The sequence below is a fragment of the Thermobia domestica genome, chromosome 5 (genome assembly GCF_964235325.1).
Source record: "Thermobia domestica chromosome 5, izTheDome1.hap1.1, whole genome shotgun sequence".
In the NCBI taxonomy this organism is placed as follows: domain Eukaryota; kingdom Metazoa; phylum Arthropoda; class Insecta; order Zygentoma; family Lepismatidae; genus Thermobia; species Thermobia domestica.
Genome location: NC_137458.1, coordinates 284,007,013 through 284,079,101, shown reverse-complemented (window position 1 = coordinate 284,079,101; position 72,089 = coordinate 284,007,013). Strand labels below are relative to the sequence as shown.

The following is a 72,089-nucleotide window of genomic DNA, read 5'->3' as shown; positions in this document are numbered from 1 at the left end:
CCAAACACACATAATATGACATTGTATGTTTATTGCAGATGTATTATTGCAGATTACATAATATGACATTGAGAACCGAGGAACTTTAATTATTTCTTCCCAAGAATTATATTGGCTTTCTTTCCGTTCTTTTGTAAATAAAAACGTATGAATCTCTCCGTAATGCACATTTCAGTAATACACAACGTCCTATCAGGAACGATGAACACTTTTGTTGTAAGTATAGCTATTTATTTATCTTCAAATATAACTTAATTTGTCATTATTTTCTTGTTTATTTCGAACATTTCCTCTTCTATATTAACATTTTAGGGTTCTTTACAATAGTTTATATTGTATTTAGTTTAGAGTGTTTACTATTTTGAAAAATCCCTATTTATTGAAACAGTAAAGGAACACAATATCGAGTATTACTAACTTGAATCTTAAAATCTCACAAATACTAGCAAATATAACATAGTGTCGCACTTTTTTTAACACTCCTTTACCCTTATCATTAATATTGAATTCTTTTATAAGAATATGATATCTATATTGTGGGAATTTAGGAAATAGTTTCTTTTTTTTTCCTACTACAACGATTAGAAAATACACACATATATTTCTCTCACTCTGGTCATTACTTTTGATTGGATATTAATCAATTGCCTTTGAATTTTCAAAAATAATGTTAATGGATAAAATATTTGTATTCTTTAAATTATAGAGACTAAAGAGTCAAAATTTCTCCCCAAAATTTTAAATGTAATCTTGAAATTATATTTAATAATGTTGGAATTTCATAAATTCGACTATATTTATATCTGCAAAACACACAATTATAAACACAAAAGGAAATAATTGAAGACTTTGGGGCAAAAAAAAAAAAAACTGTCAAGTCCAAATAGTGAAAGTGTTGAGGAGATAGTTTCACAAGGGTTTCGCTTCATACGATTTTCTTCAAACGTAGCACCGTGGCACATATATAATAGACCGAAAATAAATCGACACTTATTTTTTGGTTTCTCTAGGAAAATAGATTGAGGTTGCCAAAGAGCCCCCTTTTCAAAATAGGGTCTCCTTGATTAAAAGGGTCCACATTTAAGAAATGAAACTCTGCCGAAGCAAAGATAACTTCAAAGTAGGAAATACGTGTTTTGTCGTTTCTGAAAGAAAAGGATTGCAGGGAGCAATGCTCCCTTCGAAATGGCAAAGGACCCCGCACAATTCTTACGGAAATTGGACTTCCGTGGAATTGCTTGAAACCATAATATGTTGCAGACACTGTGTTCCTGAGAAAAATTCTCAATATGCACTGCCACAAATCACCGACCGTTTGACAACTACAGGGACACGTTTTTGAAAACAGCCGAAGATAACGATATTCTGGATTTCGGTAAAATGATTGAAAACGTGATATGTGATAGATATTGTGAGCCTGAGAAAATTCTCAATCGGCACAAACAAAAATCACTGACCGTTTGGCCACTTCAGGACCATGTTTTTTGACAACAGAAGAAGGTACGTACTCTAGATTTCTGTGGAATTGCTTGAAACCGTGGTATGTTGTAGATGATATTATGAACTTCGGAAAAAATCTCAATGGACACAACCACCAACCACCGACCATTTGACAAAAAAAAAAAAAAAAAAAAAAAAGTGACGAGGCCATTTTCAAAAAAAAAGAAGAAGAAGCAAGATATTCGAGAATTATAGTGGAATTGTATGAAACCATTAAAAGCCCTATCCCACAACCCGGAAAAGGGATGGGAGTGTAGCGGCCAACATCATTTAAGCATAGACAACATTCCGATGTTCATCTTGCAGGACAAACGAAAACCCTGGAAAGCCCTAGACATTTTTTTCTCAGGATCTCAACATATCACAGCTCCATTCATTTACATCGAAATCAAAAACATCGTTATACACGGCTGGTTTCAAAAAACTGGACATGTGGTGGCCAAACAGTCAGTAATTGATGGTTGTTCCAATAAGACTTATAGTGGCTAAACCGTCATTAGTGGTGGCTGTGGGTATTGAGACTCTCAGGATTACAATTTCTACAACATATCACGGTTTCAAGCAATTCCGTTGAAATTTAGAATACCGTTGTATTAACCCATTTAAACCCAAATTATAATTTAATCTTGGTTCCTGTCAGATTGGTAAAAATAAATGTAAAGAACATATTTAAATCCATTATGGTTCACGAAAATGTCATGGACCCCTAATTTGGTAATGTTCCATTTTTGGAACAACGGGCCTGAAAGGGTACAGGTTTCTGGAAGGAAATATTTCAATTTAGCCAGGCTAAAGTATTATTTCGTTAAAGTTTTGGGATACAAATTTTGCAATAATTTGCAATATTCATTAGATACAAAGTATACAAATATTGAAACATGTTAATATTATGCATATTCACATAATAACAGATTTTTTACATTATACTTATTTTCCAATACATCACATTCTTACTACTGATGGAAATAAATAAAGCACATCCATGTTGTGTTATATTCACTATCCAGATCTTGATTGTCTTTCTGATTTTACAATGAAATGTAATTGTTTGTCATATCAAATTTCATTTATTGCTCGTTTGTTGACCGTTCACAATTGGTTCGAAATAGGTGCCCCAAGAATTGCACGTTGTTGGGATTATATTTCTTATGTGACTTTGCAGAAGGCTGACTTTCATTAGATGTACTAAGTTTCGGAGCTTCATCGTCCAACAAACTCTTACCTATAAATTCATTTCTCAGCTGGCCGCTGTGCGTTATTGTAAAAGAAGCCCCTCCCTTAGCGAGCAACTGATTTCTAGATAGCCTCTCTATATCAGCTTCATCTTCGTCCGAGAACTCTTCATTTTCTGGTGGTGTAATGACAATATCTGCAGCAAGAATATCTTCTCCGTTAGCAAGTATATTGATAATTTCGTCAACAGTCAATCTGAAATAGGGAGGGAGGATTTAGATTTCTGGGCTTTAGGCATCTGTGGCCATGTTAGCCCGTCACGTTTGATGAAAGGCGTCCCTCGGCGAGAACACTCTCCAGGGAAAGGGAAGGAAGCAAGTGTTTGGGAAGGAAGGAAGCGACCTGGGACATATATGTTAGGTACCACCGCGGCATTTGCTTGGTGTAGACGAGGAAAACCCAGGAAATCCTCATTCAGGATGGCTGGCCTGAAAAACTTCATACTCTTTTTCGACCGAGAGCACGCATCGGGAATCGAACCCGGGATCGCTTACACTCAATCTGAAGTAAAACAGTATTTCTTGAAATAAATAAAATCCGGATGAAGTTGTGAAATACACATTTAAAACACAAAACAACATAAAATATTTATTTATTTTCAAGCTATCAGATACAGCTCAGAGGCCATTTTACACTGAAGCAATCAACATAATGATAACACTGGGGAAGAAACTGAAAGGAAGGCGGCCAGGGACTGTACAATTGTGTAGGCTGCTAATGATTCCCCTACAGTACCTATAAAATATAACTATATAATATGCCTTTATCTATGTCCAAAATTTACTGTTTTTATCTCACTCCAGTAAAGTGAACTCAATAATAAATGTTACAAAATGTAAACAGGCATTCCTAACAACTCCTATATATAGGTAAATAAATGTACGATCCAGTGAATGAGCGATCAATACACCTGCCACTCTATTTGCCTGTCATCTTTCAACTGAAAAAGAGCTCATTCGTGGTTAAGCGGTTAGCGTACACGCCTTTGGCATGGGAGACCGGCTTCGATCCCCGGCGAGCGTTCATGTTCGGATTCCACTTTAATGAGTAGGTCACGTCTCATATAGCCTTGCTGCTGAAAGAACGTTAAATTCACAATCAACTCAACTCAAATGAAAAGCGTACCGCGTGGGTGTAACAATAAAATCAATATTTTGTGTATAAATTTCCCCTCCTCCATGAGACCAATAAATTCCGAATGCAATCGCGAAATGCCCTCAAAAGCGGCACAAATAGCATCAAATAAAAATACGCTCAGAAAATGTACGAAACAATTACTAATGCATCCATTAAAATTACCATATAATATAGTTTTATGGGTACACTTACGCCCGTTGTTCCAATAATGGAACAAACAAAATGCAAATTTCATGTACCCGTTCGAGCCCGTTGTTCCAATATTGGAACATTCAAAATTATAACCCTATTTTATTAAAGACATTCATAATCAATTGTTGCATTTCACATGCACTGAAAACTTAATACTTCTCCTACCCAAAGAGTATTATATAGGTAGAAAATTCATAAAAGAACATAAAATTTACTTACCTCCTTTGAGACACCATAATTTGTTCTTATTCAACGCAAATAATATCGACAGCACACATCGTTCGCGCCAATTCAAGACAAAGATACGTCGTTTGCTAAACCATTGGTACCAAATGAAGAGGTCCATACAAAAATTGTTACCTTTATTCACGTTATATGAAAAATAAAACTAAAGTAAAAAATGTTCCAATTTTGGAACAACGGGTTCAAATGGGTTAAGCTCCGTTTTCTTTTTTTTTTAAGAAAAAAAAAGCAGTCCTGTAGTGGCCAAACGGTCAGTGATGGATTGTTATGGAAATTGACACTTATTCTCAGGATCATAATATCTAGAACATATCAGGGTTTGAAGCATATCCACCCAAATTCAGACTAGCGTTACCTTCTGCTGTTTTCAGAAAAGTGACCCTCTAGAGGCCAAACGGTCAGTGATTGGTGGTTATCTCCATTGAGACTTTTTCTCAGGTTCACAATACCTAGAACATATGACAGTTTCAGTCATTTTCATCGAAATCCAGAATATCACTGTTCGACTGATTTAAAGAAAATGCAATCTTGTATTGGCCAAACCATCAGTGGTTGGTGATAAAGCCCTTTAATATTTTTGCTCACGATCACATTGTCTACAACATATCACGGTTTCAGTCATTTTTACAGAAATCGAGTATATTGTTATATTTGGCTGTTTTCAAAAAAGTGTCCCTGTGGTGGCCAAACAGTCAATGATTAGTCGTTGTTCCCATTGAGACTTTGTCTCACGAACACAATATCTACACATATCACGGTTCCAAGCAATTCTACGGAAATCCAGTTTCCGTAAGGATTGTGCGGGGTCCTTTGTCATTTCGAAGCGGGCATTGTCCTTGCAACCCTCTTCTCGCAAAAATTACAAAACACGTATTTCCTACTTTGAAGCCATCTTTTCATCCGTAGAGTTTCGTTTCTTAAATGTGGCCCTTTTAATCAAGGGGACCCTTTTATGAAAAGGGAGTCTTTGCCCCTCTCAACCTATTTAACGAAAGAAACAAAAAATACTTGTCGATTTATTTTAGATCTAGTGTATATGTGCCAAGTTTGAAGGAATTTTAATGACGAGAATCAATTGTGAAGCTATCTCCTTTACAGTTTCACTTTTTGGACTTGACGGGTTTTTGCCCCAAAGCCTTCGATTGTTAGCTAACCTGATTTTTTTTCTGTGATTTTTTATATACTTCTATTAACCCAAGGAATACCAAGGTATTTTTGGGTTACATAAAACACCAACGGGGGGGGGGGGGAGCACTGACGCCAACAGCACAAAGGTCATTATTTCTCACGGAAAATAATTTATCTTGTCTGATATGAACTTGGGATGTCTTAGGCATCATATATTTTTATTCTCTATTATTACTAGGTTTCTAAGTACAGTGTTGTGTATAATTGTTTAAGTTAGCAGTTTTTTATTTATGTCACTATCACCTATTTATTTTATTTGTTTATCAAACAGATCAATAGTAACTTAGTAGAGTGTAGTATGTGTACAAAGGTGACTTCTAAAAGCACTTTGGTGGTGGTGCGGGAAAGTAGGGTAGAATGGGGAAGAGTGGGGTATACTTCAGTATTCTAATGAATCCAGGAATAATCTTTTATAATTCCATCCTGGTTATCCTTGGAATGGCCAAATTCTTTCAAATTATGTTTCCGCTAAAAGATAGACAGTGTGAGTGACGTTCATTGGACACTATAGAGGATATCACCATTGAAGCAGTGTTGTCAACACAACATAAGTTAGAATTTTTCTAGTAGCACAACGTCATGTTTTTGTACGTATAGAATGAAAATGTAAAACGTAAGCAAATAAGTTACGTAGTTGTCTGTCAGTTTTGTAAAATAACACCACTACAATATCATGAATATACAAGGGATTCATTGCAAGAAACGTACCACTGTTTCCATTTGTTCCATTTGCATTATCAAATAAAATTACTATCTTTTGCTTTAAAATCTGACAAGGTTATTTCCATCTTGCTATATTCGAGCTTACTATCCTCTATTTCAGATCCATTTAAAAGTTATTTAAGTCATTTCTCAATTGAACTTTGGCGAATACCACAATTTGCCATTGTTCCAATGGTGCTGCAGATTCCCTCTTACAGTCACAGTCAAAGAATAACGAACTGACAATTTCCTATGAAATATGTATCTGCAGTCTGTGTTGTAGATTCTATGATTAATAATACTTGAGTACACCAGACGTGCAGCAGCATAGTTCTTTCCCGTCACTATTGAAACTTGATTCTCTCCCTTTCTTTCTTTGTGTGTGTGTGTGTGTGTGTGTGTGTGTGTCTGTGTCTGTGTCTGTGTCTGTGTCTGTTTAATTATAATATAAAGTGACATATTTAGGTGTTGGTAGGTTTGAAGGATAAACTAATAGAAAATAAAATATTTAGGTTCCAAAAAAATCATCTGAAAAAAATGTTTATACTAAATATTTATTATGTGCAGTTGGTAACACTGTAAGAATAATAGCACAGTCAGAATAGTAGCTCAGAGTTCCCCTGCATGCTGTAATACCAAAATTGTTCGAACAGAAAATAAAATAAATAACCAAAACGCTGGAATATAACAACGTATGCGGTGAATAGACCACGATACCAAGGGTGGGGGGCTCGGAGGCCCACAGCACTTTATTTATTTATAAATAGAAGAAACGAAACACTAAAAACTAAGCAAGTACTTTTTATGATGAATGCGGTCAAGATTGACAATTTTATTTTTTTGACAATTAGAAATGTTACAAGATGTACAAATATAATTCGTGGGCATCCAAGGTTCCCCCTCTTCCTTGGTGTTCCTAGGGTTAATAAGAACATAGTGACTCAATGACAACTTGTGGAATGACGAAGGAGTTTAGAGGTCTAAGTATCGTGCTTCCAGAGAAAACTTTTCCGTATTTTCAGAGGTACAAAAGGATCTGCAATTTTATTGTTTAAAATTATAAACATTTAAAGACGCCTCAATTTAAGCCCACTCATCAATGCAACTGAATGATGCAGTTTGCGATGCAATGTGTTTATTCCTGTATTATTATCTTAATTTGAATATTGGATCATTCAGTTTCCGTTAAATGATAACCTAAAAAAAAGCAGGTTCTTACGTGCGACTGAAGTGTGATGTTGATGGCATTTTTTAATATGTAATGATCCTGGCATTTTTACGATAAGCATAACCCAGGGTCTTCATCTCGTCTTCCAAATTGCAGGAAATATTTACTGTAAGATTGATAAATAAATTATTAGCAATACTACCTTTAGAAATATGACCTGAAAACTGAGAATTTTACTATGAAATTATTTGAGAAAAGTAAGTTCGGAAAAGAGGAGAAATATTTTGAAAACTAATAAATAATGCACAATATTTCATTAAAATAAATACAATTTAATGCATTTCTTTGGTTGAATACTAGTTTCATTTTTGAAAGACACTGACTACGTAAAATTAGATTGACGTTTCAGAATTTAAGAAAATAATGCTTATTCAAGTGTTGAGTATTTCGTCGAACAATTTTCTTCTTTGCTCAGCACGTGCCGAAAATTTATATTGTTAGGTTATTCATAAGAGTTCTATTGGGTATGCACATTAAGAGGGAATACAAAACCTAGATTTGAAAGAATTTCCTCCTCTTGTATGTCATCATCATATGTATTCTGCCATTATTTTCAGATCACTTGCTGCAACTATGCTGCCTCTATGCTCCACGGTCTTCCGCTAACCTCCTCGTATTGTCGTACAATTTTTCGGTTCTAATATCGTACATTAATTGTAGTTTCAATCACCCTCCTGCCAAAATACCTTCTAGAACGTTCCTCATGATTCAGTTCCTTCTTATCGAATGTCCAGACCAGTTTCTTTTGCTCTTCTTAATAATATCTAAAATTGTTCGCTTCTACCTTGCCATTCGCTTTCTGATCATTCACTTTCTCCTCGACCCAGCTAATTCGCTTTGTTGTTCTCCACACCCTCTTGTATGTAATGATATATATTATTAAATGAAACTGAATGAATATATGTGTTTAAACTTGGAGAATATTGGAGATAATAATTATTTATTCTCATCACTTCTGTAAAGCATAAGTTGAAATAACTAGTTTTGCCTCACAAAGATCACACTTCTCCGAAGTTCTACTGCCATATTTCTGTGTAAAATGTAATTGTCTTTCAATTCGGGATTATGTGGAAATATTTTTTTTAGAATTAATTAACGGTAGAAAAGTAAAAATATATCTAAGAATTCTTAATTGGGTTACCAATATTAATAAAGTGTGACTCTACAGGGTAAGAAAGAAAGGGATAGTGACTAGAGAGGAAGCTATTTAATTTTGCCTGTATGACAATTTACAATTCGTGAAGTTCATTAGATAGTATATTGTAAGGTGGTTAAAGTCTGTTTTGCATTCAATAACTGATACTGCTCTTAATAAAATATATTACTTACTTACTTTTATTATTATTACTTTTAGGTAATATTCGCTCTCATTGCTCTCGTGTCATCTGCTTATGCAGTTGGCGTCCTCGGAGGAGTTGGCGGCGTCGACTACTACGTAAGAAATTAAAAATTAATTGTTTTTTTAGTTTAATATGTTTTGTTAAAATCTTGCAACATTGTGCTAAAATAAACTATTTTTCTCATGATTTGAAGATCAACAGCTACTTTAATCATAATTTAATTAATATGTTTCGATAATTCTAATTTCTGGCACAACGCCTAGATATTGTTCTTTGTAGAAGGTTATGAAGTGTGAACGAATACTGCCTGAATAACTGATTGTTTGTGTTTAAGTAATTATAGAACATACTGCACACTTCTTATTAGCTGATCTGTATAAATCAATTGTTTTTTTCATAATTACTTATATTTTAGCTCTGCTTGCATTTCTGAGGAATTCTGTGAATGCTTTTTATTTCCCTTAAGACAGCCAGAAAAATTTTATTACGATCAAAGTAATACAAGATAACTGTAATGAAAGCAACTTTTATTACCTCCTCCTCCTCCTCCTCCTCCTCCTTCTCCTACTACTACTACTACTACTACTACTACTACTACTACTGATAATAATAATAATAATAATAATATTAATAATAATAATAACAACAACAACAATAATAATAATAATAATAATAATAATAATAATAATAATAATAATAATTTAAATAACAATTTTGTACTACTGAAGCATTTTTGAATTATATGAGGGAACATTGAAATATTTTATCTGTGTCTAAACTTTGATTTACTTAACTTTCTATCAAGAATGACTGAATCGCCCTTAACAATAGTTTGGAGGGTTTTGATGTTTCGGAAAGGTAACAAGAATATTACAGTTTATTACCGAGAAATGTCATTTCATATTTGACTGTCATTTTGACTGTAGTCTTGAAGGAATGTTCTGTCACCTGCAAATGTATATTTAACAAGCTACTGAAGTCAGTAAAGAACAAGACAGGATGAATACTATCTTTCTCATAAGGTTCTAGAGCTTAATGGAAAGTGGAAAATTCACATATTTAGAATATCAGGCCTTCAGAAGCTGTAAATGCCGATGTAATATATACTTACAGCTATTCATGTACATAAATGTGACTGTTTGTGCTATGTTTTTTTTATTACAGCGTCATAAAATTAAACATTTTACTGTAACAATTAAGTACTGTAATTACACAATTATTCTTTTTTTAAAAACAAAAAACACATCTTCAGAGAATTATTCATACTCTGGGACCAAATTCAAGATATCAATCCGTTGTGTCACGATCAACTTGAATACAACAAGTCAGTTCGTCAAATGATGCACTCATATTAAGTATTAATATAGTTTTTATACATAAATATCTGGTCAGAGCAAACATTTGTAGTAAATATTTTTTTTTTACACTTTCACAAGTTGAACTATGTTACGCTTGAGATACAAAACTACAATCTCAACATTCAAGTGTCTAATGCCCTTCCACTATACAAGGCTTGAAATGAACAAATTGAAATTTTCATATGTTTATTCTTAAAACCCGGAATCCCATTTACTAATTGATCTAAAGATACAAAAAAATAAGCGTATTATGCAAATCAATCAAACATTTAGAGAAACTTCCATTAATGTGCACTGAGGCACTCATAGAAGAAAGAAGGAAGTGGTATATATATATGGTAGTGTATGTCATTTCTTCCTTCCAGATTTTCCCTTTTTGAAGACACGCTTTCTCTGACCCACTCCCTTAAATGCAAGAATAGTTCAAAAAAGGTTAACAGATTTGCCACGTAAAAAGAATAAAGCGTTCTCTCACACAACATTGCAATAATAATTATTAAAAGAAAAATAGAGTTCTGGAATGTGATTTTTACCACAAACAAAGATACTATTCTACAATCAGCTCACGTGTTGATACAAATATATTGCCTCCGAAGGAAAATTATTAAATTAGAGTGACTTGTACGTATTCGGTAATATTGTGACCAATAGAATTGATATGTATCACACTTATAATAAATGTTGCCTTCAAACTAAGTTAAATACCTATAATTTCTTTGTATGTAGATCCAAAAATAAATTCAACTTTATATAGTCACTTTGAATCTTAAAGGTTAAGTGAGGTGCGTAGAAGTTAATTAATTCTGCTGCATAATTCACAAGACTTAAATTATTAAACATACTGTATTAGAGTATTATATGTAACATACTTGTTGGTTCTTTAAATTAAATTTTAGGCTTACCCACGGTACCAGTTTGGCTATGCCGTGAGTGATCAGCTCACAGGAGACAACAAACAACAGACCGAAGTTCGTGATGGTCCTGTTGTCAGAGGACAATACAGTCTCATTGAACCTGATGGCAGCAGAAGGATTGTCATATATAATGCTGATGATGTCAACGGATTTAATGCTATTGTCAGAAGAGTCGGTGGCAATCTTCACGCTGGAATCGGAGGTTATGGAATCCTTGGTTAGTTTACAGCAACACTTACTGTGTGAACATGACGAATTTAATAAAAAATAAAGATTAGCCATTAATTGCCCTGTTGTTATTTCATAAATGCAAAAGTGAATTATAACTAGCATTAAATACACTAGCATTGTGACATATAGTATTTACTATTTCATACATCAAACAATATTACACAGGATGATTCTTTTAAAATTCACTGATTTCATTTTGATCCTGAATTTCTAACTGAAGTCCGATTTTCACGTGGTCAGTGGCAAATGGTCTAGGAAGGATGGCAAATGTATGGGACTATTTTTACTGGTTTAAGCTCATCCGGGATAATATTATCTCACGCCTCAAGAAAAACAGCAAATTTTCGTCAGTGTAACTAACAATTGCAAGGAGGAACGTTGTTGCGGAAAATTGAGTTTTTGTTTTGTTAGATGGCAACCGATAGTAAATAAATTTGAAGAAGCAAGATCGCTTCTGAGTGAGACAGGGGCACATCGGACCCCGCAGGCTGCTGTTGTGGAAGATGCCAGTTCTCCACTCCTTAGATCACACAAGAAACCGGCTATAGCTATCCACATGTGATTTATGGGTGTTACTTTGTATTCTAACAAACACTTAATTTGTATTCTGCAATTTCCCTTTAAAAAAATCAAAACCCTCATTCTAATTGTAAGGCACACTGTCGAAAATTTCTGTTTTCTTGAAGCGTGATCGATATTACCCCGGATGAAGTTAAACCAGTACACATAGTCCCATAAATCTCTCATTCTTCCTTGATCATTTGCCACAAACCGCATGAAAATCGGACTTCGATTAGAAATTTTAGATTCAAATGAAATCTGTCAGTTTTAAAAGAATCACCCTGTATATTAAACTTGCAGTCAATTTTTTAACCTATATATAATGCATTCATCTGTACGGACAATCCTATGATAAATACACCCTCCATTCCAAAAGAAACCGAACTTTTGAAAACAAATAGTACCACTAGTGCCATCTGTTGTAATATTTTACCGGTAGATGGCGTAGTCCCTCATTGACAACTGGTATAAATGTCATGATATTCGGATGCACGGCAACAAATTTATTGCGTTTCAACTGTCAGTGTGTTGTGTACATCGGTCAGAAAATGAGTTTCAAACAACGAGCTGCAATTGAGTTTTGTGTTAAACTGGATAAAACTTTTAGTGAAACGCACCAAATGCTACAAAATGCATATGGTGATGAGTGTCTATCCCGTACGCAAGTTTACGAGTGGTTCAGGCGATTCAAATCGGGTAGAGAGACGCAGGATGATGACGAAAGATCAGGCCGTCCCAGAACCGGATTATCGAAAGAAAACATCGAAAAAGTGCGTGAATTCATCAAACGTAACAAAAAATCGTCGGTAAAAGTTATTGAAATGGAATTAGGCATTCCTCAAACAACCGCATACCGCATTATGACCGAAGTTTTGGGCCTTAAGAAGGTTAATTCGCGGTTTGTACCACACAAACTCACCGAAGACCAAAAAGTTGATCGAATTTCGCATTGCAAAGACATCGTTAAAAGTGCTCGGCAGGATCGAAACTTCTTGAAATCGATTGTAACTGGTGACGAGACGTGGTGTTTTGAATATGAGCCCGAAACAAAGCGGCAAAGTGCTGAATGGAGAGCGCCGGATGAAGGAACACCCAAAAAAAGTCGCTTGGTGAAGTCAAAAGTTAAGGTGATGCTGATTTGTTTTTACGATTCAAAAGGAATTATCAACAAAGAATTTGTTCAGCCCGGCCAGACAGTCACTGGAGAGTTTCACTTGGGCGTCATGAAGCGTTTGCTGGCAAGAATTCGTCGTATTCGGCCCGAATATCGCGAAATCGGCAGTTGGACTCTTTTGGACGATAATGCACCATCACATCGTTCGCGACCTGTAACTGAATTTTTGGTCAAAAATCACATTATTCGGTTGCATCATCCGCCCTATTTACCAGATCTCGCTCCGTGCGATTTCTATCTGTTCCCGAAACTGCATTTGGCGATGAAAGGAAAGTGGCACGCATCGATTGATGCCATTGAGAAGGCGACGACCGCCGTCCTAAAGACCATTCCAATAAAGGACATGGAGAAGTCGTTTGACAACTTGTTGGAGCGTGCAAATATGTGTATCAATGCAGAAGGGAAATACATTGATTAATAAAAATGATTTGTTCCAAAATGTACATTGCTTTTTTGTTTTTTTAAAACGTTCTTTTTCTTTTGGAATGGAGGGTATATAAACTAGAATTTGTAGAAATGTTTTAATAATAGCCTTGCAAGTTTGCTGAATTACTATTGTGTTGCTAAAAATTTTAATTAAAAATTCAAACTCATTTTACTGGTGAACTCCCTTTTAAACAAGCTTTAGGACCAATAATGCTATGGAATAATCATTTTAATATATATTTTTAAAGTTTTATTATGATAAAGTTGATAAGTTTTATCAAGTAAGTAAAAGACTTATCAAGATAATTTCAGGTTATTTTCATTGTTTTCAGGAATTGCATAACGTAGACAGATCCTTAATAGACCTTTTGATGCACTGGAACATGATTTGTCTTTCCAATTCAGAGTCTTAGTTTATGAAAATTATGATTTGCCTAGTTGCCCCTTACAGAGACCTATCAGTGTAAATAGAAAATTCGTTTTTTGCTCCACAATTTCCAAGTTACACCAACTAATTAAACTGAAAATTAACGACAGAACATCCATACGTATGAGTTACGAGTCAATTTATTTGTTTTATATGTATAAAGATTTACACTTTCGGTTACATCTGGCAACACTGTGTAGTTTCTTGTGTACTTCAATCGTTACTTCCTAGCTTAAAAATATATACAACAAGCCTTCATTTTGGTATAACAATTATTTGTGTTTTGCTTCCGGTTAAAAAGTTCCACTATCCCAAACTCCGGATTGTATTGGACATTGGAAACTCTGTAGTTATATCTAAGTTACATTATGCTATGCTTTAGTTAGCCTGCACATTTGTAACTAAGTCTGTGTAGAAACTTCAAACTAACATAGAACATATGTTTGTTATCTACGACTCTGGTACATACTAAGTTGAAACATCTTGCTTTCCATTGTATTTCTAAACTGTTAACATGTATAGTCATGTAGCGTCCGACCTGTAGCGCCTTCGGGCCGATCTAATTTTGTTTGCTTTTCTTATTGTTATTAAATTCATAATTAGTATTTAAAAACCGTTTAATTGCTTTAGTCTCATCTAATTACTGCAGGTATTATTCAATGTTAAATTTCTTTCTTTATATTTTTGTTCTTTCTGTGGAATAACTAAGCCAGACGAATATCTAACGTTAGCTGTTGTCTCGAAAGACGAAACTTATATCTTTTTCTCCCCTCTTTGCATCTTGAGAAACAGATCTGAAATGGTAACCTATAACCTTCGATTCGCTGCACGTGCAAGGGAATATCCAACCTTTATGTCTTATCTGAGAGTCTGATGTTATTTTCTGAATACTTTTATTGTTCTCTGTTTAAGCCCAGATGTTTTCAAAAACATAGTAGACGTATAACTAATATTTTGGCGCCGAAGTTGACATTTCAAAAATACTAAATATGTCTATTTTGACACCTTATAAAATAAGTGTCTTTGGAACACTTGTATTTTTGGTATCATTGTGAGACTATTAAGAAACCTGTAAAATCCCGATAAAGCCTGATTTTCTTTGTAATATCAAATTAACCTTTGACTTTTAATTTGGATATTATGTACTAGATGACGCTAAAGCCTTATACTGTTTATAATAACGCGCATGCGTGAATATTCTAGTTAACACCCTAAATAGTCGTTTAGATTATCAGTATCCAATCTAAAGGTAAACACTAATTTCACTGCACACGAGTATCCGCTCTTTTGGAAAGATACCACCCTACTATACTCCCACGTACGTAACGTGTGAAAAAACTCCCTGAATACAAAATAGCTTTACAAGCTGTTCTCTGGGGAAAATCTATCGTCTTCGAGGCACGAGCCTCGTGCTCGTTGCCCTTTGGGGGAAAATTCACTGTGTCGTCGTCGTGACGACGTCTTGCTGTTCGACGTCCCTTTGAGGGACCTCTCAGTCGACTTAGCGCGAGCTTGACTAGTCAGCTACTCTTCGCTCCAACGCATACTTTTTGTATGGGGCTCTCGCTCTTACTCTAAGAACATTGTTACCTGTTGCTTTGATCGTAGCTCGGCGCTTATTAGTCAGAGACGGTACGAACTAGTGTTATTACACTATATTGTGGAGAACTCCGTCATCTCCGCTCTCCTACCAGCTACCATCTCAACAGTTATTTCTTGTGTGTGCAATACAGCAAGAACTTTGTTATTGTGCTGAACTTCGTTTCAAGTAAGTTTACTACTACTACATGCAGACAGTCGTAATTCGATCTCTTCATTGAACTGCCCTTATTTCTCTTGTAACATCGGTCATATTCTGACCCTCTCAAATTTCACGCATACGCCACTAGACTTAGGCGTCATCTAACGTTACCTCTGCTGTATAACAACTTATTGCTTATCAACTCTTCTGTGTTGTACAAAAGCAACATACAATAAAATTCATACTACTTCTAACTCGGCGTTCCAGTCATTTATAACGCCTATCTAAAGTTTTCAAATTACGACCTCACCTACTCTCATATTCTCTCAGAAAGTACCTCCGAAGAAGCCGTTCGTCGAAGTCTATTATTATCACACCTCTCTTGTTCTCTTGTTCCTACGTGAACCACTACACCAGTCACGCCTGTTGAGGACTGAACTCTTCATCTTCTGTGGATTGGAAAGTTGGGTGACCCATCACCCTCCTGTGTTCTCTGCGACTACAGTACTATCTCTGCATTCGCCTTTGAGAATTCCGATTTGAGAAAGGACTTCGTCCTCCATAGGGAGTGGAAGCATCTTGTTGGTTTTACCGCTCGACCCAATACAGACGCCTTCTGGGAATTTTTGGTCGCAGCGAACATCTTGTTGCCACGCTAAGCTCATCTGGAGTTATAAAGGACTCGACGACATCTTCAGAGGCCACTTGGAACTCTTTCATCTCCGTAGGTGTTCAATTGCGAGGTGAGTGATTTAAATTGTTTTAGTGATCTTAATTGTGCAATTGATTCCTCGCATCGACTCGGAATCACGTCTACTTCTGTGCACTCAATATCCGATTTCAATGTTTGTGTTTTTTTATAAAGTGATTCTACAACTAAGGTTGTTAGCGATAACTATCTCTTCCATTTTATTGTTTTATCGATTAAATTGTTACTACGGTAAATTATTAAAGTATTGCCAAGCCTGACCTTGTCTTGTGAAGTTTACCTATTTGAGGTCCATTCAATAGTGTTACTAATCTTGCTTACATTGTATTAGCTTTAACTTGATTCATTGTTGTATAATACGTGCCTAATTATTAAGTTGTCGTCCCGCTACAAATATTCATTTCTTTGCACGAGTCCTAGTTGTCTATTATTCTGGTGTGCTAATTAATCTCATTGTTGTGTGGGCATCACGTTAACTAGTGACATCTTTGGAGCCGCCACTGCCCCAAAGTGCTAGCAATTACCTTCGGGACATTCATGAATCCAGGCTCCCTTATAATCTCGTTAAACTTGTACTTGAACTTTTTGATTAATTATTGTCATACATAGGCACTCATCCTGTTCTTTCTCTCTATCAGATCACCTTGCCGACAGCCTTGTTGGTCGGACATTGTTTGAACAGGACGGACCTCCTCTTTACCTTACTAATTAATTGTTGAACCTAGAGACTGCTCAGCTCCATTACATTTTATATGTCAGGCAACTCTCTAAGTCAGTGATTTTCTCAAGACCTTTCGTGGTCGTTTATTCATTATTCTTTTAGTTTGATTCCGGCAACCTTCGGTAGAGATAGCGTCGCTAATAATCTCTTTTTATGTTCGTGACCTGTGGTGGGACTCCCTCACAAGTGGCCGCAAAAGTTTTGATCGCCTCCTGCCACCGGCCCCGACAGTCACTATAAGCTTTAACTATCCATTGCATTATCTAAGTCAAGAGATACTCTACATAATAATAATAATAATAATAATAATAATAATAATAATAATAATAATAATAATAATAATAATAATAATAATAATAATAATAATAATGATAATAATAATAATAATAATAATAATAATTACTATTATTATTATTATTATTATTATTATTATTATTAGAGGAGGAGGTGCAAATATCGGCTATGGTGTAAATACTGTCAATCCTTATTAAAGCTGTGTTAGGTGCTGCACTCTTGTGAGAATGCGACAAGTTATTGGTACAAGGCCACTCAGGTAGAGGATCCAGTTGTGAGTGAAACAGCCTCGTGTAGAACAGATAGTGCGTTTTTGTTGTTTCTTGAGGGGACGAAAACTTTCGCAGGTATGTTTGTTTCATATTTTTACTTGGAAATGAGTGTATGGGGCGTCCTTTTCTGAGTGTGTCTGTTGAGTTCAAATATTAGAATTGTTGGTATTGTGTATGTTAGGTACAGATAACACCAACAATGGTATATGGAGTATAAAATTCAGATGAGGCGTGGTGGTGTAAATATGGGCTACCGTGCCTGGTGCAAATATTGGCTACCAGCCCATTTTTGCACCATGTTGATCCAAGCTTCTAATTAGTCTTTACGACTTATTTTACAGCATGCCAAGGAGCAAGCAGCGATATGTGCCACAGAATAAACGGAAACAATGGAATAAAGAAGACATGGCGAAAGCAATTGCTGCTGTCAGAGAAAAGAAAATGGGGACACTAAAAGCTGCACAGGTGTTTAACGTTCCTCCGACAACTTTACAATCTCTTAGCAAGGACACATCTCTCTCTCCTGAAGTAGCAGCGTCGAAACCACTCGGAAGACGGACTGTCTTAGGGGCGCAGCTTGAGAAGATGTTGGTGGAATATTTACTGTTTATGGAGTCTCATTTCTTTGGTTTCACGGTGACAGATTTGAGACGTCTTGCATATCAATTAGCAGTATTAAATGGTTTGCCTCATCCTTTCACGTCAGAAGAAGCCGGTAGAGCATGGGCAGATTTATTTCTAAATCGACATAAAGAAGTTCTGTCTGTTCGCAAAACCACCGGGACCTCTTACGCGAGGGCTGTGGGATTTACTAAAGACAATGTAGAAATATTCTTTGATATTTTGGAAGCAGCATATGCGGAACATCACTACGCGCCTGACCGTGTCTTCAACGTAGACGAGACAGGCCTTACTGTCGTGCAGAGCAAGATACCAAGTGTCATTGCGAGGAAAGGAAAGAAACAGATAGGAAAGCTAACATCAGCCGAAAGAGGAGCAACTATGACGGTGGTAGTTTGTATGAACGCTCAAGGAGAGTTTATCCCACCTATGTTCATAGTTCCCAGGAAAAACATGACGGACCAACTTATGAAAGGTAAACCAATCGGTTCTATTGGTAGAGCTCATCCGTCAGGGTGGATTCAATCACACCTCTTTGTAGAAAGGCTACAGCACTTCATTAAGAAGACTCATCCGACAAAAGAATCACCAGTGTTGCTGATACTGGATGGCCATTACACTCATGTTAGAAGTCTGGCCGTTATTGACCTAGCGCGGGAAAACCATATGCAAATCATATCTTTGCCGCCTTATTGTACTCACAAGTTACAACCGTTGGACAAAACTTTCATGGGTCCTCTCAAGCATCATTACAGCAATGAGATGAGATCTGCCCTTCTTCATTCCAATGGTCCTCTTAGTCCTTATGACATCATGGAGCCTTTCGGAAGAGCCTATTTGAAAGTGCAGAGAGCAGACATAGCAATAAATGGTTTTCGTGTTACAGGAATCATGCCGTTTGACAGGAGCATCTTCACTGACGACGATTTTGTTGTTGTGGAAACTGATGCAGGGACAACAAGCAGCGTGCCATCTACAGAAAGTCAATCCTCTTCACCAAGCAGTACTTCAGATTTACAGTCTCAAGCAGGTCCATCACAACTCGTCAGTCCATTTCATATTGCACTTCCTCCCACCATCAAGAAGAAGACAAGTCAAAGAGGTCGCAAGAGTAGCGTGCCTCACTCATAACTGGATCCCCCTATAGGCAGTCCCTGTATGAATCCACAACATCAACTACAAAACACGCAAAGAAAAGCAAGGAAACAGAAATGATAGGCTCTGCAACGAAGCAATCAACTCCTGCTAGAAGATTGAACTATGGGGAATCATCCACAAAGTCTGAAGCAACTTTCTTCGACGAAAGGGATAGTGACGTGAAGTTAGATCTACCTGTTGGCGTGCAGAAACCTACAGATGAAGATGTGCCATGCATTTTCTGTCGCAGCAATTTTTCAGTGGATACACACGGGGAACTCTGGGTTCAGTGCATAAAGTGTCACATGTGGGCACATAATGAATGCGCAGGTGCTGAATACGACGAGTATGTGTGTGACTATTGTCACTAAGTGTATAGACTTATACTTGGTAGTATTGCGATATTCTGTACCACATTTTTTTCATATTAGTATCTTTTTGTACTGGTAGCCCATATTTGCACCACCATTTCTTGAAACGTGATTTCGTAGAGTGTCAGAAAAATATAAATTTACAATACTAGTGATTTGTTATTTTCAGTTTTCTTTATATCATGTGTAGGAAATGTCTCATAGTCTTTATAGCAGTAATTAAATTTGCTCGACTTCCATGTATCTACGAATTATTTGCAATCAAAAAGTGGTAGCCCATATTTGCACCTTTTCCTATATTATTATTATTATTATTATTATTATTATTATTATTATTAACTAACCAACTAACTCTATGGCCTATGGAACCTGGGGGTTCAATGCCGCGTTCACAAAAGCTCTCCACTGACTTCTATCCTTAGCTGACTGCATCCAGTTTTTACTTTGTATTCAAATCTCTGCGTGATCCACCTTAATATTGTCTTCCCACCTGCGCCTAGATCTTCCTAATGGTCGTTTTCCGATTGCTCTTCCAGTCAAGACTTTGAAAGCGTTTCTACTTTCTTCCATTCTAGCTACATAACCTGTCCACCTAAGCCTCCTAGACTTGACGACAATAACAATGTTGGGTAAACCATATAAATTATGTAGTTACTCGTTATGATGTTTCCGCCATTCCCCATTCCAGTTCCTCTTGGATCCGAATATTCGTCTCAGAATCTTGTTCTCAAATACTTTCAGTCTATGTTCTTCTCTCGCAGTAAGCGACCATGTTTCTCTGCCATACTGAACAACAGGCATGATTATCGTTTTATATACTTTAAGCTTCAAATTCCTCGACAGAATTCCCGACGACAAGAGATTTTGAACCGAATAGTAAATAATAATGGCGACAACTTATCTCCTTGTTTCAGGGCATTTTCGATGTGAAAGCTCGTGGATAAAAAATTTCCTATCCGGACTTTACTTTGGGATTCATTTAAACATATCTTAATTAATCTAATTAGCTTCCTCAGTATTTCAAGTTCTGTAAGAACGTTGTATAATGTTTCTCTCCTAACCGAGTCGTACGCCTTTCTAAAATCAATAAATAGATGATGTGCCGGAGTATTGTGTTCCCACTTTTTTTCGAGTATTTGGCGAATAGTAAATATTTGGTCGATATTTGATCGCTTTCGTCTAAATCCGCACTGATAATCTCCAATAATATCATCTGCGTATGGGACCAGTCTTGCTAATAGAATATTTGAAAGGATTTTATAGGATGTTGACAGAAGAGAAATGCCTTGATAATTATTACAGTCAGTTTTGTCATCTTTCTTATGAATTGGAACAATGATTGATTCTTTCCACTCTTGTGGCAATACTTCCTTGTTCCAGATAAGGAGAATGAGTTTGTGTATCTTGTTCCACAATGTTTCGCCTCCAGCTAAAATTAGCTCAGCCGGAACACCCGGAGATTTGTGTTTCCTTAATTTCTTTATAGCGATTTCTACTTCTATTTGGTTGAGTTCTGGAATATACGGTTCTGCGGAGTGTATCTCCTTTTCTCCACATGCAATAGTTTTTATTTGCGGGTTAAACAAATCTTCAAATAAATCTTTTTATCTATTTAAGATGTTATCCGTGTCAGCGAAAACTGTACCGTCAGATTTCTATAATATATAAGCACGAGGTTGATAGTCTTTCTTAAATTCGTTGATTATCTTATACATGTCCCGGATGTTTTTTGTTTTTACTATTATCTTGAAGTTCCTTTATTTTAGCTTTCGGAAGATCGCGTTTCTATGTTCTAAAGGTTTTGGAAGTTTCCCGCCTAATATTTGGGAAATTTTGTGTATTTATTTCATTGGGATTTTGTAGCCAGCGTAATTTTGCCTGTTATCTCTTCTCTGCTAGTTTTATGCGTTCCTGGTCGAACCATGGTTTGTACCTACGTATTTCCGCGTATCCCATTTTTTCTTTTTCTGAAATTTTATTGCTATCTCTAATTTCAATCCAGGTATAATCAACACTTGTCCACTCCGAATCTTCTAAAGCCTAGAATCTATTCGAAACTTCAATCTGGTATTTCCCTCTTACCTGGCTCTCTTCTAATTTCTTTAAATTGAATATCTCCGTTTTCGGACAATGAATATTACATTTATTCAACGATAATCTCTCTCGTATTATCGCTGCTATCAGGTAGTGGTCAGTGTCACAATCAGCCCATCTAAACGACCGGTCATCTATTATGCTAGATTGAATTCTTCTATCTACTAAAACGTGATCAATTTGATTATGTGTTTTCCCGTCTGGTGATGTCCAAGTGTATTTTGAACGTCGCGATGTGGAAATTTTGTACTCTTCACAATTAGGTTTTTGGATGTTGCATAGTTCACGAGTCTAACACTGTTGTCATTACTTTCCTTATGCACACTTTCGTTCCCTATAATCGGTTTGAAAATATCCTCTCGTCCTACCTTCGCATTGGAATCCCCTACTAGAATTTTCATATGGTATCGCGGGAGTTGGTCAAAAATCCGTTCCACTTCTTCATAAAAACTGTCTTTTATTTCGTCATTCTTATCTTCAGTTGGGGCATGTACATTTAAGACAATAATATCACACCACCGTCCCTTAAGAGTAATAAAAGAAAGTCTGTCAGTAACAAATTCAACCCGTATAATTGCTGGTAATATACGTTTATGAACGAAAAACCCCGTTCCTAACTGGTGATTTTTATTTCCTTACCCGTAAAAGAAGGTAAAATTTCCGGAATTCACAGATACATTTCCTTCCCACCTAACTTTCTGAACTCCTACTACGTCCATCCTGTATTTCTCTAACTCACTCGTTACGGATTTTAACGCGCCTGCCCTATAATGACTCCTAATATTCCATGTTCCAAATCTCATGTCCATTTTCTTTTGCTGAGGTCGTGCCAAGTTATCAGTCCTTGTCCGAGGCTTTTGTGAATATTACTGAACAAGTGATTTTTTTTTACAGGATGAGGTTGTTAGCCCTACCCAAACCCCCAAGCTGGAGGACCACTCCTAGTCGGCTGTCCGCGACTGCTTATTCAGAATATTCGCAGCTAACTTCTATATCTAGAGGCCTTCTCCTCGATCCGCAACCTGAGGACGCGCCATGCCGTGATGACAGGAACCCACGTTACACGGGTTATTATTATTATTATTATTATTATTATTATTATTATTATTATTATTATTATTATTATTATTATTATTATTATTATTATTATTATTATTATCGGACGTTTTAAACAATACTATATACAACGTTTTGTGATTTTAAAGATAAGCATAAATCATTCTAATGTCATCTTGTTGCAATGATAATTGGAAACAATCCTCAGATTGAATTGACATAGATACAAACAAGTGCATTTTCTTTACTGCATTCATACCTTGTTTTATTACGATCAGGTGAGTGGTCCTTGAAGAGTGACATTACGTATTCAAACGATTACTCCTCAACAATTTAATAGTTGAATTGTTTTAAGTGTATGTTACATAACTAAAGCAATTATCTCCCCGCAAGTTGTCATTGGAGGCAATGTTTTAAAATTTTCAGGGGTAACGGTGACCTTAAAGGCTACCTATATTATATTCATACACAAATATACATTTCAAATAACATTATTAACAATCAAATAATGTAAAATTTAAAGGTTGGAGATATATCTATCTTATTTTTCCTCATTATAAACGCAACCTCCTTCATCGTAAGCGTACGAATCGTGTGATCCTCTTTACTGTATTTTAATATTATTAGATAGTAACTAATAATAATATCATGTACTTAATATCTAAAACAACTTCCAAGCTACACATATACTCGTACTTCGTTTGCTGCTTTACCGAAAATAGAATATCACGATTCTTTAGATCAGCGACGTACGAAGGGAAGTTTACCGCGTTTTAAATTATTCTTGATTTAAAACTAGAAATATATGATATAACTACATTCATAGAAACAACTGAAATGACAAATTTGGGAGCTTAAAAGTAATCACCTCATTGATGAGATTCTATATAAGCTTTTGTTTTCAGATAATGACTGTAAACAAAAATAAGTGTACTTGTCTGAACACAGTTAAAACAAAACTTTTCTACAATTTTTGCTAAGAACTGTTTTTCCTTTCTTGGATATGAGAATATCTTTATCATTTTATTTCGAAATTACAATTATAACAATTATTTCTCCATTGATATTGTCATTCAATTGGAATGGATAATTTTCAATAAGAATACAATTCTGGACATATATCCTAGCAACAATAAATTTAGTTGAAATAGGATTGTTTGGTACTTTAGATACAACAATTAGAGATTGTGTCAACTTTTTTACTTCAATGAGTTATTGAAAATAGCTTAAAGTTCTTTCTAAGTTGCGCAAAAATGGACTTAGTCTAGTATATAAAGTTATCTGGTGTACATAGCATAATTACTAAAATGCATTTCTGTTGTAAATTCTATACCAGGGCATAGGTAATAACAGAATTCATTGTGGCAAATGAATACGAATCATGTTCTGAACACTTGGACAGGAAACATGAAATGTCACATATCGTTGTTCTTATTTAATAAATACATCTCTGACCTACAATTTACTTATTACAATACAGTGTGAACGAGAAAATGATACGTAAAGTGACTGAGTATTGTATTGTCCAAAACGACATGCATGAGTATTTTCTAATCTGTATACATTTTCTCATTTATTTTATTATTCTAGGATTATGCACATTGATTAAAGAAGATAGTGATAATGAGATGGATGATATTTAAGAAATGACAAATATCATAGGTAACCGTAGAACACCGAGAGAACCCCACACACAACGACTCTCCACCACAAACCTTACTTGAGTGTAGCTGGAATTGAACCAAGAAGTACGCGAATTAGAGATGAGCCTTCTATACCTGAGCCGGCGGAACTCGTATGCGTTTAAGTTGGACAATTTAGATATATTTTATACATGCACATTGATTAAAGAAGATAGTGATAATGAGATGGATGATATTTAAGAAATGACAAATATCATAGGTAACCGTAGAACACCGAGAGAACCCCACACACAACGACTCTCCACCACAAACCTTACTTGAGTGTAGCTGGAATTGAACCAAGAAGTACGCGAATTAGAGATGAGCCTTCTATACCTGAGCCGGCGGAACTCGTATGCGTTTAAGTTGGACAATTTAGATATATTTTATACATTTCTTCAATGTTTTCTGTTCATCTTAAATACATATTTTTGTACGAGTTAACTAAAACGAAAATTTTGTAAATAGAATTTGAAACAATTATGTATGAAACTGAGTAATGAATGTTCTAAATTAAACACGATATAACAAATAATAGTATATGCACTCAAGTAATAAACAATAATCACTTTAAAGCATTACGCTTTCAATAAAGGCGTTCTTCAGAATATCAACATTACGTTACGTCGAAACATTCGCATCAAAATCTAACCATCATATTAAAGATAAGCGGAAAAAGTGTCACAATAACACTTCGAATGTGAAAGAAAATAATTATTTAATAATAGAAACTCTATGTCAATGCTAGTTTAGACACAGGATGTGAATTAACAACAGTGTTTATTTTCACAATTGTGTTATAATTTAAGTAGTAATTAAATCAAATATTATAATTAAAATATTATGTCTTGAATAAACAAACAAATTTCAAACCAAATAACATTGAAGAAAAATTATCTTAGGTGAAAGCTATTGTATCATTTTTGTAAAAGACAAGTTTCATTATGGGATTTCATCTGTATGATTTTATGTGGAGATGAAAAGAATTGTGAAACATTTTTTCATTTGTAGGAAAGACATGCAAAAGCGTAATAATTTAAAATAAATTAGCAATTTAGCTCTACTAGCAATACAAAGTTTCGCATTGATGTTTCGATTATATTACTGATGTTGTTTGAAGCGACATGTTGTCGCGGCTATATGATTAGCGGGTCTTATATGTGCAAGACCATGGTTTGGTGCTCGTTGGGAATATCATTTAGGATCCAACGTTAAGGTGTAGGTTAAAGTCTCATATAGTCTCGATGCTTAAAGATCTCCTATACCACGTGCTATAAAATCAAAGTTCGCAGCAATAAATTATAACAGTTCCGAAAAAAGGGTTTTTAGTTACACTTTCATTGCAAACAATTTAAACAAAACCGATCTAAATATAGAATCTCAGTGTAAGTAACGGATTTCAGTATTTATACAAAATCATGTATACCTTACCATGTAGAACCCTTTTCACTTCGAAGGCATTCAAATATTGAATGGAGCCAAGTAAGAAAATAAAACACAGGTCTTGATGCTAGGCAAACATATTAATATCTAAATCTAGGCTACTATACCCGAACTAGTGAAGTCCCAGGTTCACAAACCTTGTGCGTCTAAAAAGTTATAAACGCGTCCTCCAACATTGGCATTCTACTTTGGAGACTTTCTTTTTTAATTTGCTGAAGACTCATCTTTACGCTTCAAGATTGTTTGGCGCAGCAACTGGATTTCTACGTGGGATTATCCCGGCAACTTTTCCCCCAGTGCTAATCCCCCAAGTGCGTCAATGGCGTGAGAGAAGCATTTGCAGTGAAATCTGAATTATAATCTCCTATATATAAAAGGCTACAGTGCATTAAAAAGGGAAAGTGTGATTTTAGTAATGAAAATTATTATACATATTCTGTGTTACGTGTTGTGTTCATTCCTCTTTGTTATTTTTTATATAATAGTGTTCTAATAAATAAGTATAATGTTATTTAATCCAGTGTGTTTTCGTTGTTTGTGTGAATGATGTTTGTGTGCGTTATGGTCTGGATGACTGATCGTCCGTGAGGTTTTCGGGACGAGACATCCGAACCTCTCGGCGCCTAATGCTCATCTCATCATTGAGACCGACGAGCGATTTGGAAACAATTTGTAACCCCTTCTTCGCGAGGTCCTTCATCATCCTATCCAGGTAAGTTCAGGTCTCAGGAGAATACTTATTGGCAGGACCACGGAGGACAGAATCACGAACCTGAACCTGGACCTGAAGTTGGTTACAAATGAATGGCAGCTCGAACAGCAACACGATCCACGGACGGTTACAAATAAATGGCAGAGACTTGACACCCGGTCGATTACAATAAATGGCAGCCCGAACAGCGACTTGACACCCGAGTGGTTACAGATATATTGCCGCCAGAACACCGAACACAAGTTGGTTACATCTTCTGATTCATCGTTCAAACTGGACGACCTCTTCTCTCACACACGAGTTGTTGTATCGGTCAACGTCACATATTTTCCTATTTTTGAAGACAGAGGGAACAAATCACACACATACATAGGTCGGAAACTGATAGATAGATGACGGAGCAATGCATTTCAACCATAATCTCATTTTTCGTTGGCTTATGGTTTGGCCCCCTTTCTCGGTCAGCCCTTCAATTTCTCTCGAAATGTAACGTATAATATTCAATCATATCTTTCTAATCATACACGAGAATCTAATTTGTTTAGTATACATCATGAAGAAAGAAAGAAAGGAAAATATATTGGAAATGTAAGCAAAAAAAAAAAAAAAAGAGAGAGAGAGAGAGAGATTCAAAGTGTTGTGTCACTGTTGCAACAAACCAAACAATATATACAAACTGCTACTGAACATTGTGTCACACCATAGCCGTCTTTAGAAAGGCCCCGGCCTTCGGTATGGCAACGCTGTTCCCCACACCACTCGACGTCCATCGCGAGCAACGCGGGGACATCTTTTTCTGCTTTCGCTGCAGGTTGTTTTCCTTTCTTTTATTCACTTCCTTTTGTCAAATTTTGTTATTATTTTGTCCAACAAATAAATATAATTTTTTTTTGTTGAATGAAATAAACAAGCGACTAATATAGCGTATCCTACCTAAGTTAATAATAGATAATCAAAAAGTAACTGACTAATATAATATAATTAGTAAGATATGTTTAAAATACAAGGATTATAGCAACAAGTTGACTAGAATAATATAAAAAACCATTCATAAAATTAGAAGTACTCATAAAATAAGGCTACAAAATATATTGACAAGGAAAGGTAAACGAACAGCAGGATAGGCTTAATATCACTAAGTTGACAATTGAATTGAAGTTCAGTGTTCTTTTCAGCACTGACGTTATCTGTATGAGCGACAATGATATATACATGAAGTCATATTCTAGTTTTATGTACATTTACATAAGTATTCATAAGCAAGGGCGCCCGAAGGTGGGGGCCCGGCTCCCCTGGCTCACGTATAAATATGTGTGTATTATAACAACTTAAATTTCTTAGGAGTTTCTTAATACAAATAAAAAATACCAAACATAATATAGCAACCTGGGAGATACCCCCTAGAACATTTTCTTCGGCGCCCATGTCCATAAGTGTTATAGATAATAAATATACAATATATTTATACAAATTTTGCAGAATTGCCAGAACTGTAGGTCTATCGAAAACCGTTCTTATGCTGAAAGGATGTCTAATTTCCTTCTATTCCTTTCTTTTACAACAGATTGCTTCATTAATTTTGAGTAGTTATTCAAAAGAATATTACATATAATAGAAACAATGTTTCCTACCAATTTTTCATTATGGTGGCATGGATTTACAATATTATACAAACAATCAAGAATGTAATTATCTCTGCTTATCCCTAATATACTTAAGCGATGCAAGACTAATTTCTGATTATTGTTCGAAATGAACTTGTTCTCATATTCTTTAGATATTAACACCTGCATGATGGCAATTACATGTTTGCATACTCTTACAATAAAATCTGATGGTACCGACAATTTGCCTCGATTTATGTTAGTGAAGTATTCATCTTTTGATTCCTCTTTCTGTATCAATATATCATTACAAGTATCACAGTTAAATTTGTGTGTTGTCTTGAAACACACATATCCACATATGTACAGAAATGCAGAATCATCTAATGTAACACTGCTCAAATAGTCTTTGTTTAGAATATCAAGCAACAAACTAGCAATATCATCTTTACTGTTTAAAAATTCGTTATGATCATGCAGTATTTCACTTGAGAATGAAACATTTCCATATCTTGCGGAACGAAGTCCTAATATACCTTTGATCCTGAGCTTCCGTTCAGCTTCTGTCACCTGTGCTATTGTGATATTGTAATTTCCTCCTGCTAACTGTCTATATTGACCAAAACGAGATTCCAGTTTATCGGTTTGAAATTTGCCTGTTAGTACATAACTAACTTTTAAAACCCTTATTGAGTACAATATAATTTCTTTCATTACGAAAGTGCAGTGATACAAAGCATTATATGTGTCTTTGGTCAAGCTGCCGATTTCAGAATTTGCACTGTTCATTTCCTTCCATTTATCCAACCAAGCCATAAAATTGTCAAGGAAACGTATCCGAATGTCATCAGCATCCTCAAACGGTTTCTTTAAAGGATTGTTTTGCAGACAGTGTGTCATAGGTCTTTTGATGTTCAAAATCGACCACCATGTCAAAATGAGATTTACAAAATATGCTGTACCCTCATAACCAAGCACATATAACGCCGATACAGTAACTTCATTAAACACGTCAACGACCAAATTAACCTTCTGTCTTTCAAAATTGTCAGGACATACACTTGAAAATTTCAAGTGAGGCGCTAATTTAACCAGCTTACTTCTTTCTTTCTCATACAGCTGATGTATTTCTGAAAACGAAGCCTCAATAACATAATCACTCTGCATAACAGTTAGTTCTGTATTTGACAGAGGTTTATCTAAGCTACGCCAAAAGGGTATGTGAAATGTTTTGATTTCATTTCTTACATTTAGCCAATTATTGCGAATATTTTTAAAAACATGAACACTGTCATATTGTACAAATATTTTTAAAGAATTGCCTTCAATATGAAAATAATATTTAGAATCTGATGTTGCTGTTAAAATATTAAATATAACACGATTGATTCTGTTGTTATCGCTTATTACGCATAAAGTCTTGAGACCTGACATTTGCATCTGCATTATTACATTTTTTGTCATTATTGCTAACTCTGAACCTTTCACCTGTTTGACGGGAGTTAATTTGACAACTTCTTTGAATGTTCCAAAAGCAGAAACTGATTAGGAATGCAACAACACTATTTGCTAAAATTTCGGAATTATTAGACGAAAAACCAAATAAATGTCCACTTTTATAATCTAAACTTTGCTTAACATGAATTTCGTCAACTAATAGGTTCATAATTTTGTCATTTTCTGTAAGACTCTTAGTAACATGTTTTAAAAAATGGATGTTCTCCTCTCCACAAGCAGGATTTACAGCAAACGAAGCAGACAGCTTTTGCAAATATCTTGGATGTGGTAAAGATAAAATATTATTAACTCTAATTACATCATAACATTTGACAGACTGCATGTATATCAAGAATGCATTTAAAATTGTATTTACATTGTATTTCGGTTTCTTTGAAAATAAAAGACAGAACTGATCATACAAAAATGCTAATTTCTGTAGTGTAGCCTCGGAGCTTTTACTGTCATCATTCTGAACAGTAGATTTTAATTGTTCAAATGAAGCACTAATTTGGACAATTAACAGTTCTTTGTTGTTATCTGGAACTTGATAACTGTCACAAAATTCGACGAGTTGAAACAATTGACTCCACTGTCGAAGTATACCATTTCTACAAATAGGTATTTTGTTGTTACACACTAACATGTCATTAGGCAAGATCCCTCCGTTCATGTGTACTTTAGTATGAAAATTTTGATCTATTCTAATACTGCAACTAAGTTTTGGAGCATTAGCAAGATCTAATTTATACAACAAACAACATGCATTGTTTTGAAAAATAGACCAATTGCTTTTGTTTACCTTATTCCTAATGGATGCAGAAAAAACCTGAAAATCTTTAATTAAGTCGTCTTCTTTATGGCGTTTTTCTTCAGCTTCTTTCTGTCTTTTTTGCAGATTAGTAAACTCTTCTCTTCTTTCTTCCGGATCTTTTCGTTTCCTTGACGCTTTGTTGTCACTCAAATAAGATGAAAGGTTTGGAAAAAAATTCGGAACGGCGCCTTCACATAAAATGGGTTGTTTGCGTTTATATTCACGAAAATTTCCACTCCCATCTTTGTATTTCTCCACATAACTTAAATCACACTCTTTAAAATGTTTTATACACACCACTGACCTGTCTGATGGAGTCCAGTTGGCTCGTGGGATAGCCCGAATCCATCGTTCACGTAAGTCCTTGTTTTTTGGAAATCGAAAACACTTTACATATCCTTCCTCCTTAATTGTTTTGGCGTAATTACTTTGACACCCAGGCACAACACATTTATCTGGCATTCTGTCCCCTAATTTCCATAAATGTGACACTTCACAGCACCAAAATAACAACACGTTTTTCTGACAGCGTGTGATTTTCACCATTTACTGAAAGGCAAATGTCACAGCCGACAGGATGTTCGCGCTGCGTTGCCAAGTTTCTATGGCGGGGCCTTCCTAGTGATAGCTATGGTCACACTCATATAAGTAAATGAACAAGGTCTTAGAATTAAAAAAAAAATGCTAACACCCACCAGAGGTTGGCAGAGGGTTAATTACATTCAACTTAGTAAATATGTTTTTTCACTCGCTCAGACACTACACATTTGCAATTATACTCATTCATGTCACTCTGTTCAACTTTATGTGTTCTATTTATTAAAAGATGTCTTATAAGTCAAGAGCATCACAGCAGTTTTCGTAGTTTGAGCGTAGTTTCCCTAATCTACGCAAATTTCTTAGGTAAATTTAAGAAAACGGAAATTTTTAAATAAAGTTTGAAAATATAGTGAAATTCTCACGTTGACAGTTTGACCAATTTAAACTTTTAAATTTTCTTTGTTCTTCAAAAATAAACCAATACAATAGCATAGTTTGTGTGTGTGTGTGTGTGTAAAACAGTATTATATTTTCCACCAATATTTATGTGTATATTTTGTTTTAAATGTGAAGGAAAAAGTAAACAGCAAGCAAAAAGAATGTGAATGAAAGCTAAATTAATCTTATAACACACCTTCTGTCAAACAAATTTGGACACTCATCAAGCTAGGGATAATTTGAAAAAAAAAAGGAAAATATTGTGTCATTCTGGGGAAATTTTCCTACGGAAACCTACGAACACTGCATCACAGTTAAAGAACTAATAAAGAAAATATAGTTTAATCTTTAGTCATAATGTTGGATTGAAGCCTTTATAGTTAACAATTCTGTATTCTGTTGTCTTCTAGTGTCGTAACACCTGTGCTCATGACTAATAGTGCAGTGCAATTACAACAAAAAAGAGCAAAACTCGGGCATTCAATAAAACAAGCCGAAACATTTTCTAAAATGATCATGATACTCTATTCAGTGACAAGTCCAAAATGTCCAACGCCAGTTTTGGTCTTTATGTCTGCCATATTCGATAGCCTATTTCTAACGCAAAAATTTTCGTTCTAACGCCTTCACTTTAACTGACTAGAATACAGGTTGTAATCATAGCAGAGATATAAGCTATACCTCGTTGAAAAGACATTTAATCAGTTGTGTGTATAAAGTAAGGAAATTTACAATCCCCTTACCCCTGAAAGGTAAAAAAGGGAAATTCTACGAAGTTTATCAGAACAGAAGTGAAAAATTGACTTTTTGGATTTGTATTACAACATTATAGGGAGAAGAAACATAAAATATGTACATAATTCTTTGCTACACCCTAATTAGTAAATCATTAAAAATAGGCAATATTAATATCTTCGAAAAGCTGGGATTTTAAAGATATAACGTACAACTTCTAATGCATTATAATAAGTACCCTCTTGACGCATACTCTAAGATTTTCACCTGTGCATCCACAAGTTTGAGGAAACTATCAGAGCCTAGGTATTTGTAAAGGCTTCAATATTCTCTACATACCTGAATATTTTATTCTTTGGAAAAAGAAACAATGGACAATTTCCGGTAATTTGAGGGAATTTTAATATATATAGTCCTTGTATGTAGGGATAGTGGGTATAGATTAATTGAAAAAAATGAAATGAAATCTTTGAGTTTTACATCCCACGGTAGGCTAAAGGAGACAGTGATGATGAGTAATGAATGAAATGGTGGAATGAAGAGAGTGGGAGGAAACGGGAAAACCCCGAGACAACCTATGCACACGGTGTTTGTCCACCACAAAGTTCACTTGGAGGAGGCTGGGATCGAACCCGAGGCCCCAAGCACCAGAGATGAACGCTGAGCCACCGCGGCCCCCGGTATAGATTAACATGTATCAGCAAGTAATTATTAATTCTTTTTCAATCAGAGGTTCAATTCAATTCACAGGTTAAAACTTTTTTTATTGGTTGTATTATTGATTAAATTTTTAAATAGCGCATACTTAGTCATCTATTTAATTATCACCCATGGAAGGCAACGCAAACCATTATCGGTTTTCTTTGCAATAGGCCCTTCGGATCAAAGACCTGCATTCAGGCAGAACACTAATTCATCATCATCACCAATTCAGCTAATTATCCTCTAAAATAAGAACCTATTTCACCAAAACAAGAATTCCAGAAGTTTGAAAAACAAAGCTACTTCACAATTAGACAAAGTGAGAAGATTTGATGAGAGCTAGGGGTAGCCTCACCCGAAATTTTGCTTAACTATTGCTACATGGGTTCATACCATGCCTGCATAATCAAGAATAGTGGAATCTATAGACAAATGCACTGGTGTTATGTCCGCCTCCTCTGAACAATATATTGACTTGCCAGAGTCTCGACATACTCGTGACGCCGAAGATGTCACTGTTTCATCAACTTGGTTCCGAGTACATAAACCATTTGAGAGATCATGCTAATTTACATTAATATCTACTGATTTGCTGGCTGATGAAATTGTAAATTGTGATAATGCATTAGAAGTTATACGTGATGTGATGAAGAAGATTGACAGGAAACGTTTCAGTGAATTCATCTGAATCGCAAATTAACTGTGAATCTGGGTAGCTTAAAGAGACCAGTAACTGTGTATAATGAAACAATGTGTGTAAACTAAAACTTGCTTCTGCATTTCATGCTATGTATAGTAAGCTCTGAAGAAGAGTTGTCTGAGATCTTCAAATATGAAATATTTGCGTATCCTCCCTCCTTGCTTGATGAAGGAGGTCTAATAAGGAAAGTTGTAGAATAGAATCATTGATAATATCTGTTTTGCCCTGAACTTCAACTCAGAAAAGAACAAGTATTGTCTCAAAACAGGGTGTATCCTACATAGTTCATGGTGGGCATATTTTACGTCCTGTTGTATGGCCCCGTCCATCCACGCTCAATTAAATGTCAGCAATAGGATATACTGCACACGTTGTTATACATTACGGAAAAACTCAACATTTTTTATTTCAATAACGAAGGTATAAGGACAAAAAATGAGAATTGTCTGCGACGTGCAGGTAAGACTTGCCACATAGAAATAGATTTAGAAGATAGTATTACTGTTACTGTAGGGTAGACTGAATTTCTGCTATATCACGGTAACAGAATGAGATTCAGCCACCGGTTGAATAAGCACCTCCAGAAATCAGGATGCACGGTACTCCAGGACAAGGCAAATGTTAATATGCTGACTGCAACCACGGCTATTGCAGAGCCCATGAAAAACCTTAGAGTTATTTTTATTGGTGAAGAAAAAGATTTATTAGTTCTTCTCGTTGCCTCGCTCCATCAGACAGATCTTTGAAAATGATAATGCCAGGAACGAAAGACTTGCCCAGACAAGATTCACCACATTGGAACCAATAAAGATGATATGAAAGTCTTTCCTCTAATTGTATGCGGCTCCACAGGATGCGGTTCTGTTACGTCAATTTATCGAAAAGGCCAAATATCTGCTTACAAAAAGTTAGAGTAATAAGGAACAGAGAAGAACTAGTATTTTCAATAGTTCTCGAGTATCAGCTTAAGTTGTGGATTAAACTTGTGCATCTTTCTTTCTGTAACAGTATGAGTCAAAAGATTTCGGAAAATTGGACATTTTATGTCATCAACTACATGACTAGACAATTTGAAAAAAGTATAATTTTTCCCTTCTGTTCCCTTCTGTTTGTGGAATTTTCCATCTTTCCCTTTGGGAAAAGAGTAAATTTCCTCAAATTTCACACAATAAGAACTACTACATAAATATCTTTCCAATGAAGTATAGTTCATATCACTTCTTTGTTTACAACCTGTGTTATAGTCAGTTAAATTGAATACTATGGTTTTCACCAAAACTTTTGGCATTGGAAGTAGACTATCCAATATGGCACACAAAGTTATCAAACCCGACGCAGGAGTTTTTTGTGACCCTCTCTGAGTTACTGAATAGAGTATCACGATCATTTTAGAAAAGAGTTCGGTTTGTTTTTCCTTCTATTTTTTGTTCTTTCTACAATGTTGAAATAAAAATCAACAAATTGAATTTCTCACTTCTGTTTCGATAAATTTTGTAGTATTTCCCTTTCTTCCCTTTCTGCAAAATGTAAATTTCCTATATTTTCACACAATAAGAACAAGTAATTAACTTTATTTTCAACGAGGTATGGTTTACATCTCTGCTATGTTTGCAACCTGTATTATAGTCAGTTAAAGTGAATGCTATGGTTTACACCGAAATGTTTGGCGTGAGAAATAGGCTATCCAATATGGCAGATATAGTGACCAAACCCCACCTAGGATATTTCGGGTTTTTCTCTGAGTTACCGAATGGAATATTATGATCATTTTAGAAGAGGTTTAGGCATATATTTTTAGATGTCAAGGTAGAAACCTAATTGTATTGTACTATAAATCTAAAGCATATATTAATTTAAACTACTATTTCCAAAAGTCTTTACAATTGGTTCTTAAGAAGAGCTAAGCTCAAATTTCACGCAAATATTCTAAGAATTGTATAGATTGTAAGAAGGAATAACTTGGAAAAATAGTAAAGATTTAGGAAAGAAAATACGATAATATAAAGTAATCACAATGCATCGACTACATTGAATGTTATTGTATAAAAGAAATACATTGAATTAAATGAAGTATATCAAATTTCAAGAATGCCAGTTATACTAAGTTGTATAACTCTAAGATTGCTGAAACCTTTCGTCTTTCTACTTGAAAACGTATATACACTCATGTCCAAAATGATTGTTGCATATCTACAACCGTCTTCTTGTAAGAATATAATTTGATAATGATTTTGTAGGCTACTTTTAATACTGATATTTTACTATGTGTATAATCGAGAAATGTTTATTTGAGGTAACTTACATAAGAAAAATTATAAATACGAAAATTAGGATGAGTAAAACAAAATGTTGCTAAATGGACAAGAAACTTTTATTTTATTTTATTTTATTTTTTTTTTTTTTGTTCTTATTTACTCTTCTTTTGACATGAAATTTGCCAAACACATGTCTTAGCCGATTACACTGGCTTACAGTGGTTTGGGTGCCGGGTGTTACTTAGCTGATTTGAAGTAGAATTGGGACGCTGAATCCAAATATGGCGTTAGTTTTCCCCTAACAGCTTAAGTTTTTGAGATATAGGAATTGCAAGACTGACCTGCTACAACGTTGAAAATTGCATAGGTTGAAACTATGACATTTAAATCTGTTATTTGGAACACTTTGAAAATAATGAAAACCATATAAACACAAACATCAAGTACATAATATCTCTGTAACTACATTTTATAATAGTTTTTATGAATAAAAAATCAAATAATTTGTTCAAAACGATCTATTCAACACTTCGGAAGCTTCGTTTTCGTGACATCCTTGAATGTTTCTTTGCACAGTCTCTTTTTAGGTTCCAGCAGTAACCTGCCATCATATGGGCATCCCATCTTCCTTGGTAGCGGTCCTCCATTGTTTTAATATCTTGGTGAAATCTTTCACCTTGTTCTTCACTCAGACTGCCTACGTTGTCTGGGAAACGGTCCAAATGGCTGTGCAGGTAATGAATTTTGATACTCATATTACATCCAAGTTTTTGGAATGCATTAAGCATCTGGTTCACTAGCTCAACATAGTTATCAGCTTTATTATTGCCAAGGAAATTCTTGATAACTTCTACAAATGAGGTCCAAGCTCTACGTTCAGTCTCATTCATGGACTCCACGAAAGCCGGATCTTTCATGAGTTGTCTTATTTGGGGAACATCAAATATTCCAGCTTTTAATTTTTCTGTGCTGATCTGAGGTAGCTTGTTTCCCATGTAAGCAAAGCACGGCCCGTCCTTATTTAGCGCCTTTACAAACTGCTTCGTCAAACCGAGCTTGAGATGTAGAGGTGGCAAAATGATTTTGTCACACTCAACAATAAGCATGTTAATAATATTTTTCTTACCAACAACCATGTCGTCTCTCTGCGGCCACTCTTTTTTTGACCAATGGTTTGCTTTGTCTCTGCTATCCCACAGACATAGAAAACAAGGATATTTTGTGTAGCCACTTTGCTGTCCAAGAAGAAAGTTCACCATCTTTAAATCCACACAAATCACCCACTGATGGTCCTGATATTTAATTTTTTCCATAACCGAAGCAATTGCTTCATATTCTTCTTTCAGTCGTGTTGAATGAGCGATTGGAATTGAGCCATATTTATTGCCATTGTGTAGAAGGACGCATTTTAAACTTCGCTTGGAGCTATCAATAAACAGGCGCCAATCATCTGGATTGTATTCTGGAAGACCCATGTGTTCTAGGAGACCTCTAACATCGTGACAGAATACGAGATTTGTGTCTTCAGTGAAAAATGGTAAAAACTCCTTTTCCCTTGTTCGGTAGATTGTGATTTTAGTTCCTTGTTCTAGTACGTTTTTCTCCTTCAATCTGGAAGCAAGTAATTCAGACGATTCTTTTGAAAGATTAAGGTCCCTAACTAGATCATTTAGCTCATCTTGATTAAACTGTTGAGGAATTGTTGACATTCCCTCATAATCACTGTCACTTCCATCATCCATGTCACAAGAATGTTCACTACGTTCGTTTTCAGTCTCACAAAGCTCTGGCAAGTGGTGAAACGTTGGGATTGGTCGGAATGAACAACTGGACGTCTTGCTGAAGGCAGATCAGGATATGTCCACTTGTTCCGGTTATTTCTATTCATACCCGTAACATTTACCAGGCAGAAATAACAGTCATCAACATGGTTTGTGGGTTCCCTCCAAACCATTGGAGCACCAAACTTAAGACTTTTTCTTTTTCCAGTTGTCCACTGTCGCAAGTGTTCAGTACACATTTTACACACAATATGTGGAGCCCACGTTTTATCTTGGTCCCCTAGGCGTACACCAAAATATGCATGATATGCTTTTTTTACAAAGTCACTGATATGTTTTCTATTGTCTTTAAATGTGTACTCACCACATATGTAGCAAAACACATCAGGATGGTTAACACAACTTCTTCGACTTGAACTCATTTTATGTTCAGGCCACTAACACGGATGTTAAATATAAAGCCTTAGTATACGCGATACAAGTTATGATTTCAGAACAAAACTCACATGTTCCAACATGTCACTCCACCTGCAAGACAACAACTACGATCCACTAGCCAAGTAGAATACCAATGCAATCTAGTGGACGTTCCTGGAACTACTATATGACTAGTTTCCGTTTAGTACCGACAGATAGCAGCACTAATGAGAAAAGAGCGCCGTTCTTCCAAATAGAAATCTCTATAGAGCACAGTAGGATTTATTTGAGTTGCAGAGTTTATAAGATCATATTCAAACTTGTTATTACGAGAATATTTGTATTTCTTTTGCTTATTTTGTATACTATTGCAAGAAGCATGCAGAAATAGTGGTTACATCATTTATAATTTACATATTTATTTTGGATTGTAATATTTCTTCCACATACATTGTAACGTAAATAACACTACTGGTACAGTAGCCTGTATCTACCAAAGTAGAGCTGATAGAAAAAAACTGCTTACATTATTGGATTCAGCGCCCCACACATAGTTAAAATCAGCTCTAAAATTTTAGGCACCAAGAAATTTTTTTTTCTGTAGGCCTGTGTTATACATATAATAACATTATAAGAAATACCGGGCGAACTCGTTATCTAATTATATTCTTACAACAGAATATAGACATGCGACAATAATTTTGGATATGAGTGAACATTAATAATAAAACACATGTTGTTGAATACCTTATTAAAATTGGGTGACTAAGAATGTCAACTGAAATAACACTATTGTGTAAGTTTCAATGTCATAGCTTTAAATACCTTATTTCTAACTTTACATGTTTTACAGATGTTTCTTACAAACTTCAGAGAAAGTGTGTTTCAATGCAATTCCCTTGAATCCTAAAAGTGAAATCTTTACTATGTAGGTTAATTTTTCTTCAGAACTCTCTTCTTGTTTCCTGTAAAGTGTGTATAAAAGATGAAAATCAGAGATGTAAGACAACAGTTCATTCTAAACTAAGCTTAATTAAACAATCGTAAGTCGACTAGAATCAGAATGGTAAGTATTGTACGAGTATGTTTAAAATCCTACAATAAGCTTTAGTTTAATCGGTATAAAGTTATTGTTTTTCTGATGTACTATTAACCAAATTCGTTCTTTCTCGTAAATTGATATATTAATTTATCAAGTTTCGTAATATTGTTTAGAAAAAAATATTAGAGTAAACGAAGACTGATTGTACATAAGTTGTGGAAATTACATTTAAGCGTTGATATAAAGGCCAAATACCTTATTTTTTGTTCAGATAATAATTATTTCACTAGTGTACCTCGAAGTATTTTCAAGGAATAGCGGCATTATACATTGGTTTATGTTATGGAATATATAATTCTAGAGTAAGCAAAATGTAATGCCTTCAATTTATAAATATTAAAGGGAAAAGAAATCCATAACATATTTAAGATGTTTTCAAACCAAAACTTAGAAATCGAACTTTAAATAAAGAATAAAGTAATTCTTAGTATCATAGACAATTTGTTGCTATTAGTGATACGAAGTTACACTATAATTGTTACTATTATTGTCACTAATAGAAATAAACTTGTCTTTTCAGGTGTCATCTTCTATTATTTTAAGTTTGGCTATTTTGTTGTTTGTCTCTGCGAAGGGTAAGTGACTTTTGTTTATTTTTACGTTAATTTCAATAACCTAAGATTCATTAACGTCAGTATTCAATAAGAATTTTAAATGTTTCCTTTATTGTTTCTCCTGAATGCGTCATTGTGGAAATATTGTTAGTAAATACTAAATGCTGAACATTCATTTACATTTTATTTGCAGACGCACCATATTCAATCTTTTAATATGACGCATTATTCGATGCATGTAGCAATTTATTAGCGTTTGTGCAGACCCAGTCTTGTAATTTATGTATTTTGTTTTGGTATGTGTTAGAAAAAGTAAATCAAAAACTGAGTAAGTTAAAAATATTATATATTAGTTCAATCGTTAAGGTTACAAATAAAGAATTGTCCGATAATTCTGTCGAAGACTGAACCAACGATTGCATTCCGTTATTAAGGAAGAATGGAGTTCTTAATTCGACAAAGTTCTCAACCACACGTTCCACTGCCCAATTATTGGAGGAAATCATTTCTGTCAAATAATTTAAGATACCGGGAGAATTAGTGAGTAATGGGAGAGATGTCGGGATTATACGGTGGGTGAAAATACATAGCACACATAATCTCAAGGAGACTTATAATGTCCCTTTAAAGACTTGTGCGACTCGTGGGCGAGCAACGCTGTACAATTTGAGGACACTACGTCTGTTAAACAATGGTGGATGTTGTATACGAATATTTCATGGACAACTGAAGAAATGAGCATTCATGGTTGCACAGTGAATGAGAAAGGTATACTCAGTCAGAAAATTGACCAGTATACAGGTAATAACACTGTAAATGGACAAATGATTTGGAAAACCGTCCTAGAATTTTATCATGATCAAGCCATTGTCCTGCCCGTTTAAAGATAAAATAACATTAATTTTTAATAATCCCATTCAGAAAATATTCCCATGTTTCTCTGATTATCACAAAGCTGCATGCCTCTAAACGAGGAATGTTCATGAAATTGACAAACATGCGGCTTCTATCAATGACACCATCATGACCTTATCGATCGCACAGAGCCAGTGAATGACGGCAGTATGCTCTTTGTCTAGTTTGACTTTCCGAGGAGCCAATTCCATGGTGCGTGACAAGCTAGTGGGACTTGATGTTCGTTGATTCCCAGATTGACGCTTTGGAATTCTATTTCACAGGGACCAATTTTAAAGTCAGCGGCGAAGGTCAGTTTGTTTGATACTCCTGGCCAAATACAGCGTTATTGTTAGTTGTGCAAAATATCTCAGCTTGAGTTCATTAAGTAAAATCAATCGAAATTGTTTCTATCTGAATGATAAAATTTCATTCGACCCTGTTCAACAACGACTATTCCTGATTACCTTCGTACTCCAGTCGGTTTTCTGTGCATATACAAAGTTTGTCACGCTACACTTTAAACTTAACCAAATTATATATTGTGTGGTAGTGTAGAATTTCCCACCATGTGCTAGTCTAGATTTTCCCACCATTTACGTACTGAATTATTACATAAATTACGTAAATAAGCAAAGATTTTGTTTCATTAGCTTTTATGATAACTAATTATTGCACTGAAATGGTTCAATGTGATTCAGTTTCGCTACAATCCTCTGATTTAAAAAAATATGAAAGTTGTAGATTGCGAATCACTATCATTAACAAATATTTGCAGGGATTCTAACAGTTCTTCACTGTATTGGAAATATTATTGTCGTCTAGCGGATAATTATGTTTTGTAACATTCAGTTTCATACTTCAATCATTAACATACTTTTGCTAGAATTTATGATTTGCTTCGACTTGTATTCGTGATAAATAAGATATTTAAATAATTATAGAAGTATAAGGCAGAAAAATAAATTACAATTTTACTAATTGTTACTTCTTACACGTTTGCAAAATAAAACTCTGCTTACTTTAAGTCACTAAAACGTATCCCACGATATTTAGTGTAAATTCGTTTAAATCAATTAACAAAGAACATTAACGTTACATGATAATTAGGTTTTTAATTAATTATTTAACATATTATTTTGTTTATTCAAGTTGAAACATCATTACACATTACTAATAATATGTTTACTCAACAGCTGTACAACACGGTGCTACCGGAGTGAGCATTCAAAATAACAACCGAATCGTTACTGGAAGTGTGCCTGTTGCTGGACATAGACAGGTCACAGGAGTTAGCAGTCAAAATAATAATAAAATTTCTGTCGCAACAGCTGCAGTTGTTGGACACGGGCTTGCCAACACGGCTGCCACTGGAATAAGCAGCCAAAATAATAATAGGATATCTATTGCCACGGTACCAGTACGTGCTGCTTATGGAGGTTATGGACTAGGAGGAGGAATTGGTTTAAGTGGACTAGGACTTGGTGGTTACGGACTTGCTGGAGGATACGGGCTCACAGATTCTGGAATTGGAGGATACGGCAGTGGGCTGAATGTGTATGGTCTTGGAAGCTATGGACTTGGTAGAGTTGGCCTTACTGGGCAAAATTCCCTTGGATATGGTTTGCAAGGAATCGGCTATTGAGGCTCCACGTGGAAAGAGTATTAAAATTATTATCGGATGAAATGTTAACCTACAGATAACATAAAAATAAAATAGTTTATTAAAATGTAATTGTTTTCATTCCCTTGATTTCGTTGCATCTGGGCTTACCTTGCATTTCCTTCTATTCCCATATTGCAGGGTATATTTCATATAAATTTTTCTCATTCAAAAAATGAAATCTGCTAATTAAAATAATAAGAATAGTAATAACAATTATTATTATTATAACATTATCATTTAGTTACATATTTATAATCTTCAAAACACTGTTATCCAAATATAGTACTAAAATATAAGTGGATTGAACACATGTATGTGCAATAGAGTATAAACGGTCAAAAGAAAATGTTTCAGATAAAGTAACAGAGAAACAGGACAAATAAAATAGAATATCACTAATCCTTTTGATTAGTCAGATCTAATTGTAAAATATACTATTAAATATAGATTACGTGTTTAATAGAAGTATATACTTGTTATTTCTTTAATATGTGAAATAAGTTCACCATAGTCTTAATCTCAAGAATTGTGTTCATTTATTTACTACTATGTAAATTACTTATCAGAAAATGCTTTGCACTATGGTTTTGCTTCCTCTTATGGTATAGATCTAAATCTAGCATGGCGAAAAGTAGGCAACAGAAACTTCTAGTGCTAAAATACCACATGGCCAAACCTTGAACATTTTCATTATAAGTAAACAATTTTCAAGTTATAAAGGTTAAGCAGTAATTTCAATTGATATTAATTTGTTTCTTTAGGAGAGAGATAAGATTTTCGCATAAATAGTGGAAACGTTTTAAACATTTTTATAATTATTTCTTTCTTTTCAAAGTTGTTTAAAATTACGTTTTGCTTTCAAAGTTATTTTGAAGTTTGCTAAATTTTACCTTAAAACTTTCTTCAATTTCTGATTCTTAGCGTTTTTTTTTTTTTTTTTTGAGTCGCTTAATAATTGATGTCAATTTATTTTATTTTTACATGTTTCTTCTCCTCAAACTTTTACGTAGACATCTAACTAAAAGCTGAAACACTAACTTGTAATAAAATCCATCGGTTTAATAATCATGCCTAAGTAAATGTTTTCATTCAAATTGGTCTACTTATTATTGAATTATCCTTTAACATAACTATTAACATTATAAGAAAAAGGAATTTCATAGTCTAGCTCCTAAAACTAATATCGAACATAATTAGATTTACACGGGACTACTGTGGTTGGATACTCTCTCAAACACAATAAAATCATCATACTCAGTGTACATATGCCTAGATTATATGTGAGTACATCTATATTATATATATAAAGAGGTTGGAAAAAGATCTAAAACGTTTGCAAACGTGTGAAAATCATACCTAGTATGGTGTGGGTCCTCCTTTTGCGTCCAAAACAGCTCGGATCCGACGTGGAATGGGCGAATACAGTTACTAAATCGTGGTGTGTGAAATTTTGTACCATTGTTCCTCCAAACATGCTCCAGTTCCTTGAGGGATGCTGGTGGAGAGTAATGAGACCGAACACGCTTTTCTAACTCAGACCACAATGACTCAATAATGCTCATATCTAGTGATTGTGGGACCCAGGGGAGGTGTAATAGCCCCTGGTCATGCTCCAAAAAAATAATTTAGTTCTTGATTAGCATTGGAATGTGAGTGCATCTTAGCACATGTTACGTATTGGATATCTTGATATAACATTTTGTCACAAAGTGACAGCATTTTACCCGCGGCTGGCTAGCATAGTATTTACCTGTTACTTCACGATGTGACAATATGACAATTAGTATGTGATTTGTCAGCACTTTAGGCAAAACATTTAAGATTTTGGTATGAATGTCCGTGGACATGTAAATAATCGTTCTTGCTATATGAAAACCAAGAAATTGTAAGTTTACACTAAAAATATCTATCGTGATAATCTTGAAAATCTGATATGCCGAACAATACTTCTGTCAATTATAGCCTGAAGTCAAATCGAATTAGTCGGATTAATGATGGGTTTTAAATATCCTTACAATACTTCTACGAGGATAATTGTTTGCTAATTTCAAAATAAATAGGAATGCTTAAAGTCAAAATAATGCAGTACATCAAAGTTTCCAAGAAGAAATCAAATGTTGCTGATAAAATTAACTCAAGAACGTACTCCACCTTAATGCTTTGTATATTAACATAGAGATGTTATAATGTATTTGATATAAAACAAATGCTTATACTCTTTTTTGTTTAAATAAAATAATGATATTGAAGTGAAATACATTTAAAATTGAACAATGATCTTTAAAATTTTGTTTGGTAACACTATCAAAATGATGAGGTTGGCAACGATGGTGACAACAAAAGTCATGAAAATGGCGACGCTAAAAGATGAGGCACAGGGTGTGATGGTATTCAGAACTGAAATCACGTGTGTTGGTGCAGTGAAACTTCAAACGAGTGTACAAAAAAGTACATCGCTGTGTCAGGAGTATAAAAAGTTGACACATCAAGAACTGGCTATCGCTGGTGTTTGTGATATGCAAAGAAGTAGTCGGTCGCCAGTGAGCCTAAACATTGTGATAGGTTGCCGACATCCTGGAGAGAAGACGAAGAAAGTCGATTCCGTTGCAATAGCAGGAGTTGAGGAACCCTCAGTCAACGCGCAAGATAATGCGTAAACATTTGAAGGCCAAACCGTGCAAGATTAAATCTGTGCATAAACTGACAGAAGAAGAAGACAGGAGACTGGAGCTCTATGAACTGATGCTGAAATGATGGAATGATGACAGAAAACTTTCCATGTTTCACGGAGCGTAAGCAGACAACACAATTTTATTTGCAAAACACTAAACCCCCATGAATATGAAACACATTAAAGGGACAGAGCAAAATGAATTTATAATGTATCGTTTTAATGCACCTCATCATAGGCTCTTTTCTTTTCGACAAAAACACTGTGACAAAGGAGACATAGCTTCAAATGCTTACAAATTTCCTTGTACCTGAAAAGGTTAGATTGGAAATAAAGGATCGCATCAACTAACAGGAAGACAGAGAACCACTTTCTAACACACATTTTGCACAAGTGGTCAGGAACTTCCTTGACTGTGAGCTACCTAGTAGGTGGATTTGGTGTATTGGCTACAACACTTGACGCCAAGGTCTCCCGATTTGACACCCACTTATTTTCGGTTATAGGGTCACGTTAAGTCTCACGCGTATGCAGGAAACCGAAAGTACCTACAGAACCTGAAATCTAAGGTTAATGAAGTGATCCATGACATTCCTAACGGCCCCAGTCGGAATATAATTTACGGATTTCGTCTGAGGCTGTAGGAATATGGGTGTCGGCGGAGCCCAGCTGGATGTGTGCCAATAATGGCGGCCGTATATCCATGGATGACGATACAAAACGTTTCGCAAAGATCTTAACATTTATTCCACTGCAATATCGTTAATTATATATATATATATATATATATATGTAGATTGTTTCAAAAGAGCACCGACAACGTTTGGGAGGTCATTCCTGACACCAAGGTAAGACAAAAAGTATAGACCAACCTGGGTGCACAAATGCTTCCTTTCGGTGTGATAGGCTGTCGAAAACTTGAATAAAAAATTGACTTTAAAGGCCCATAGCTTCAAAATTATGGGACCTACCGCAGTCGGGTCAATACTCCATTTAGGAACTAGTATGTGCTCTATACAAAAATACATGCTTCGAATCCTAAGGTAATCACGAAACATTTTTATAGGAGTTTGGCTACGGTCACATAATTTGAAACACTCACCAACTGCCTCCTTAAGAAATGTTGCGGAACTACCGTAGGATTCTGAAACATGGATATTTGGATAGGGTACATAGTAGCTTTTAAGTGATGTATTGATACGACTACGGTAGGTCTCATAATTTTGGGGCTATGGACCTTTAAACTTTATTTTTTCAAGTTTTCGGCAGCTTGTAACTCCAAAGGATAGCATTTGTGCACCAAGGTTGGTCTATACTTTTCGTCTTATCTTGGTATCAGGAATCCCCTCCCAAATGCTGTCGATGTTGTTTTGAAACACCCTGTATATAAGCATTTCTTTTATACCAAGCAGTTCGTAACAACCCTGTACATATAGTTGTAAAAAATAGCATGCTACGACGCTGAATACTAGTGACAGAAAAATTGAGCATGCGTGAACTGCGATTATCTTGTCAGGTATTATCGGCGTGTAGGGAGACAGGAAACAATATGCGATGCACTGTATATTTATTTTTAATGTAAGGATGGTGTTTCAAATTACAGAGATTAACATCCTTAAGCGGTATTAAATGTATAAAATGGTGGCAGAACATGAAGTGACAGTTTATAATTTTCTAATTTTTCGCTTTGTCACAGACATAATCGGCCACACTGACATAAATATATATATATATATATATATATATATATATATATATATATATATATATATATATATATATATATATATATATATATATACTGAAAATTTCTCAATTAAAACTCACACTCATTTCCAAAGTGATTGTCGCATATCTATAACTGTCTTCTTGTAAGAATATTAATCGATAATGATTTTGCAGGGTACCTTTATTACTGAAACTATGTGTATAATCTGGAAATATATATTTGTGGTAAACCTCATAGGAAAAAATTATATAAATATGAAAATTAGAATGAGTAAAACAAAATGTTGCTAAGTAGACAAGAAAGTTTTTTTTTCGTTCTATTGTTCTTATTTACAGCTCTTTTGATATGAAATTTCCCATGTACATGTCTTTCCCGATTACATACATACTAACATTATAAGAAATACCCGGGAATTTGTTATCAAATTATATTCCTACAACAACATATTTATAGACATTCGACAATAATTTTGAACATGAGTGTACAAGTATATATTTTTTGCCTGTAAATTGAAAGTATTTTTAATTAAGTCATAATGATATGATATATTTGTCTATACGGATGTGCATATATTTCGTCATTTTCGTAAAGAAATAAGATATATATATATATATATATATATATATATATATATATATATATATATATATATATATATATATATATATATATATATCTTATTTTGATGATTTTTCTCAATTATTTTTTCCATTTCGTGATATTAGAAATATAAAAGTTTCCCATAAATAGTAGCATATTGGTCACAAGGATTATATGAGTTTCAGGCTGGATTTCGCAATAGTATTTCACTTGTGAGCAACAAGAACAGCAGCGATGTGCATAGTTCATGACATGACGAACTATATTAAGTGTAATTTAATGAAACTTATTCAATAACTCTAAAAAAAACTGAGAATTTCTCAATGTACTTCATAAAGAAATTGTCTCATTCTTTGTTAGTCTAATAATCTATAAGGATGCATTGGGTTTGCATTATTGCTTTAATTAATCACTATTCTACATGTAAATAGACCAATATTTCAGAAGCTGTCTTTTTATATAATTTGCTACTCAAAACAAAATTAAAGATATATTACACACGTATATTTGCGGCTTTGCTAACACAATTGAGCTGTAATGTAAAATCGATTATTTCATTGCTGTTGTTTCCTTAGTGCTTTTCACAAACTTCTTGCAACAGAGGAATGATATTTCATCATTATCGAAATCAAAGACAATCAGAACGATGTTAATCCTGTGATGAAATCGTTCTTAAATATAATTTCTGTTGAAGTACAATACGAGTAATTTCCGTGATGTTTATTCAAGTGAAAATATCTTAATTAAAATATTTTATAAAATTATTACTGATACTATTAGGGTTCTTAAAATGCAGATTCTAAACAACTATTTGTACTCAATATGACATTCAGATTCGAGGTGCCTTAATTATTTCCTTCCACATGCTGAGAAAGTTTGACTTTCTTTCCGATCTTTTGTACATAAAAAAGTACGAAACTCTCCGTAAAATCACATTTCAATAATACACAACGGCCTATCCAGAACAATGAACACTTTTGTTGTAAGTATAATTTTTCAGTTATCTTCAATCATAACTTAATGTTTCATTATTACGTTGCTTAATTGGATCACTTTTTCTTCAATTTTAATCTTTTGGAGCTTTTTATAATATTTTGCTTAGTTTAGAATGTTTAGTAGTTTGTAATATTTCTATTTATTATAACAGTGCAGTGACAACAGAGCATTGAATGTTTCTATCTCGAAATATGCCAAGTCACACATTTTTCTTATCATGACTAATATTGAATTTGTTTAAATAAATCTGATATTCATATTGTGTTAATTTAGTAAATACAATCTACAATTTATCTTGGATCTACTACAACAACGATTAAAAAATTAACGCTTATATTTTTCTCACATTGTTCATTTCATTTGATTTGATATTAATAATTTCGCATTGAGCTTAGAGAACAAATACAATATTTGTATTTTATAAATTATGGAGACTCAAATACCTGAGTAAAAGAGTTTACGGTTTAACATTCTTAACATTTTGAAATGCCTCAATGGCGAATAAAGCTTAATCATCAACGAAACTGTGCATGATCAATTTTGCAATCTGATTTGTTTATTATTGTATTATTATTTCAATCCGAATCACTGCGTCGTTCATTTTCCATGAAATGACTATCTTTAGAAACCAGGTGGTTAAGTGTGAGTGAAATGTGATGTTGATGACACTTTAAATATATTGAATCTTGCAATTCCCTTATAAGCATAGCCTAGTATTCATCTCATACTCAGAATTGTTACAAATATTTACCATAAGATATTTAAGTAAATTAGGCATACTACTCCCTGAGAAATACGACCAGAAAACCTTGAATGCTATTATGAACTTCTTGGAGAAAAATATTCTTGGGAAGAAGGAAAATATATTTGGAAAGATAAGTAACAAACAATTTTGAGGTAAATAAATGCAATATAATATATTTATTTGGTTGATTGTGAGTTTCATTTATGGTATCATTTCTCTAAAAAAATGCTATGTAAAATTTTGTTGACTTTTCAGAATTTAACTTAACAATAGTTTTTCAAGTGTCTATTATTTCCTTGAACAATTTTCTTCATTGCTTAAAATATGACTTAAACTTTTATTGCTAGTGTGTTCGCAAGCGTTCTGTAGAGTGTACCCATTTAAAGGGAATGCAAAAAGTAGTTGTGAAAGAACTTTCTCGTTTAGTATGGAATTATATATATGAAGAATGTGGCAGATTATAATTATTTATTCTCGTCCTTAAAGCTTAATTTGAAATAATTTGTTTCGTCTCGCCAAGATCACTCTTCCTTGAAGTTGTATTGGCATATTCCACAGTAATAAGGTATCAGAAAAAATGTATTTTATTTCGAGATTACGTGTAAACATTTCTTTGTAATTAACTGAATTTTGACTGTACAAAAGTAAAACGAAATCTCAGAATTTGAATTCAGTTAACAACTTTAATAAAGTGTAGCTGGGCGGCCAAAAGAAGAAAGGGACAGTAAACCGAAAGTGGGATATTCCACGTTGCGTGTGTGATAATACGCCGTGAAGTGCGTTACATAATATATTGTAACTTGGTAACAAAGTGTCTTGCATTCAATATATGATTCTGTTTAATTATAAAATATATGATTTACTTGTTTTTACTATTATTATTTGTAGGTAATATTCGCCCTCATCGCTCTTCTATCATCTGCTTATGCAGTTGGTGTCCTCGGAGGAGTTGGTGGCCTCGATTATTACGTAAGGAATCATAAATTATTTGGTTTTAATGAAATATGTTTTGTTAACATTAAGCTCTTTGTAGAATAGTTTGAATTGTGCACAAATACTGAAGTAATAACGTTATGTTTGGTTTTAAATTATTGCAAATTCCTAGTGCAAATTCCTTATTATTGTTATTAGTTTTTCCATATAAATGAATGGCTTATTTGCATAATTTCTTACATTTCAGCGTTAAGAGCTGCTCTAATTTCTGACGAATTCTCTGTATGGGGTTTACTCCTTTAAGGGGTCATAAAAATTCTAATGCGAAAAACTCATACGAGATAACTCTAAGAAAAGCCAAATATTAATACCACTATTACTTCTACTACTATTACTACTACTAAATTACTGATAATAATAATAATAATAATAATAATAATAATAATAATAATAATAATAATAATAATAATAATAATAATAAAATAATAGAAATAATAATAATAATTTAATTCAAAATATTGAACTGTTCAAGCATTTTTGAACTATCACTTGACATCGAATAATTTTCTTGTTTAAATGCTGATGGACTTAATTTTTGTAAAGTATCTCTGAATTGACATCATATACTGGCTTGACATGTTATGTTATTTTTTAACCAAATTGTGACAATTTATAACCTATAAATTCCATTTCATATACTCGTACGACCGTTGTTTTTTTTTAGTATTTCTGACATCTTCAACTGTATACTTAACAACATACTGATGTCAGTAGAGAACTAGATGAGATGGATATTATCTTTCTCACAACGTTCAAGTGCTTAACAGAGAACTGAAGATTTAGGAACTGGAAAATTCATAGTTTTATACTGCCAGGCCTTCAGAAGCTTTAAATACTAATGCATTATGTACTTTCAGCCATTCAATTACATAAATATGATTGTTAATCCAATATTTATTACATTATACAACATCATAAATTTTAACACTTGAACTTCACAAGTATTCACTGGTACTGTAACTTTTCAAAACCAACGTACCAGAAAAGTATTACTTTTCTTTCACTTTTTAGAAAGTTATTACAGAATCTGGGGCCAAATTTCAATGTATCAATCAGTTGTATCTCAAATAACTTCAATAGGACATGTTAGTAAGTTAAACGGAGCACTAATATTATACATGGGTTTATTAATATTAAATTATAATTATCTATTCAGGGCAAACATTCTTGTCTGTGTTTCACACTTTTAAAATTAGAACGATTTTATATTTGTAATATAAAAGTATAATTTCAAACTTCAAGTGATTAAGGTAGTTCTAATAAAATGGGCATTAGATGAACAAAATGAAAGTTTCATATTTTAATTTTTAAAAGCCGGAGTCTTATTTTTAACTGGTTTAAAGATACAAAAAGCATATTACACAATAAATCAAACCTTGTTAGATATTTTAAAGCATGCATAGAGTAAGGGAATGGTCGATATAAATGTACCTATGAAAGCATCTGTCGTTTGTCCATTGCAGGTTTCTCCATTGTCCCCTTTCTGAAAACCATGTCCTCTCTAAACTACTACCTTAAATGAAAAAAATGAGGGAGCACGGTGGCTCGGTGGTAGACCGTTCCCCTCCGGTGCTTGGGGTCCCTGGTTCGATCCCAGTTTGCGCCGTGGAATTTGTGGTGGATAAACACCGTGCTCGTGGGTTTCCTCGGCGTTCTCCCGTTTCCTCCCACATTCTTCATTCCACCATTTCATTCATTTATCATAATCACCGTCTCCTTTAGCCGAACCGGAAAAAACGTGGGACGTAAAACTCAAAGATTTCGTTTCATTTTTAAATGTAAGAAAGGTTAAAGAGTTAATAGATATGTCATGTAAAAGAAATAAAACGTTCTCCCGCAAAACCTTCTACCAATCACTCAGAAAAAATAACCAGTTCCGTAATGTAATTTTGCCACAAAAAATACATTACTCTACCCTCAGCTCTTGTATTGATACAAATATCTATCAATATCAAATTACAGTAATATGTACTTATTTCTTAATATTGTGACCAAAAGCATAGACATACAATTGTAATAAATGTTCTCTTTAAACCAAGGTAAATCCATATAATTTCTTTGTATCTAACTCCATACATAAGATTAACTTTATATAGTCACTTGGAATCTTAAAAGTTAGATGAGGTTCGAAAAACTGTATTAATACTGCTACATAATTCACAATGTTTAAATTATTAAACATCCTGTGTTAGAATATTATATGTAACATACTTATTGGCTTTTTAAAATACATTTTAGGCTTACCCACGGTACCAGTTTGGATATGCAGTGAGCGACCAGCTCACAGGAGACAACAAGCAACAGACCGAAGTTCGTGATGGTCCAGTTGTCAGAGGACAATACAGCCTTATTGAACCTGATGGCAGCAGAAGAATTGTCACATATAATGCTGATGACATTAATGGTTTTAATGCCATTGTGAGAAGAGTTGGTGCCAATCTTCACGCTGGAGTCGGAGGCTATGGAATCCTTGGTTAAATTTACATTAGCACTTACAATGTAAACATGACAAATGTAAAATTAAATATTAGCCATTAATTACCTTGTTATTATTTCAGAAATATAAAAGCAAATTACAACGACGAATAACAGAATTGTATTGTGGCATATAGTTTTTACACATTCTTAGATCACACAATTATATAATTGTTAGGAACTTAAAAAAAAACTCTTCACTACTAATTCTTGTTTTCTGGACAGTTAACCTCTTATACTAGACCTGTCCCTTTTATTTAAAGAACCTAGACTTCTTTACAATTCCACAAACTTCAATAATCAATATTTTTTTTCCATCTATATACAATTCCACAAAAACTATTACCAATATTACAACCACAGTATACTCAATTCATCAACATTACATATCCATCACAACCGATAATTCTACGTAAACATAATTACGCTCTTCAATTGTCTTTTTTAAAAATTAACACTTTGTCCGATAAAATTACTAACTGCTTTCAAAACCCTAACAATAATGTTACATAATAGTATTGGAATATCAGTATACGTTCAGTTACTTTAAGTATAAAGTTTGCATGCCGCATTTCCTCAACTTGGTAATCGTGAGATGTAATAAGTTTGACAGAAAAATATCATAATCGTCTATCTCTGGCATTTTTTATATTTTAAAATTTCACTACAAAACAATTTTTTCTAACTAATTTCATATGTTTTTACTTATAATAGTGTACCCTGGGTGATGATGTGTAAGGCAAAGCAGCTCATTTATTTAATAGTGTAGATTAATAGGAAAAATGGTGGCTCAGTGGTAGAGCGTTTACCTCCGGTGCTTGGGGTCCCTGTTCGATCCCAGTCCGCGATGTGTGGAATTTCTGGTGGACAAACATCGTGCTCGTGGGTTTTCTCGAATTCTCCTGCTTCCTCCAACTTTCTTCATTCCACCATTTCACTCATCTTTCATCATCACCGTTTCCTTTAGCCTAACCGGCATAATCGTGGGACGTAAAATTTAAGATTTCATTTCATTTTTTAAATTAAGAAAAACTTATAAGATCTATCTACCACCATATCTCTCTCTCTCTCTCTCTCTCTCTCTCTATATATATATATATATATATATATATATATATATATATATATATATATATATATATATTCATACATACACACATACAAATGAAAAGAGATTAAGGTCAAAGTCTCTTTTACGTAAACTCAACACCACTAACTCCGCCAGGGATACAACAGCTCAAGCAGAGAACGCAAGAGCGATGACAGGGAATATTAAATAAAATAAAGGATAAGAAATGAAGATTACTTAAAACAGATATTAGTTTACTTGACATTTACAATTTTTCAAAATGCATTGTTCAATGTTAATTATACCTAACTTAATATACTTTATATTACAATCCTGCTTAGTTTTGCTTTCATATATCATTATTATCTATTTGCCTAAAAATTCTGGAAATCATTTCAAAGTAACTTTTTTATGTTTATTTCTTTCACTGTCAACACTGTAGAAAATGTAAAGCCTTCATTATACATTGGGAACAAAAATTGTAAACAGTAGCCATCGTCAAGCAATAACTATGATTGCTAGAACTTGCAGAAACCAAGGTCTTACCCACCTATAACTATTTACAATTACATTACGGTATGCTTTAATTATCCTGTACATTTGTAACTAGTTCTCTGTAGATACTTCAATTAACGCATACAATATGTTTATTATCTCAACTCAGGTACAAAAGATGAGAGATCCTGTTTTCCATTGTATTGCATAATAAACAGAGGGTTTAAGTGTATATTGTACTACAAAATTCAAGACATGCTCCGAATAATAATAATAATAATAATAATAATAATAATAATAATAATAATAATAATAATAATAATAATAATAATAATTCTTTATCAATACTATAAACTACGGGGTGATTTTTTAAAAACTCACGGATTGATTTTGGTCTAGAATTTCTAACAGAAGTAATCTTTTCATGCGGTTTGTGGCTAATGATCAAGGAAGAATGGGAGATTTATGGAACCATGTTTACTGGTTTAAAAGAAAATCCAGGATAATATCGGCCACACCTCAGAAAATATTCGGCAGTGTACCTTAAAATTGGAATCAAGTGCGGTGCGGTGTTAAGATTTACATTTTCTTCGTACGTGGAAACCTCGCCAAGGTCAATAAGAATAAGAAATAGGAAACTGGGCCATTGTATTGGGAATTGCGCTGTACAATTCTGTGCTGATGTGTGAGTATAATTAGGACACATTGAAAATAGTGTACTGTTTGGAGCAACATGAGTTTATCATTAAAAGCTTTTGGTAAACGGAATTTGTTGTTGCTTCGCGAGGTCATTTAGAAACAAATTTGCCTGTAGCCAGCTCTTGTGCAAAATGTAATTTATCGACTCCTTAGGTCGCCCAAGAAATCTCTCCGTTTTTTGTCGCAAGATACCGACTGTAGCTATTCAACAAGGGATTTTTGGGTGTTACCGGTAACACTTATTTTGTATTCTCACTAACACTTAATTTGTATTCTGCAATTTCGCTTCAAAAATTCAAAACCTCCTTCCAATTGCAAGGTACACTATCGAATATTTGCTGTTTTTCTTGAGGCATGGGCGATATTACCCAGGATAAATTTAAACAAGTCAACATAGTCCCATAAATCTCCCGATCTTACTTGATTATTTGACACAAACCGCATGAAAATCGGCCTTCAGTTAGAAATTCTAGTCCCAAATGAAATCCGTGAATTTTGAAAGAATCACTCTGTATATTTTGTAAATTCTATAGAAATGCATAAATCTTTCCAAAATCATTCCTGTAGCAACAAGAAATTAGACCAAATTTTCAAATTGGATTGAAATAGACAAGAAATAAGCGCGTGCCGCTTTGCCGCATTCATACCCTGCTTTATTACGATCAGTTAAGTTAACCTTCTACAGTGTAGTTAAGTGCAACATTCAACACGATAACTCCTCAACAAAAATTAATAGTTGAATTATGTTTCTTCGCAATAGAAAACTCGACTGACTATCTCACCCGAATTTATTATCGGAGACAATGTGTTAAAATCTTCACGAATAGCGGCGACTTTAGAGAGCTATGTGTATACCATTCATACATCATTATACATTTCAGGTAACGTTAATGTTTAATCTTTAAATATTTTAAGCTTTTCATGTTGCATAAAAATCCACATGTAAACATTTATATTATTATTCTTCATTATAAAAGAAACCTTCTTCATCATAAGTGTATGTTTTGTGTGATCCCCTTCATTGTCTTCTAATTGTATTTGAATTGTTTATATTGTTCTACACCTCACTTTTTACCTAAGTGAATTTAATAATAATTTCTATTTATATATTTCCCGTATTAATAATAATATAATCACCTTTAATAATGGTGTCTGAAATAATTTCCAAGCAACACTTAAACTACTTTGTCTACTCTTTCAAAAATGCAATATCATGACTACTTAGATCGGCGGCATATGGAAGAAGGTTTTTAGCATTTTAACTACACGTTGATTCAAAAATAATCATTTATTATATTAACTATATTAATAGAAATAACTAAAATGATATAAACTAGGGACCTTAAACATTTTCCATTTCTTGATGAAATTCTACATAAACTACTGCTTTAGATAATTGTTATAAACAAAAATAAGTGTATATGTCCAAACACACTTATGAAACCAAACTCCTCAACACTTTCTTCTAAAAACATTTTTTATATATATAAACACGTTTCTTGGATATGAAAATTGTTTATTAATTTATTTCGATAATACAATTATAACAGTCAGTTACCCGTTGACATTATCACTCAATTACAATCTATAACTTTGAACACCGATATAAATTTGAACATTTATCATAGCAACAATAAAATTAGTTATGGGATAATTTTTTTTTACAGCAGATACAAAAATAATAGCTTTTAACCAACTTTAATTCACTGAATTACTATAAACACCGTTATAAGGTTGTTTTAAATAATGCAAAAATGGGGAGATTCTAGTATATAAAATCTTCTGGTACACACAGCATAAAAATTTAAATGTATTTCTGTTGTAAATTTTCGAGTAAAGAATAGATAGCCTAATTTTATATAACAGATGAAAATGAATCACACTCTGGAAATCTGAACACGAAACTCGAAATTTTACATACCTGTGCTTTTATTTAAATACATACAACTCTGCCCTATAGTTACCTATTTCAATACAGTGTGAATCAGAAAGGGATATGTGCTCCAGAGTAAAGTGACAGTGTAATATATTCTCGAATATGACATGTATGAATATCTTCCGTGCATATATGTTTCTTTTTTAGTTTAATGTCCCAGGATTATCCACACTTATTATGTATCATGAGATGCCGATAATGAGATGGATAATATTAAAGAAACGACGAAAGCGTAGGTCAACCGAGGAATCCCGAGGAAGCTCACACACAGTGACTGTGCACCACAAAAGCCACTTTCTGTGTACTGGAATAACAAAGAAATGCAAGCATTAGTGCTGAAATTTTTATCCCTGAGCAAGAACATTTGTTTTTGCGTACATGTTGGACAATTTGGAGATATTTTATATATTATTTCAATGTTATTTTTCGGTTTGCCTTAAATGTATTTTTTTACGAGTTGACTAAGATGGAAACGTTTTATATGTAACTTTATACAACTATATATGAGGCTGAGTAAAGAATATTCTAAATTATACTCGATTTAAAAATACCAACATAAGCATGCATTCAGTCTTTTATTTAAGAACTATTTTCAGAAACTAATAAGTAAGTTATAAGATAATAATCACTATAAAGCAATACGCTACCAAAAAAGGCTTCTATTTTTCATGATACAAGATTGTGTAAGGTGGAAATATTAACAATATACTACCATCATACTACTAGATGAGCGGAAAGAAAGTCACAATAATTCTTGGAATGTGGAAGGAAATAATTATTTAATTACAGAACCTCTATGTCAATGCCAAAGTCCGTTCCAGTAATAAGTATATTAATTACAGTGTGGCATACTTGTAAGTAGTAATTGCATCGAATATTTCAACTGAAGTATTATATTTGGAATAAACAAACAAATTTCAAACCGTATACCACTGAAAGTTATATATATATATATATATATATATATATATATATATATATATATATATATATATATATATATATATATATATATATATATATATATATATATATATACGGGGTGTTCTAAAAATGGCTCCGACGAGCTACAGAGCACTATTCTACAGGTCAAAATAAAGTGAAACTGTTACACGATGGAATGCCCTCCTGGGCTTCCTTCCTCCTTCAGCCGCTATGGGGAATCAAAATTTTACAATGTTGCAGATTAACTTGGAGCCATTAGCAACACTATACAAATACAAGAAGCAGTTGAATCGATTGCTACACTAAAAAAAGTGATGCTAGTAACAATCTATATCAACTTCAGCTATCATCTGAAAAGAATTGATGTAACTATATGATAGAATGGTAGATCTAACCTATGGTTCTTTATTTGCGAATTTGTCACATAGTGCAATTTGTGCCCCTAGACGAGGATTCGAAATATATATATATATATATATATATATATATATATATATATATATATATATATATATATAGCTCTATTTTGACTTGTAAAATAATACTCTGTGGTCCGTGGGCGCCATTTTTAGAACACCCGATATATACATTACATATTATTTCATATAGCAACTTACGGTGTCACTTATAATTTGTGAATGTGTGTGTATATGAGTCTCTGGCCAAATCTAAATGAAATTTAGTGGGGAGGTGGCCCACTGTCAAACAGAACGGTAAAGGACATATCCGCTCGGAGCGAATTTTATTTGATACTTCATTTCTAGCCAGATCTAAACGAAAATTAATGGACAATTTTCTCGGTAACAGGGGATGTCTTCAGTAGAATTTGTGAGTTTGGATCAACAATTGTGTTCTACTTGTTCTTTTTTTTCTTTCTGTCAATCTTTCTTTGTTTCTTTGATTCAGGTCCAAAGTTAATGTTGCTAATGCGTTTCCAACGTCGAATGACTCCTACGCAAACGCTTGTAGAAGTTCGCAATAATTTATGCTAGCTGGAAGTTTTGTGCTATTTAACAAGTATTTCCTAATACTTGGTCCTGAAGTTTAGTGTTGTACAACAAATATATCCCAATATTCTGACTTAAGGTCTCCAGACTGAATATGTTCATCTCTCGTAAAATAAATCCAGATAAATCAAATAAAAAACTAATTTTGTAAAGAGATATAAATAAGACGAATAAAATTTATTACACAATGTATTGCTTTTACAAAGATAGTTCTTATAAATAGAAAAACAATTGACGCCCTGAGAACAAACTCACTAAATTTTACGTACTTCAAAAGTGTACATTTATGTATTTATTCCGTTTCAAACCCAGATTCGTCCGCAGATGGATTGCAAATGTTGATGTTGATTCGTGCATCGTTGACAAAAGTATGGATATTAGAAGCAAGTATCTAAGATAACATAATTCTTGTTACTAACACATATATGTATTATCGTATTGAGCAAGCGCTTGGATTTGATTACATATATATGTAAATTTCATGTTCGATGTTATAGAAATTGTTTCGTTCAAGACAAAATTAGAACTACATGCTAAATAACTATATTATATATAATACCTGGTGTAACATTTGAATTATCACATTTCTCAACTTTGCTTAGTAATTCACGATAGGTTATTAAAAAACTGATTTCTTTTTTTACATTTTCTGAACATTCGTATAAAATACTAACGAATGAAACTTTTAATGAAACAACTTTCCTTACAAACATATGTTTTTAAAAATCACTAAGGAATTTCTTCTAGCATGATTTCTTTCGTTTCTGACATTGAACCATACATTTCTTTTTTCTTTTTTTTTTTAGTTTGCACTTACTACTATATGTTAAAAATGCAGATATGTCAAATTGATTTGTGTTTATCATGAATGTAAATTATTTCAGTAAACAAAATGTTAAGCAATTATTTCCTTCCACTTTGTATGTAGTATTTCAGAAGTTTCTTTCCGTATGTCTGATAATAAAAGGATAGGAACCCATCATGGTAGAACATTCAGCGGTACGCATCGTGAACCTACAAAAAATGAACAGTTTCGTTGTAAGTAACTAGTTTCGATTAAAATAGTTTATATTTTGGCTGTTTTAGAGTGAAATTTAAACATTCAAACCTTGACGTAAAGTCATTTAAAACACGATTTAACTTTATCCAGATGCTTAGTTGATTACGAAAGTGAAAGAAATATTTTCTGCCAGTGAATGGCAGTTAACAGTGTTTTGCATGTTCAAAAGTTCCAATTACTTTTTTTTAAAACTGGAAATGTGTTTTCTCTACTCCCTATTTACTTATTTATAATATTGTATTCCTGAGCTGTGTATTTGGCGCTTTGTAACCGTAAAGCACTGAGTTTTGTATGGGGCCATTATTGAACAAAGAAATCAAATACACGCTTTTTCTTCAACATATTCCATTTTTAATGTTTTTCTTTTTCTTTTTTTGTATCATTGAAATTTCTTTTAGAGCTTCAAAGTTTCAGTTCAGTTATTGTACATTATAAACTATTATATTCATCGCGATGAATAGTGAAGCTTGTTCTAGATTTACCAATTTCACCACCCAATCACCACCCGGTCTTTAACCCCCACCTATGAAATTTTGTCTGTATCTTTTCTCACTATTTTACCAGTGTAGATTGCAGGCTTCAGGAGTGGTCACAATCATTCTAGTACCGTTTAACAGGAAAAAGATATCTCAAAGTGAAGCATATGGCAATAAATATATCTCATTGAGTTTAATACACTGATATGTATAAGAGTTCTTTCGCATTTTTTAAGCTAACGGAAAAGGACACATTAATTCACAACGCGGGTAACTGATGATCTGGAGAATCTATGCCACGTAATGAGATTGGACATATGTTAAAACTATCGTTAACTCTAAAACTTTAACCTCTGTTTAATTTAATTATTGTCCAAATATAAGACAGACATCACCCAATAGATTACTTCAAGTTGAACAAGATATGATTGAGAGTAAAATCTCATGTGCAAATTTCGAGGAAAGATAAGGACTTTCTTAAAATGAAGTTCCACTAAATTATATGTTGTTCATTACCAATAATAGTTTACAGTTCTTATTTTGCTGGAAAAAGGTTTTGTATTTACATGTTGTATATGTACCAAGTTGCATCATTAACATTTCGCAATACGTATTTTCATAATGGTTACTCACATGTTCTTTTCATACAGTGCGTACCGTTTTTAACTCTAGTAACTTTCGTAAAAACGTATACCTTCATGTAAATAAGCGTTCCGTACAGAATCTTTCTTTCTTTCCTTCATAACTTAGTTAGTAAGGCATGATTCCCTTGTGTTCTGACCGCATGATTTTTACTATTTCCAAGGATTAAATGTGATTTTTACACTACACTAACTAAGAATATTATTAATTTCTTCAGAGATAAGTCTTCCTAAAGGATAAAAGTAAAATAGCATTTATATAACATTACAATATGAAACGTCGTATTAGATGTAGAGGAATGTTAATAATCATTTCAAATAAAGGGTAAACAAGAGTAATAAATTTTATGAAAATGGTTTAAGATTTGCTTACAAAAATCTTAGAAGGATCTTTCTCATATCTCGAGAAGACATATAGTATAATAGTTATGGTAATTCGAAGTTGGTGGAACTTAGACTAAATGACAGGCCTTGGTGGCTCCGTGTCTCAACATTCACTTATATATGAGATCATTGGTTCGATTCCACTTCGCACCAAGTGAATTTTATGGAAACAAACGACGTGTGCGTGGTTTACTCGGAGTTCTCTTGTTTCCTCCTACTTTCTTTATTCCACTATTTCATTCATTTCTCACCATCACCATGTCATTTGGTCCAGCCGGCATAACTATGGATTGTAAAACGTAAAGATTTCGTTTCATTTTTTAAGACTATATGAGGTAATCGAAAAGTTGGCTTAGACCTAAATGGAGGAGGAGACATTGTTATTATTATTATTATTATTATTATTATTATTATTATTATTATTATTATTATTATTATTATTATTATTATTAGTAGTAGTAGTAGTAGTAGTAGTAGTAGTAGTAGTAGTAGTAGTAGTAGTAGTAGTAGTGTATTAGAAAAATATCGTACAAAGAATTATAATTAGTTAATACTAACTTACATTAAAAAAAAAAGCATATATACCTATTCTTCTGCCAATTAGTGAGAAAATAACTTGTCAATTGTATTGCTATATAATGTCAGTGTGGCACAGTTCTTTACCATACAGTATTGCTAACGAATCTAGTGTATCGTTTAGTTGAATCAACTGTCTGGACGACCTGCATGTTAGTTCGTATAGGAACGAGCTTTCTTTCTCGGTTACATTTGCCCTCATTCTATGTATAGTATAGTACAGAAAATTATGTAATGTATATAATAAATTGATTAGTCTATATATTATCATAATACAGTTAAAACTATATAAGTGAGGCCTGGATAATTAAGGAACTGCAATTATTGAACTCTTGCTTTTTATCATTGTCTCTGTAAAAGAAACATCAGCCATTTGAACCTGCTAAGTAATAAACATGAAAAGTGAAATATCTCTGTAATGGGTAAGTTTGGCAATTCATAGCGTTCTCACTTAGTTAGGTTTGACTGTAAAATACTTGATATGTTTATTTCCCCTTTTCCCCTTTTCATTACAGGTATTTTTTGCTCTCGTCGCCCTTGCGTCCTCTGCTTATGCAGTTGGTGTTCTCGGAGGAGTAGGTGGCGTCGACTATTACGTAAGAAATTACTTTTTAATAGCATACACAAAATATGTTCCAATTTTTTCCCACAAGAAAGTAAAACTCAGTATGAAATATTTAGCACTTAAACCCTTTTATAATAGATATAATGATATTGATGATAATAATAATAAGTAAGCTTATAAAAGATTAAAGCAAAGCTACTCGAGACAATGCATCTACTACATATGCTTTAATTATGCAAACATTGACTGGGCAATGATTACTTACTGGTAGTGACAATTATCCTCCTTGTAAAACTTCCATTACAACTTTAGTTTTAATTACAAATAAATCCTTAATTACTGATGGTGTGCATCGTAGAGTCGTCACTAAAATCCGTAATATTTAATCAAAATTGAATACAATTCTTATGGTAGACATCGCAGAATTTGTATTTTAAATCAAGAAGACGGTTAAAACAGCCCGTAATGCTTAATATATTTTAACCGAAAGATTGTGGGTAATTGGCAGTACACAAAAGAAACAATACACTGTATTCAGTTAAAATCGAATACATTTTGTGTTATCGTCGAAAATAATATTCTTACACATTTCAATTAAAAAAAGTACTGTAAAGTTAGCAGCAACGCAAATATGCTGGTTGTTGCCGGAACAAGAACTCAGCTTAGCACCCATCTGACGAACGAAACCAAAACATTCCCCCACCAATATTTGCCCAATTTTGCAGCCTTACAATCCAGCGCCCGAGACACAAGCCCCGTCCCCCCTTAGTTACGTCACTGGAAGTCGGAAATCGGTGGCCCACTTTATTTCCTTATCCATTTCCGACTTCAACCACAAGCAGCGTAAGAAATCGGGTAGAAATAAAGGAAACATGTGTTATATTGTAAATAAATTTAATAATTCTTAAATAGGTTCAGTTGAAAACTGTTTTGGTATGTTATTATCTGCATTTGGAAACTTGCAGAATATATAGGATGTTATTACTTGTACCACTATGTTTTCTGTGAATTTAAACTTCATGAAAAAGGCTATTTCTACATGCTAGAATAATGTACATTCCAAGTTTCAATATGACAGATTTTGTAAAATTTACCGTAGAACAGGCAAGATAAATGGACAAGTGTGGAAGCATATTAGAGATTTGAAAAGCTTGTTACGTTGCTTTCAATAATAGTGTAGTTGGAAAGTTTAGCGGATTTTCTATTGTGTACGTGGCCCATATTTGATAACCAATTAAATAACTGTTTTTTTCTCAGCGAAAGATTTTCTTTTTTCATTTCAAATCTACTACAGATTACGCAACTAACAACTAGGAATTGTTGGTGTCCAATACTCCCCTTCTATTAATATATTAGAGCTATTTGCATGGTTTGTTCATCATATACGTACACATAAAACTCAATATTTGTAACTCACCGGCTCCGGGATACATATTAGTTAGGTGTAATTAGATGGGATTGAAACATAGAAGAATATATAAGTAGCTTAATTTCTGCAATATTTCTGCAGATGGTCGGAGAAACTTGTTTATTATCTAGCATTTCGACAAATTGTGCGGAAACATGAAAATTGTTCCAGTTTACTTGAAAGCTAGAAAATGTTACATATAAATATGTTTCTCCAAACTACTCAATTATAGAGATAAAATCATTTTGAATTTTCCTTCTTCTCAGATATATATTTTCAAAAACTATTTAAATATCAGACATCAAATATCAAATATCAAACATCAATAATACTAGTTTAAATAGTATCTTGTAAAAATAACTATGCATGGAAACCGAATTGATGTTTAGTGTTAAGTAATTTCACCTTGAGAATTATCAATCCTCCATTAATAATTCATTAATACGATTATAATACTACGTAATAAACTCAAATCAGAAAACGATAGAAAATATATCAATTAAATATGAAATGGGAGAATTAAAAATATTTTGTAATTAAAGTTAGGTTTTATTGTTCATATTCATTCCTAAAATAAACAAGATACATAAAGGGAAATTTCAAGATATACAGTGATTATAATTTATATGACTCTTGAGATCAAAACATGTCTTCCATTGTTTGATTGAAACATTATATAATACATTTTACCATTTTTGTACTATTTAACTACAAGTTCTTTTCTTTTTAAATATACTATTCATAACAGTAAACATTAGTATCTCTTCCGCTAAGTTTGTATTAAGCTCCTTTTTTCTGTTCTCAGGTGATTCCAGTTTAAAATATTTCCCCCAGTATACTATCGTCTTACAATAGAAATCCAAACCTAATTTAAAACAGAATTCAAATAAAATGAACCTGTACAATTTCTCCTTTCTTTCTGACTATTTGTGTTAAACTGTTCAATATAATTAAATAATATAATTCCAAATTGGATCTAACCTACATTCTTTATACCTAGGAACACCAAGGTATTTTTGGATTACATGGAACACCAACGGAGGTTCCCTGAGGTCCACAAGATAAAGATCATTATTTCTCACAGAAAATAATATATCTTGTCTGATATGAACTTGAGATGTCTAAGACATCATATATTTTTATTCTCTAATATTTCTAGATTTCTAAGTACAGTGTTGCCAACTATATTTATGTAATTCTTTAAGTTACCAGTTTTATATTTATGTCAGTAACTATGACCTGTATATTTTATTTGTTTGTGTAGAAAAATATCAAACAGATCAATAGGAACTTAGTACAGTGTAGTATGTTTACAAAGGCGGCTTCTGAAAGTATTTTGATGGTGGCGTTGTAAGGTAGGGTAGAATAGGGAAGAGTGAGGCATACTTCAGTATTCCAATAACATCCGGATTAATCTTTTATAATTCCATACCGGTTATCCTTAAATGGCGAAATTCTTTCAAATTTTGTTTCCGCGAAAAGATATATAGTGTAAGGGACGGTCGTTAGACACTATAGGGGATGTCACCAGAGAAGCAGTGTTGTCAACATAACATAAGTTTCATTTTTTCTAGTACCACAACGTCCGGTTTTTGCACCTATGGTATGAACATGTAAAACGTAAGCAAACAAGCTACAACTTGTCTGTTAGCTTAGTAAACTAACACGACTACAACATCATAAATATTACAAGGAATTCACTGCAATAAACATACCTTTGTTTCCGATTGTTCTATTTGCATTATCAAATAAAATGTTAAAATCACTGTGTTTTGCATCAAAATTTGACAGGGTTATTTCCACTTGGCTATATTCGGGTACACTACCTTCTATGTCAGATTCATTAAAAGTTCTTTAAGTTCATTCTCAATTGAATTTTGGCGAACAACACGATCTGCCATTGTTCCAATGCAGTTGCAATTTCACACATACAGTCAGATACAAAATAACAAACTCACAATTTCGTATGAAATATGCATCTTTAGTCAGTGTTACAGGCTGCTGCTTATAGATTCTATCATTAAAGACAGTTAATAATACCAGTCGCATAGTTCTTCCCAATCACTATATATATGGTGTGTGTGTGTATGATTTTTATATAAGGTGTTACTAGGTTTGAATTAATAAACTAATTCAATAATGAAATATTAGGTACGAAAAAAGAATCAGAAAAAATGTATATACTAAATTTTTATAATGTGCAGTTGCCAACACTTCACCAGAACAATAGCTCAGAGTGCCCTGCATGTTGTAATACCAAAATCGTTTCAAAGGAAAATAAAATAAATAACCAAAACACTGGAATCTAACAGTTAGCATATGCGATGAATAGCCACTTAGTACTACCAAGGAGAGGGGCCTCTGATGGCCACAGCACTTTCTTTCTTTATAAATGAAAAATCAAAACTAAGCAAGTACCTTTTATGATGAGTGGTTTCAAGGTTGAGAATATCTTTTTTTTTTTTAATTTTTTTTATGGAACTAGAAATGTAACAAAAATAACTTGTGGGCCTCCGAGCCAAACCCACCTTGGTATTCCTAGGGTTATAAAAGCATATATGCTTCTGGCTGACAAAGAGAGATATTAGTTAAGCAGATAACCATTCGTTTTATTCGACTCGTTACATACATTCTGAATGTGTTCACTAAATGGTAAAGAACTATCAAATATGACTATGAGTTTAACAATTTTTTCAGGCTTGTAATAATAATAATAATAATAATAATAATAATAATAATAATAATAATAATAATAATAATAATAATAATAATAATAATAATAATAATAATAATAATAATAACTTTCATTATTCTTCTTTAATTTATTAGCTTTCCTTAACTTAAATTATCAATATATGTATAATTATAATTATACATTACCGAGCGAAGTAGCTCAAGTGGTAGAGCGTTGGCTTCGCATTCGGGAGGTCGCGGGTTCGAATCCCGCTGCCGACCATCCTGGCTGAGGTTTTCCAGGGTTTCCCTCAGTCCTACCAGGCAAATGCCGGGATGGTACCTACTAAACAGGCCCTGGCCGATACCTTCCCAAATCCTTTCGATTATTATTGTTGTTGTTGGATATCCAGTGTAAAATGGCCTCTGAGCTGTATCTGGTGATTGTTAAATAAATAAAAAATAGCGCAACTTTTATATGAAGTAACTAGTTTAAACTTACAATAGAACTAAAATATACAATTATTCATAACGTTTAATTTTCTTAGGCTTACCCACGATACCAGTTTTGTTACGCAGTGAGTGATGGCCTCACGGGAGACAACAAGCAACAAACTGAAGTTCGTGATGGTCCAGTTGTCAGAGGACAATACAGCCTTATTGAACCTGATGGCAGCAGAAGAATTGTTACATATAATGCTGATGACGTCAATGGATTCAATGCTATTGTGAGGAGAGTCGGTGGCAACCTTCACGCTGGAGTCGGAGATTATGGAATCCTTGGTTAATTTAAACAGAATTACCAACATGTAAAAATAATGGAATTCAGCAAAAATAAGTAATAAGCATCAATTATGTAATTATTATTTGCTGAAAGAAAATTCGTATTACAGTACATTAAATAATTTATAACCGATCAAAAACTACATTCGTCTGTAACTATCAATCAACTTTTGATTGCGGTAGGCTGCAGGGATGAAGTCTTGCAAAGGTTTTTCAAGACACGAATCTGGTGTTTCAAAACAACACCGACAACGTTTTTGGGGTGATTCCTGACACCGAGATAAGGCAAACAACATAGAATACTGTGGTTGTAACGTGGATGTAACGTGGGTGCCCAAATGCTTCATTTGGAGTTATAGGCTGACGGAAACGTGAAAAGCTTAACTTTAACCCATTAGCGCCGTGCGTGACCATATGAACACAGCGGTTAGTATTTGTCAAAAGAAGTCTTGTGTAACTTGTTGTCAGTGGTTTCTTTATATTATATGCGTTGCCTACTAGGAGAAGGTTCTGGTAACACTATTCAAACAAAACAAGTTCCATATTGCGCCTTCAGAGCAATCTGGAGGCACAGTTATCCCCAATGCACCAAAAATACGATAAAAACGGCATTGTCCTCACAATATGTATGAAAAGATATACTTATGTTTTATCCTTTCAAAATATTTTGTGCTTGATTATATTTTAGAGATGTTAAAAGTTGTAACAGATTACAGTTCACTCATCTGAAAATATTTGGGGCATGCTTTTTCAGGTTTCTTAACAGTGTGATCCTATGAACACGCACGGCGTTTAAGTAGATTTTTCTCTCTTACGCAGGTACGCAAGCAAGATGAAACTATTTAATCTTATTAATGAAATGTACATCTCGGGAACAATAAAAAGAGACTTCGAGAAAAACTTATTGGTACCTTTTCCGGCGAGGAAAGGCGCACGAGAATGCGAAGAACACAGAATGTTAAGCTTCCTTTCCCATGCATCAAAAATACTGTGCAACATTATCGCACAACAAATGGAGGGGAAGATCGAAGAACGGTTATTGGAGGACCAGTTTGGATTCAGGAGAAAATGAGGAACAAGGGAAGCAATACTGAATCTACGGTTGATCATGGAACAGCACATCAGAATAAGCAAACCATATGTGATAGCATTTGCAGATATAGAGAAAGTTTTTGACTACGTTGATTGGAATATCATTTTCAGAGCTTTGAAGAAGGTGAGAGTAGATTACAGAGACAGCAGAATAATTTACCAACTTTATAGGAACCAGAAAGCTGTTATAGGAAGAGATCAGAAGGAAGCAAGAATGAGTAAAGGAGTGAGGCAAGGATGTGGACTTTCACCTCTCCTGTTCACCGTCTATATAGAAGAGGCTATGAAAGAATTATTGGATAAAAACGAGAAAGGCGTAAAAGTAAATGGTCAGGTTTTCAGCACAATAAGGTTTGCTGATGACATAACATTGATAACGGAGAACGATGATGACATGCAGGAAGCACTTTCAAACTTGAACGACCAATTGAAAATAACATGCAAAATGAAGATAAATAAGAAGAAATCGAAAGTGATAAAGTGCACAAGAGCAGGACAGGAAGGGGCTAACGTATGGCTAGATGGAGAGAAATTCGAAGACGTTCCCCTATTTAGGAAGTCTAATATCCTCGGATGGAAGAATTGAAAAAGACGTAAGTTCCAGAATAGCACAGGATAAACAAGCATTCAATAGGAAAAAGAGGACTACTAATATCAAGAAATGTGTCGCTGGACGTTTGTAAACGATTTTTTTAAGACAGTAGTATGGAGCGTGGCGATGTACAGATCAGAGACGTAGACATTGAGAAAAGCAAAAATATCCAAGCCGGAAACGTTTGAAATATGGTATTGGCGTAGAATGCTGTGCATATCATGGACCAAAAGGAAAAGGAATGAAGACGTACCAAAGAAAGCTAATAAAGGACGACAGATCATGAAGGTAGTAGGAGAAAGAAGAAACAGCATGTTTGACTATGTTATCCGACACTGTGCTAATAGAGAGACAGGCAGAAGGAAAACCAGAAAGACGAAGACCAAGGATAGAATATCTATACGCAGTTACGAAGAAGAGGCCTTATCAAAGTATAAAACAGCTCTCTCAAGCGAGAGAACAGTTTTAAGATAGCTCTCCCAAGCGAAAGAAAACTTTTACACTAGCTCTCCCAAGCGAGAAAAAAGTCTTAAAATTTCCATGTTGCCCACCAACCTTTGGTTGAGGTGAACAAGAGGAAGACGTACGGATATAAATATATCGATAGTACAGTAAACGTTCGCAGATAAATTAACTTAGAACAGTTTGTACATGCTATCATTTCACTTGTTTTATTCTTTTCACTTCATCATTCTTCTTCTTCTTCTTCTTCTTCTTCTTCTTATTATTATTATTATTATTATTATTATTATTATTATTATTATTATTATGGTATTTTTTCGTTTCTTTTCATTAGAGAGATCTTTCACTCCAACAAATCCTTCATATTTTGGAATCGAATTACGTGCAAGGCATACAAGTCATATATCTTGAACCCCTGAACCAAATACCTTTTCGAATGAAGATTCAGGAGAAGATTTCACTGATTCAGGAGAATCGACAACCTTACAAAACGCCTATTTACTGAAGTTGTTTTAGATATAATATTCGACTTGGTGAAGATGATGTGACAACAATGTGGTCACAACTGCGTCTGTATGTCACGGAGCTCACCTTGTTTCAAATGTTGAATGACACTCTCAGAGTGAAAAGAAGAAAACACGTGTAACTTGTCTATATTTATTAGGAAAATACAAGTACGTGGAAGATAGTGATCAAATAGACCAAAATATCTAATATTATACAAGTAATGATGGTGGGCATTTTTCACTTGGATGATTGATGTACCGGTGCGACATACATGGCTTCTGGTGAGCAAAAACAAGATACACATCTCACATTTATAATTTCGAACTTCTTTGCAGAAATATAAGCCGTCCAGCTATTTCTAAGTAGAGCAGTGAACTATACGGTGTATGTGGTTACGTTCCATTTGATGGGAGTGACAACTTAGAGATTCTCTCTAATCGTAAACGTTGTGATGTACTATGTGTTTAAGCACAGTTCTTACGAAATATTTCAAAAGTAATGAGGGCTTGTACGAACACTAAGTTTTTTTTTTCAAATTTCCACAAAGTTTATGGGCGCCCGAAGGTTGGGGTAAGTTGGAGCCCGAGACCCCCTGGCTCACGAAAATATATATACGTATTATAGCAAACCACTTACATTAAATACCAGACGTAATATAGAAACTATGGAATGCCCCCTATAATTTTTAGCGCGCCCTGATAATGCCCTATTGATAATGAGCTTCATAACCTACAACTCCGTAATCCCAATAGGTGTGCTTCTTTTGTTTTTCTAGATTGCAACAGTTTCTAAGACAATAAATGTCTTTTTTCTTTTACATATTTGTGAATAATTTAACATGGCATTCATATACTCATGCTATCCGAAACGCTTACTTAAACGCCTAGCGGTTTCATTTGATCACGTCGTAACCCAACAAAACCGCTTACGTCACGAACTCAAAATTTCTCATACGTGGTCCTCACACATAAATAAGCCAAAATTACCAATTTCACCAAAATTGAAAACAAAAATAATTCCTGCGTTAGTGGGTTAAAGGTCCATAGCTTCCGCAACTATTTTCGTGGAGGTAGTTGGAATGTACTTCAAATTATATGCCCGTAGCCAAACTCGCTCTAATAAAAAAAATGCTTCTTGAGTACCTTAGGATTTTGAAACATGTATTTTTGAATAGAGCACATACTAGTTCCTAAGTGAAGTCTTAACCCGACTACGGTGGGTCTCATAGTTTTGGTGCTATGCACCTTTAAATTTTATTTTTTCATGTTTTCGGCAACCAACAACTCCGAAAGGAAGCATTTGTGCACCCAGCTTGGTCTATACTTGTTACCATATCTTAGTGTCAGGAATCGTCTCCAAAGGTTGTCGGTGTTGTTTTTAAACACCCTGAACGAGTCAAAAGTCCCTTGCCATATGCCAACTTGGTAACTATTGAAGATATGAAAAAAATGATAAGAGAGCATTTTGGTTTCCAACTGTGGGCTGTTAATCTAAAATGGTGAAGTTTTCGTAGTTGAACCTACCGTTTAAGCTCAAAAATGGTGTACTACGCAATAATAAAGAAAAATGCAAGGTTGCCACATCAGTGGAGGACAAACTGGAATGAAATAATCTGGAGCGTGAAATACCCTGTGCCAAGAAGAATAGAAAGGGGAGCAAATTAAAGATAAAACAGCGGACCTATGTGCAGGGTCCATGGCAGTGGTGTCAGCACCGCAAGGAGGGAGGGGTTGAGAGAGGAGATATAAGAGGAAAACAAACAATGAACGTAAATCGTGTTGTTTTCTGATAGGTTTATTGTACATGTTAGTGAGAAGAAATGCACATACCTCACGCACACACAGCACTTGCTTCCAGACGCAACAGTTCTGGGCACTATGCCAATAGATGCTCAAATTGGTCTCCCTCCTGCTGGTGGCAAAAAGGGATACTTCATCGCACACTACTACGCACAAGCCGGAATGTTTGGGGTGTTATTGCTATACACACGTTCCGAATATTCTCGTGCAGCTGTTCCATGGTTCTGGGTCAATTCCGATACACAATGGAGTTTAGATGCCCCAATAAGTAAACTTCTAATGGCCTGAGGTCATGTGATCTCTGC

At 34.0% G+C, this 72,089-nt stretch overlaps 1 protein-coding gene across 1 annotated transcript; it reads left to right on the top strand.

Moving 5' to 3' along the window:
- The first annotated feature begins 46,566 nt into the window (after positions 1–46,566).
- On the top strand, positions 46,567–67,337 carry LOC145685552 (uncharacterized). The gene is made up of 6 exons (XM_081757948.1): positions 46,567–46,593; positions 50,036–50,116; positions 52,379–52,558; positions 62,419–62,499; positions 63,381–63,401; positions 67,098–67,337. Exons 1-6 carry the CDS (start codon positions 46,567–46,569, stop codon positions 67,335–67,337), a joined length of 630 nt encoding a protein of 209 aa, XP_081614074.1.
- The last annotated feature ends 4,752 nt before the right edge of the window (positions 67,338–72,089 follow it).

Excerpts from the sequence above, each read along its gene's own strand:
- LOC145685552 (XM_081757948.1), top strand. The coding sequence starts at position 46,567 with ATGCGTGAACTGCGATTATCTTGTCAG. Across the intron at positions 52,559-62,418 it reads TTAATGGTTTTAATGCCATT|GTATTTTTTGCTCTCGTCGC; the intron begins GTGAGAAGAGTT and ends TTTTCATTACAG. Across the intron at positions 62,500-63,380 it reads TAGGTGGCGTCGACTATTAC|GTTCAGTTGAAAACTGTTTT; the intron begins GTAAGAAATTAC and ends ATTCTTAAATAG.